Below are 72,089 nucleotides of genomic sequence, written 5' to 3'. Positions count from 1 at the left end.
CAATGTAAATGTCAGGGAATTTGTTGGCTCCATTTCTTGCTTTTAACAAACATATGGATCACATTCCCCTCATCCATGCAAATACAAGATTGTATATTTTAATTCATCTGAAGCTTTACTGTGGAGTCTATAAATATTATATAACAAATCTGAGCAATACTACTTCCTTGTGCATTCAGGATACATCTCTGTGATCACTATAATCAACCTAATTGGCCAAGACTCTCTAAGTGAAGGCAATAACATTTGTTTACTTCATTTTAGGAATGTGCTCTCAGCCTGGTACCACCACATTTAAATTAGTTTTTATCCAAAACAGAGAGAAATGCACCCTTCAGTCAACACAGTCTGTTAATTTGAATGTGTTTAAATTAACTGTGTGCATGCCTGTAGGGAAGGCTGAGAAGCTCTGTTCTTTGTCCTCTCATGAGAGGAATTGGTGACATTCAGACCTTTTCTTTCTTTCATATTCTGCAGAGTGTGGAGGAGTGGAATTCCTCTGTTCTCTGCGGTGGCCGGTCACATGCCCAAAGCCACCACAGTAACTACATTCCTGGTTGCAATAGGAGGAGGCAAAATGATCTCTGTTGAGTGTTGTAATAAATACATATTGGAAGAATGCAAAATTTTGAGGATTTTGAGGGGATGGAGATTGACATAGTTAGGTAACTCAAATCCAGATGAGGATAGAGTCATACCTTTTTTGTAGGAACCCCATACAGTCATATATGCTCCTTTCTCTTGCAGAATTAACCTCTCAACACCAAATGTTTCCTTCAGAATCATCATGCTTTTGAGATAGAATATGTGGCAGGAAAGGCTGTAACCAATAAGGCTATAGGGATTGTCAAAGATATAGTAAGACCAACTCAATCCCACAGGGTGACTAATTTCACCTTGAAGTAACCCCTAGCCTCATTATATGCTCATTGTAATACATAGGCATACTAAACGACACACCACGCACTGCCATGATCAGAAACTAAAAGCCCTTATAAGGAGACAAAATGGCTAATAGTGCTCTAATGAGAAGTTGCCACCTCTTTCCTGAAAAAATCCTGAATATTTATATTCCCCCCTGTATTAAATACCCTGGATTAAATGGGCCTTAATTAAAAAAAAAAATTAGAGTCCCATTAGGGAGGGACTGCTCTGCCTGAGGAGTAGCCTTCTCTCTGTCTCACTGCTTCACTAATAAACTCTTTCACTTTAAAATCTATGCTAGCTTTGGTTTGAATTCTTTCCTGTGTGAGTCCAAGAACTCACAGTGGGTCACAAACCTTTGGATACCCATACCCCCCAAATGTCTTGATCACTTTGACCCCCAAAGGCATTACCCCATCCCATTCCCCACCTTTTCTGGCCTTTTGCTTTGTAACCCTTTTCCAGGTTTACATTCTACATGCAATCCTCACATACTGAATGCAGGGTGGCCGCTCCAGGTAGCAAATCTGGAGAGAAAAGGGGTGTGTGTGTGTGTGTGTGTGTGTTTGGGGGGGGTGTTAAATAGTGTCTCATAACTGGAGTTACTTCTTGTGGAAACATCTATGTGCCATGTAAAGCACATGTATATTATTATTATGAGCCTTCATGTTTGAGCAAAATTATTTTATTATAAGACATTTTAGGAAGAGGGCAATTTCTCCATTAAGGAAATAAAGCCAGCCTGGCAGAAGGGGCAAAGAGGGATTCACAGATTTCCCTGTCCTGGGCCTCTTTTTTGAGGTGGCCAAGTTGCCAATAGATGGGAATCCAGGCAAGACCACACTGAGAGCAAGAGAGATAAACAGGTGATGTCTCCAGCCCATGTTAAAAATACTCCATGAAACATACTTACACAAGTCAGCAAAATTAATCAAAGTTACCTCATTGCTTTTATATGCATCCTTCAGGAAACATTTTATATTTTTGTCATGTTATGCCCTCAAAAGCAACCTCCTGGTGCTCATATTTCACTTTTATAATTTTGCAGGAAAGGCCAAAGAATGTGGTGTGCAAGTAGCCATTTGGGTAAATTTTAAAGGAAGCCAGCAATCTCATGGCTGTCCCTCCAGTCCCTACTTCACATAGGACTAGCACAAAATGAGCACACATTAAATGTGTCCTGAATATGAAAGTCATCAGCCATGGCTTGCTGCCGGTCCTCTCTGAAAATGTTAACTACCAAAGAAAGTGTTTTTAAGCAACAATGATAAACTGTAGTTGTCTAGGTCAGCCCACTCTGAGAGGTATGATCTCACAGGGACAATAAAACAACAGCAACTCTTTGCAGTGGACCCTTAGCACAACATCTTAAATGCCACTCACCTTCTTGTCATTTTCATGACATGTGATTGCAAATAATCATAGCTTTCTTTCTTTCTTTCTTTCTTTCTTTCTTTCTTTCTTTCTTTCTTTCTTTCTTTCTTTCTTTCTTTCTTTCTTTCTTTCTTTTTTTGTTAATCCTCTCCGCAGGATATTTTTCCATTGATTTTTAGAGAGAGTAGAAGGGAAGGGTAGAGACAGACAGAGAGAAACATTGATGCGGGAGAAACACATTGATTGGTTGCCTCCCATAGAAGCCCTGACCAGGGCCTGCAACTGAGGTATGCACATGCCCTTGACTGGAATCAAACCCCGGACCCTTCAGTCCATGGGCCTATGCTCTATCCACTGAGCCAAACCGGCAAAGTTCACAGCTCACTTTCTTCTCAGAGGATTTGTTTTGTTCTCCAGCATGGTCTGTTTTGGTAACTTTTGATGCCCTGGTATATTTCTTGTCAATTGCTCACATTTTCCCTGGATGCCTGATTTTAATTCTGTGAGTCTTTCCCAATTTTTATGATAGGAAGCCAACACAAACTTGTTTAAACAAACCCAGAAATGTATTGATCCATGAACCTGGCGTGTGTATGGGTGAATGTGCCTTCAGTTATAATTGGATCCAGGGGTTTACAAATGTCATCAGGGCCCAGTGGCCTTCTCCCTCATTAACACTTTCTCTTTAAACACGGTCATGGCAACTGACAGCTCCCAACTCATCTTTTTTCAGCTTTATCAGTTTCAGGAAAAAACAGATTTTTGAATGGCTCATACAGAAATATTCTGTTGAGGATTCTAGCAAGTCTCATTGTGTCACATGCCCCTTATTCACTAATTACTTTGTTTGAGTCATATGTACTCTGACTGGGTCAGTCAATTGCTGTTGTTTCAAGGAGTGGGCTTGCTCCACCTGACCCACACAGAATGGGTTTCCTTCATGAAAGAGGAATTATATTAGTGAAATAGGAAGAAAAATGGTATCAAAGAGGCCAAATATGTTTCCACAACCATGTTACTCTGATGATATCCTTTGATGCTTTTGAAGTGAAATGAGGTACTGAAATGAAATGAAATAAAATGTCCTTTTCCTGTAAAAGCTTTGTTTTATTTCACTAGTGATAGATGTGAAATTTTTAGAGACATGGATATTATGGCTCATTTTCTGTAGCACATCTCCCAGATGCTCTGACATGAATGAGTCTCTGAGCTAGAGGACAATCTTGGAATGTGAGTACACCACAATGGACTCAACCATCACATCCTAAATGCTGCTTGTGTATTGACTTTTTGCACTCCAAGGTTGCATTGCTCAACATGAACCCCTTCTCTCCAGATAGGTACCCAGGGAGGCCCTGGTGATTAAGAAGCCTGTCCCTGGAGACTGGCTGTCAATGTCAGTGTGTTGTGTCCATTCATCAATCCATCTATGGGTTTCTTAGGTGTTCTTTAGCAGATAGACTGAATCTGTACTCTCTGCTCAAAAGTGACCTGCTCAGGTAGCCTTTCCTGACTTGACTTCAAATAGCACCCTACCCTACTCACTTTCTAAAAATCTATTCTGAAATTATTCTACCTGAAATTATGTCACCTATGTTTGTTTACTTAATAATTTACTATTTCCATCACTACAATATAAAGATCAGAAGGCAGGGAATTTTTTTCCTCTTGTTCTCTGCTGCATCCCTGTGCCTAGAATAGTGTCTGGCTCATCTCAGTCATACAATAACTATTTATTGGGTGTGTCAAGAAATAGATGAACAAGCAAACAAAATTATAGCAGCTACAGATGTTAGGCCATAATTCTCATATCCTCATTACGCACAAGCATAAACACATACTCAGGAAAAAATGCAATTGGAAAAAATTTAATGCATGAATAAACATGCTGGTAAAAGATCTCAGACCATGCCTTGCACTTTGCATCATGTTAGTACTCTTGCATCTTCCCTTAATTTCCCTCTGCTTCACTTATGGGTTTTCAATTATTTATCCAGCATGATGACTAAGCAGATGGGGTTACATAAGAAGTAAAATAACATATTTTGATGTGATTTTGGTAAGTAAAGACAGAGAAAACTGGTGAGTTAAACTGCATAGAACATTTCTATTAATTATTTTTAATTTTATAAAGCAACAGCCTTAACACCCCTTTAAAAATAAAACCAGAAATGTGATTTTCTCTATTTTATTTGCCCATTCTCATTTTCTTTTACTGTCAATACTTTTGTTTCATCTCTTTAAGAAGTTTTGTTTTTAGATTTGAACTCCTTGCCGCAACACAGTGAAAGGCCATGCCATCCATTAGCTGTTTCCCACAAATAAGGAACAATTAAAATCAAGAAGACTGGTTTTGAAATTCATCTCTCACCTATTTCTCCAGCTCCTTTGTCTTTGGAGTGCCTGCAGGCAGTGGGCAGGGCAGTCAGGCAGAACCAGTAGCCTGTTTTGGAGACTCTGCTACCCCTCAAGTGCAGTGGGAATTCCTTTCTGCTTGAGTGAAATGTCTAGTCTATAAAACTGGTTAGTAAAACACACTGTAATTTGGGATTTGGTAATACCGGCTTCATTTTGACAGAACCCAGGCTGACCCACAACATTACATCATGAACAGATGTGAATTCTAGCGGGTGGAATGATTAAAAACTCGTTCAGAAAGAAGAAAACTGAGTCATAGAAGGTCTTCATTCTTCTGTAGATTACACACTGTAAGCCATGTTTAACCCTATTTATTCCAAGTAGCATTTGCTTCCAAGTGGCAGTGACCTTGGAATCACCTTTGGCTCTCTTGATATGTAGAGGGTCTGATAACATGTACAAACTGAAGCTTTGAATAATATGCTTTACATGTAATTAAGACTGGTACTTTTACATTTAAATATGCAAGAATGCTTATAGCTTAATGATTCAGGACAAGTCAATCAAGAAACTTAGTCTTCAGTTGTTTTCATCTGAAGAACAGAAACAGTAATACCTTAAGTGTGTTTTTATTGGAACAGAAACAATATATTAGGTATGGTGTTTTTGTGAAGACCAAAAGGGCAATGACTGCATAAAATACTATAAAATAATACCAGTAGTTACTATTAACAGCTATGGGCAGGTTTAAATAATGGCAGTGATGATTAGATAAAAAATTATTGCTAGGATGTTTTTAAAGGACTATGCCATGCTTTGGATTTTTGATAGAGATCTGCTATATTCATATCTATGTCTCACTTTAAATATAAATTGAGTATTTAATTACTTGAAAAACAACTACCATTCAGTTGTTAGAATAGAGATAAAGTGTAGATGACTATTAGTAATATCTATCTATCTATCTATGTATATACATATTTATATATTTAATGGCATAATTTTGGGTATATACTAGATATTAGCTAATGTGAATATTAACTTATGTAAATCATTACTAAGGTTTAGGTCAAATAATTTAAATGGAATCCTCTTAAAATAAAATTCTGTTTTCTTGAAAAATAAGTAAATCTCATGCCAGGACAGATTATTAAACTGTTGTTCTGATGACACCCTACTTGGTTATTTGTAAGGTAAAGTGTATCCAAACAGGAATGATCCCTACTCAGATAACATTATGGAAGGTGACATTTATTATCTTCCAAGATGGTAACAAAGATGGTGAATAAATACAGATTTGTATCCATCTAGTTTGGGAACCTATTACCCAAAGAAGTTCCTTGAAGTCAGAACATTTATGAACTGTAAGTCATTCTACATAGAGTCAATCATTCAGCAAATGTGTCAGGCACTGTTCTTAGTATGGAGGCACAATGGAAGACGAGCAGACATCAGTCCTGACTTCATGAAAATTGTATTCCAAGTGGGGAGAGAAACAATATGCAAATACTTACAAGAAAGTAGCTGTAATTTTCTAGACTTCAGTTTGCCATCAAGTGACCAACTGGAATGATAAAGTCAGAAGATGGAACTATTCAGGGCAGTGGTGACTTTGTAGGACAACAAGAGGTCTGAGAACACAGGCTCTTTGGAGATGTAGGTCATTGGCTGTAAATATTGTTGTGATTCTTTTCAATTAATTCTTCTTTTGACTCTGTAAGCTTTATGAGCTAAACAGACTGGCAAGTAGACATCACAGCAATAGAGTCTGGGATCATCTACTCAGACTTTGTTTCTGTGACTTGGATGGAACTCTCAAGATCATGTATGTATGTCCTTGCTTGTGGGTAGTTCTTCCATCATTGTCCATGTTCTGTGCCCTCTTCTATTCCACTACTACATCCAAACAGGGTTAGGTTCTACACGGAGTCATACTGGCCAGTGCCAGTCAGGCCACTCCTTGCTGCTGCTGATAATGATAATAGGTAACTTTATTGTATTGCTCATGATGCCCAGTAGGTAATTCTTAAACATGTTAGATAAATAATTCATATTATATTATCTATCTATCTATCATCTATCTATCATCTATCTATCTATCTATCTATCTATCTATCTATCTATCTATCTATCTATCTATCATCTATGTAGAAAGAGGTAATATGCAAGTTGTCCGGGATGCCATAACATCACGACTGCTCAGGAGGAGGCTGTGCACTCAGGTGGGCGGGAGGGGACTGTGTGGGAGGTGAAGCAAGCCACAGATGCCAGGGTGGCTTGAGCAGGCCCAGAGTGGAGACAGGAGGGCCTGCAAGCTGCTCCACACTGGCAGTCCCACCTCTGTGCATGAGCTGCAGAGGAAACACCTTTTCTGACTGCTCATTGGCTAAGCTCCCGGTACACCACTCTCAGTGTTCTTGGTAACTTGGGTAATAAGAATCCAAGAAGGTGATCTAGGGTTTTTCCATCTCACTCCTGGAGGAAAAAATGAAGGTCCACTGCTGGAGGGGCTAAGAAATGTCATATCTTGCCCTAGCTGGTTTGGCTCAGTGGATAGAGCCTCGGCCTGCAGATTGCAGGGTCTGGGTTCAATTCTGATCAAGGGCATGTACCTAGGTTGCAGGTTCCTCCCTGGCCAGGGCCCAGGTCAGGGCTCATGCAGGAGGCAACCAATCGAAGTGTCCCTCTCACATTGATGTTTCTCTCTGTCTTTCCTTCTCTCTTCCACACTCTCTAAAAATCAGTGGAAAAATATCCTCAGATGAGGATTAAAAAAGAAAGAAAGAAATGTCATATCCTATGAAAGAGACATCTTGAAAATGCTTAAAGAAAGTTGTCATTTTTCGTGTTGAAGGGACTGGAGTCTGTGTTGATGAAAGCACCTTGGTGGCTGTGGTGACCAGCAGTGGCAGCAGCAGCAGGGTGATGGGGGTGGCGCCTTCTCCTGATCAGCCCGGTTGCCTGCTGCAGAGGGAGGCCAGACTGCAGCTTAAGCTGTCAGTAGGACATCCCCTGAGGGCTCCCAGACTATGAGAGGGGGCAGGCAGGGCTGAGGGACCCCCCACTCCCTAGTGCATATTATAAAGGGCACTTTAAGTCTCAATGTGGAAATTAGCACAAAGTTTAGCCTTCATAATGAAGTCCTCATCAAAGCTACTCTGTCACAGCACATATTTCTCTTTTTACCTGTAACCACATAGGTATTCCTCCTAAGGTTTCGGCAATAACATTAAGATATGTGTCCTCCTATAGTATCAAAACCAGATACAATAGTCCCCCTTTATCTAAGGGAATATGTTCCCAAATTGCCAGTGGCTGCCTGAAACTGTGGATAGTACCTAACACTATATATAAATTCTGCTTTATTTCCTATACATACATACTTGTAATAAAGCATAATTTATGAATTAGGCATAGTAAGACATTCATAATAATAACTAATAATAAAATAGAATAATTATAAAAATATACTGTAATAAATTATGTGGTCTCTTTCTTTCAAAATACCTTATTGCATTCTACTTGCCTTCTGCTCATGATGATGGAGATGACACAATGACTAGTGATGAGAAAAATGACACAGGCATTGTGATGTAGCACTGGGCTGCTCTAAGGGTTACTTGAACACAAGCACTGTGATACCGTAATGGGCAATCTCATAACTGAGGTGGCTACTAAATGACTAACAGGTGGTAGAGGACTAATGTATACAGCATGGAGACACTGGGCACAGGTATGATTTATATTCTGGGAGGGACAGAGTGGGATGGTGAGCGATTTCATCATGCCACTGAGTCGGGCACACAATTTATAACTTATAAACTGTTTATTTATGGAATTTTCCATTTGATATTTTCTTAACGTAGTTGACCACAGGTAACTGAAACCATGAAAAGTAAAACTGTAAGGAGGGACTACTGTAAATCCTAGAATTTAAATAGGTTCCTTGTAACTTAGTCTATGTTACATGTATTTCAGGAGTTTGAAGACTTGTTTAAAAAGTTATTAAGAAGCTAAGAGTATTGCTACTTAGCCAGGGGTGACTGCAAGATTATTATTTAAGAATACATTAGAATTTATAATATCACCCCCCTATGTTACTTTTTACTATGGACAATAGTAGGGAAACTAGTATAATAAACTCCCATGTACCCATCACCTGGCTTCAACAATTATCATAACCAGTTTTGTTTTAAGTATACCCTATACTTTTTTGGTAGGGTTTTTGGTAATCTTATATTGAGAAAATTAGTGACTAGTGATGTTTCCAGATTGTTTAAGAACATGGGTAAACATGTCTGGATTGCTAATGTAGAAAAGCAGAGCATACATAGAAAGAAAGGGCTTGGTAAGAAAGAACCCACGAGGAAAAGAATATTTGAAGGTAGAGTTCATTAAAGAAGACCACCAATTCTCTGCTAATAAATGGAGTTCATTATCTATCATCTGAACTGTGGTTGCTTAAGTCTTATCCCATAGGATGTGGAGTAAGGGATGCTGTGCTAGTTCTGGGTCTAACAGGTTAACAGCATTTGAAGCTTTCACTTTCTTCATCTTGGAACAATTAATCTTGGGTCGCTTCTTCTTGGAACCCAGCCAGGTGGATGTAAGCATCCCAAGCCATATGGAGATACCCCAGTAGACAATCTCAGCTGAGTTCCTGACTGACAACCAACATTACCTGACCCCGATGGGATGGGCCATCTTGGATTTTCCAGTCTAATCAAGCTTCCATATGAGATCACATAGAGTAGATGAACCACCCAACTGAATCTAGTCAACCCACAGATTTATGAGAGAGAATAAAAAGGTCACTTTTTAAAAATTTTTTAATTGTTTGAAGTATTACAAATAGTAGTACATATGTCTCCTTTTTTTTCCCCATTGACCTCCCCCCAGCCTCCCCTACCCCCCAGTACATGCCTTTACCTGCCCCCCCGCCCCAGTGTCTTGTATCCATTGGTTATGCTTATATGCATGCGTACAAGTCCTTGGGTTGATCTCCTACAGCCCCCCCTCCCAACCTCCCCTGCCTTCCCGCTGTAGTTTGACAGTCTGTTCAATGCTTCTTTGCCTCTGTATCTATTGTTTCCCCCATTTTTTTCCTTTAAAAAATCTTGCCTCTGCAGACTAGAAATAAACACATAATAACAAAAAATGTTTGAGTCCCAATTTCAATGTCCAACAGTTCTGAGTCCCCATTTCAATGTCAAACAGTTCCTTAAGTGTACATGTCAGCAATGATATCTGGATGGTGGGCACATGGTGGCAATGCAGGTCCGACCCTCTCTGGTTTGGTCCTAGGCAACCTGCTGCGTCACACAGCTGGTCACTGTTTTAAACAATGAAGTTCTAGTGTCTAGGGTCACTTGTTCCATAGCAATAGAGAATTGAAACAGAATTGATACAGGAAGTATGATACTGCCATGACACAAAAAAAAAATAGGTAATGCTGGCTTTAGAAATGGTGGCAAGTGTAACTTGGTGAAGGTAAGCACAACATGACAATTGTTTTTGCAAACTGGAGAAAAGAAGACCCAAGTTACGTATTGGCAGAGTAAATAGTGAAACTGTTGCCTGTAGTAACATGGAAGAAAGAAAAGGTAGATAATAAACTCATAGATCTGGCTAAGGCTATACCCATAAAGAATATTCAAAGTTACTCATTCTGTTGGCCAAAGCACATTAGAAGGCCAGCCTGGATTCAAAGAGCGAAGAATGGATTTCACTTCTTATGAAAGGAATGGGAAATATTTTTTTTTTATTGTTTAACGTTTTACATATGTCTTCTTTTTCCTGATTGACCCCCCCCCCCCGAGCCATTCCCACCTCACAAGCCCCCACCACCCCAGTGTCTGTGTCCTTTGGTTATGCTAATATGCATTCATACAAGTCCTTTGGTTGCTCTGTAACCCCCATTCCCCTACCATTTGTCTCTAGATGGATCTATTCTTGTTCATCAAATTATGTTGATCACTATATCCCACATATGAGTGAGATGATGTGGTGATATTTATCTTTTTCTGACTGGTTTATTCCACTTAGCATAATGTTCTCCAGTTCCATCCATGTTGTTGCAAATGTTAAAAGTTTCTTCTTTTTTATAGCAGCATAGTATTCCATTGTGTAGATGTACCACAGTTCTTTATTTTTATTTTTTTCCTTTTTAAAAATTTCTTTATTGATTAAGGTGTTACATATGTGTCCTTATTCCCCCATTCCCCCCATTCCCCCCACTCATGCCCTTACCCCCCTGTTGTCTGTGTCCATTGGTTAGGCTTATATGCATGCATACAAGTCATTTGGTTGATCTCCCCCCTTACCCCTACCCTCCTCTACCTTCCCTCTGAGGTTTGATGGTCTGATCGATGTTTCTCTGTCTCTGGATCTGTTTTTGTTCATCAGTTTATGTTGTTCATTATATTCCATAAATGAGTGAGATCATGTGATATTTATCTTTCTCTGACTGGCTTATTTCACTTAGCATAATGCTCTCCAGTTCCATCTATGTTGTTGCGAATGGTAGGAATTCCTTCTTTTTTTAGATCAGCGTAGTATTCCATTGTGTAGATGTACCACAGTTTTTTAATCCACTCATCTGCTGATGGGCACTTAGGCTGTTTCCAAATCTTAGCTATGGTAAATTGTGCTGCTATGAACATAGGCATGCGTATATCCTTTCTGATTGATGTTTCTAGCTTCTTGGGATATATTCCTAGAAGTGGTATTATTGGGTCAAATGGGAGTTCCATTTTTAGTTTTTTAAGGAAACTCCATACTGTTCTCTACAGTGGCTGCACCAATCTGCATTCCCACCAGCAGTGCACAAGGGTTCCTTTTTCTCCGCATCCTCGCCAACATTTGTCGTTTATTGATTTGTTGATGATAGCCATTCTGACAGGTGTGAGATGGTACTGCATTGCCATTTTGATTTGCATCTCAGGATAATTTGCATCTCGGATAATTAGTGACTTTGAGAATGTTTTCATATGTCTCTTGGCCTTCCTTCTGTCTTCTTTCGAAAAGTTTCTATTTAGGTCCGTTGCCCATTTCTTGATTGGATTGTTTATCTTCCTTTTGTTGTGTTGTAAGAGTTCCCTGTAAATGTTGGAGATTAAACCTTTATCAGTGATAACATTTGCAAATATGTTCTCCCATGTAGTGGTCCTTCTTGTTGTTTTGTTGATGGTTTCTTTTGCTGTGCAAAAGCTTTTTATTTTGATGTAGTCCCATTTGTTTATTTTCTCTTTAGTTTCCATTGCCCTAGGAGCAGTATCACTGAAGCAGTTCCTTCGGCATATGTCTGAGATTTCGCTGCCTGTGGATTCCTCTAGTATTTTTATGGTTTCCCATCTTATGTTTAAGTCCTTTATCCATTTTGAGTTTATTTTTGTGTATGGTGTAAGTTGGTGGTCTAGTTTCATTTTTTTGCATGTATCTATCCAATTTTTCCAACACCATTTATTGAAGAGACTGTCTTGATTCCATTGTATGTTCATGCCTCCTTTGTTGAATATTAATTGGGCAAAGTGGTTTGGGTCGATTTCTGGGTTCTCTATTCTATTCCATTGATCTATATGGCTGGTCTTGTGCCAGTACCAGACTGTTTTGAGAACAGTGGCTTTGTAATACAGCTTGATATCTGGTATTGAGATCCCACCTACTTTGTTCTTCTTTCTCAAGATTGCTGCAGATATTCGGGGTCTTTTTTTTTTATTCCAGATGAATTTTTGGAGAGTTCTTTCTAGGTCTGTGAAATATGCCATTGGTATTTTAATGGGGATTGCATTGATTCTATAGGTTGCTTTGGGTAGTATGGACATTTTGATGATGTTGATTCTCCCAATCCATGAACATGGTATGTTCTTCCATGTGTTTATATCTTCCTCTCTCTTTTTTCAATGTCCTGTAGTTTTTTGCACATAGGTCTTTTACCTCTTTGGTTAAGTTTATTCCTAGGTATTTTAAATTTTTTGGTACGATGGTAAATGGGATTGCTTTTTTAGTCTCTCTTTCTGTAAGTTCACTATTAGTGTATAGAAATGCCATAGATTTCTTGGCATTAATTTTGTATCCTGCTACCTTGCTGAATTCATTTATTAAGTCTAATAATTTTTTGATGGAGTCTTTAGGGTTTTCTATGTACAGTATCATGTCATCTGCAAATAAGGACAATTTTACTTCTTCTTTTCCAATTTGAATGCCTTTTATTTCTTCTTTTTGTCTGATAGCAATGACTAGTACTTCCAGTACTATGTCAAACAGGAGTGGTGAGAGAGGGCATCCCTGTCTTGTTCCTGTTCTTAGGGAAAAATGGCTTTAGTTTTTGTCCATTGAGTGTGATGCTGGCTGTGGGTTTGTCATATATGGCTTTTATGATGTTGAGGTATGATCCTTCTATTCCCACCTTGCTGAGAGTTTTTATCAGGAAAGGGTGTTGGATTTTGTCAAATGCTTTTTTCTGCTTCAATTGTTATGACTATGTGATTTTTCTCCCTCAATTTGTTTATGTGATGTATCGGGGTCTTTTTTTATTCCAGATGAAATTTTGGAGAGTTCTTTCTAGGTCTGTGAAATATGCCATTGGTATTTTAATGGGGATTGCATTGAATCTATAGGTTGCTTTGGGTAGTTGATTTATTGATTTGCAGATATTGTACCATCCTTGCATCCCTGGGATAAATCCTGCTTGGTCATGGTGTATGATCTTTCTGATGTGCTGCTGGATCTGATTTGCCAGAATTTTGTTGAGAATTTTGGCCTCTAGGTTCATGAGGGATATTGATCTGTAATTCTCTTTCATTGTGTTGTCTTTATCTGGTTTTGGTATTAGGGTGATGCTGGCTTCATAGAATGAGTTTGGAAGTGTTCCTTCCTCTTGAATTTTTTGGAATAGTCTGAGGAGGACAGGTTTTAGTACTTCCTTGAATGTCTGGTATAATTCTCCTGTGAAGCCGTCTGGTCCTGGGCTTTTGTTTGCTGGAAGCTTTTTGAAGACTGCTTCAATTTCTTCCATAGTTATTGGCCTATTGAGATTTTTAGAATCTTCCTGATTGAGTTTTGGAAAGTTGTATTTTTCTAGGAATATGTCCATTTCCTCCAGGTTGTCTAGTTTGTTGGAATAGAGTTGTTCATAATATTTTTTAACAATCCTTTGTATTTTGGTGGGGTCTGTGGTTATTTCGCCTCTATCATTTCTGATTTTTTTTATTTGAGTCCTCTCTCTTTGCTTCTTGGTGAGCCTGGATAGAGGTTCATCAATCTTGTTTATCCTTTCAAAGAACCAGCTGTTGGTTTCATTGATCTTTTGTATTTTTTTTTTGTCTCTATGTCATTTATTTCTGCTCTAATCTTTATTATCTCCTTCTGCTCACTCTGGGCTTTTTTTGTTGCTCTCTTTCTAATTCATTGAGTTGTAGCATTAGATGGTTTACTACCATTTTTTCTTGTTTTTTGAGATAGGCCTGTAGAGCTATAAACTTCCCTCTCAGGACTGCTTTCATTGTGTCCCATAGGTTTTGGATTGTTGTGTTTTTATTGTCATTAGTTTCCAGAATGTTTTTAATTTCTTCTTTGATCTCATTGGTAATCCAATCAATATTTAATAACATGCTATTCAGCTTCAAAGTGTTTGAGTGTTTTGGAATGTTTTTATTGTAGTTTATTTCTAATATTATGCCATTGTGGTCTGAAAAGATGCTTGGTATGATTTCAATCTTCTTGAATTTGGGGAGACTTTGCTTGTGACACAGTATGTGGTCTATTTTTGAAAATGTCCCATGTGCACTTGAGAAGAAAGTATATTCTGCAGCTTTGGGGTGAAATGTTCTAACGTGTCAATTCATTTCATCTGATCTAGTGAGTCATTTAGGATTGTTGTTTCTTTGCTGATTTTTTTGTCTAGAGGATTTATACAGTGATGTCAGTGGTGTATTAAAGTCCTCTACTATGATTGTATTGTTGTCGATCTCTCTCTTGCTATCTTCCAGGAGATTTTTTATGTATTTGGGTGCTCCTGCATTGGGTGCATATATGTTTATCAGGGTTATATCCTCTTGTTGTATCGATCCCTTTAGTATTATGAAGTGGCCTTCCTTATCTCTTGTTATGGCCTTCACTTTGAGGTCTATTTTGTCAGATATAAGTATTGCTACCCCAGCTTTTTTTTCATTTCCATTTTCCTGAAAGATATTTTTCCATCCCTTCACTTTCAGTCTGTGTGAGTCCCTTTTTCTGAGGCGGGTCTCTTGTAGAAAGCAAATATATGGGTCATGTTTTTTCATTCCTTCAGCCACTTGATGTCTTTTGATTGGAGCATTTAGTCCATTTATGTTTAAAGTTATTATTAAAAGGTACTTGTTTGTAGCCATTTTTATTTTTTGAGGCTGTGTTCCTTCTTACCTTTTTGTTTCTTCTTTTTATAGCATTCCTTTTAACATTTCTTGCATTGCTGGCTTGGTAGTGATAAACTCCCTTAGCCTTTTTATGTCTGTGAAGCTCCTGATTTCCCCTTCAATTTGATTGATAGTCTTGCTCCATAGAGTATTCTTGGATTGAGCCCCTTGCTTTGCATCACTTTGTATATCTCCTTCCATTCCCTTCTAGCTTGATGTGTTTCTGTTGAGAAATCATTTGATAATCTGATGGGGGATCCTTTGTAGGTAACTCTCTGTCTCTCTCTTGCAGCCTTTAAGATTCTCTCTTTGTCAATAACATTTGCCATTGTAATTATGGTGTGTCTTCGTGTGGGTCTTTTGGGATTCATCTTGCTTGGGACTCTTTGTACTTGAGTAACTTTTTTCTTCCCCATATCAGGGAAGTTTTCTTGTCATTATTTCTTCAAATAAATTTTCTAATCCTTGCTGCTCTTCTTGTCCTTCTTGCAGCCCTATTATACGTATGTTATTTTGTTTTGCATTGTCCCAAAGCTCCCTTAGGCTCTCCTGCTTTTTAATTCTTTTCTCTAGTTGCTCTTCAGATTGGGCTTGTTTCTGTACCTGATCTTCTAACTCACTGATTCGGTCCTTTGCTTCTTCTAGTCTACTGTTGAAGCCTTCCATGGTGTTTTTGATTGTAGCTATATCATTTTCATTTCTTCCTGATTTTTGCATAGGTTGTTGATTTTCTCATCCATCTGGTATATGAACTGTATGACCATTACTCTGAATTCTTTTTTCTGTCATGGTGCATGCTTCCATTTCACTTATCGCCTTTCTTGGTGATTCCTCCTTTTCTTTCCTCTGGGGTTTGCTTTGTTGTCTTCCCATTCTGACTATTACCAGAAGGTTCAGATGTTGAGTTGTGGGGGCCTGGACCATGTGCAGTGGGAGTTTTGCACCCCCCAAGTGTCACTGAAGAGCTCTGACACCAAGACGTGCAGTTGCTGTGGGTTTGTGAGAGTCACGCTCGCCCTGGGTCAGAGTCACAGGCACTTAGTGTGGCCTTGTGTGTGCACCTAGAATCAGGGACCCTGCCTGCACCACGTTGAAACAGAGAACCCAATGGCATGTGCCAAAAATCAAAGTCGCCTATTGCGTGTTAGGAGTCAGAGGCTCCCTGTGTCCATGCCGAGAATCGAGTATCAGAGTCTCTGTTGCTTGGTGCTACCTCGCACTGAGAATCAGGGTCCCTGTGTGCACATGCGCCAAGAATTGGAGTCACTGGCTCTTAGTGTGAATGTACTGGGAATCAGGGATCCCAGGCACATGTAATGAGGAACGGAGTCTAGTCACTGGTGCTCACTGCTGTCTCTTGCATGGAGATTCAGGGTCCCCGATCTGCTCGGAAGACTGGGTTGCTCAGTCGCACTGTGTTGGCTGAAGGTCCACTTCTGTCCTGCAGTAAACAGCCTTCTGTGTGCGCTTGCCCTGAAATCAAAGTCAGGTGGCACTGCCACTTAGTGTGGGTGTGGGGTCTGGTCATGTGGGTGTGCACTGTGGAAAACAAACTCCCTGTGTTCATGCACCCTGGCTCAAATTTAGTGCTGCCTTCCTGTGTGGGCACAGGGTCTGGTCGTAGGGAACAAACTCCCGGAGACTGCACATCTAGGTTCAAATTCAGTGCAGCCTCTCTGCTAAGGTGCAGGGTCTGGTCATGGGAAACAAACTCCCCGGGTTTGCACCCCTGGCTCAAATTCAGTGCTGTCTCCCTGTGTGGGCGCAGAATCTGGTCGCAGAAAACAATCTTCCCAAGGTCATGCGCCTATGCTCAAATTCAGGACTGCCTTCCTGCCTGGGCATGGAGACGAGTCATGGGAAACAAATTCCCCAAGTTCGCAAGTCCAGGCTCAAGTTCAGCGCTGTCTCCCTGCCCTGCGTGGGCGTGGGATCTGGTTGCAGAAAACTACCTCCCTAAGGATGAGCAGCTAGGCTCAAATTCAGCTCAGTCTCCTTGCCTGGGCGCAGAGACAAGTCACGGGAAACAAACTTCCCATGTCTGACACCAAGGCTCAAAGTCAGGCAGAGTCGCCACTGCTTTGTGTGTACAGAAAGCCTTATTGTGCAGCTGGGGTATGTGGTTTTTATGTTGCTGCTGCGAGGGTGGTGGGGGAGGGGGATTGGCTTTGTGACTCACAGAAATCTGAGGCCGGGTGCCTGGAGTCTTGGTGTCCCTGGGTCTGCAGCAGTGATCATGGGACTTTTACCAGAGTGGCTGTAGGGTACTAGTTTACTTCTGAGACCAGACTGGGTGTTGGCAAGGCTAGGATTCTAGTCTCAAACAGTTCTGTTCTTCAAGATGGTGTGGTCTCTGTGCTGCTGGTGTCCTCCCCAGAGTGTTTGCGGTGGCAGCGGGGTTTTGCTGTCTAAGACTGCCCGAATTGGCAGCCCCCCTGGAAGAACTGCAGGATCTAACTGTTCCTATTTCACTCACACACACACCCACACACGTCCACACACACCTCTATTGCTCCCTCACTCTCTCACATACTCTCCCTCCCTACCTTCCTGCTGGTCGCCATCTTGCCTCCTCCTGTACCACAATTTTTTAATCCACTCATCTGCTGATGGGCACTGAGGCTGTTTCCAAATCTTAGCTATGGTGAATTGTGCTGCTATGAACATAGGGGTGCATATATCCTTTCTGATTGGTGTTTCTGGTTTCTTGGGATATAGTCCTAGGAGTGGGATTACTGGGTCAAATGGGAGTTCCATTTTTAACTTTTTGGGGAAACTCCATACTATCTTTCACAGTGGCTGCACCAGTCTGCATTCCCACCAGCAGTGCAGGAGGGTTCCTTTTTCTCCACAACCTCACCAGCACTTGTCATTTGTTGATTTGTTGATGATTGCCATTCTGACAGGTGTGCGATGGTATCATTGTTGTTTTGATTTACATCTCTCGGATGATTAGTGACTTTGAGCATGTTTTCTTTCATATGTCTCTCGGCCTTCTGTATGTCCTCTTTCAAAAAGTGTCTATTTACATCCTTTGACCACTTTTTGATTGGATCGTTTATCTTCCTTTTGTTAAGTTGTATGAGTTCTCTGTAAATTTTGGAGATTAAGCCCTTATCAGAAATATAATTGGCAAATATGTTCTCCCACACAGTGGGCTTTTTTGTTGTTTTGCTGATGGTTTCTTTTGCTGTGCAGAAGCTTTTTATTTTGATGTAGTCCCATTTGTTTATTTTCTCTTTAGTTTCATTGCCCTAGGAGTTGTATCAGTGAAGATTTCACTTCTTATGAAAGGAATGGGAAAGAATTTTTGACCTTTGCTAATCCATCATAAGGGATTTGATATTTGAAGGGTATGTGTAATCCTAGTAGGTAGTGTGAGAGAGCTCAAAAATAATACTGAATTGTGACTTAAAAAACATATGGGGGAGAAAGGGGTAAATGTATAAAAACCCTTACACCTAGAATAGAATAACAGGCTGATTTAATCTTTAATTAAAAGGACTGGCCGATTCTGCAACCTGTCCTTCCATTCTTCTGTTATCATTGAAAGTAATCAAGTGGGCCAGCCAGAATAATCACAGATATAAATAAGAGATTTGCTTCCACTAAGAGAGAACAAACCACTTTCATTGTTTTCTTGATGTTGAATTAAGCAGCTAGTCTGTTTTTTTCATTAAACAAAACTAAACCCCGCATCCACCTGATTACATGGCTCTGTTTTAAACAAAAGACTATCATTGTTGAGAGGTAGGCCATTTCATTTTTATCACAGGAAGAGATGTTAAGGTATGTTAATGTCTTTAGAAATTATTTATCCCTGAAAATCTCCTGTGCATTACACTGAAGTAGACTGGGAATTAGGAGACATTAATCTGAAAGAAAAAGCAACAACTGCTGTCTTCCTCAATAACACAAGACCATGGTTATAGCCAAACCCCAAGTACCTAAATAGTTCTGTCTTTTGGTCTTTACAGATACTGATACTTAACAGATGTGTTCTATTAAATTGCTGTGTGTGCCCTAAAGAAGGCCAACATACCTTTGCACACAGGTCTTATGTGTTCATGATCTTATGAATGTTAATGACGGGGTCCTGGGAAAAATTGGGATGTTGGTGAAACTTACACTTAAACTTACTGGCCTCCTTTTTCCTGTCTCTTCCCTGGTTTCATAACAATTCTCTGCAGAGGTAAAGGTGAGGCCCTAGAAGTTAATGCTGGAGACCACATTCACAAGGGTCAGAGAAGGGAAGAGAAGGAGTGCAAGTGAGGTGTGAGAATAAGAATAAGGGGTGAACTCTGAGAGTGCAGACAGGTGTGTGCCTGTGCATTGATCTCCTAAAGGAGAAGGATCAAGAACCCCAACTTACTTCCCTCAGATCCATTTAATTCAGGGGAAGTGAAGGTCCTCAATAGATACTTCAAGAATTTTCAATTTGCTCTCTCAGTTTTCAAAAACATAGTGAAACTGCAGAGTGAACAGAGGCTTTTAGCCAGTCTGTACCTCCAGAAAAGCAAGCTTCACAAAGACACAAATTGTAAAAGTTGGTAGAGAAGCTGCACCATTAGATTGTCAAGTCAATTTTCCTAACCTTCACTCACTTCCACATAAAGATAAACCATCTTCCTATCAGAGGATTCTGGTGGGATTTTTCTGTCCAGCTCAGCTTGTGTGTCTTGAGGTCCCTAGAATTTGAAGTCACCATCATGTCTCAGCCATACCAAGGCTCAGGACCTGGCAATGGATGTACATGAGCACAGGTCTTTCCATATAATTGTCTCCCTTCTTTCTGCAGACCCTCTATGATTTTCTCTCCTCTATGTGCTTCTCTTTCTGTCCGTATTAAGATTCTCTGAGTGCAAGAAATCTAGACTAGCCTTGGTGGTCTCTCTACTTCATGTACAACAATAATAACAATTTGTGCTAGTCATTTCAACATTTCACCCAATTTCCCACCTGTAAATTGTGGGGTTTAGCCTTACCTGTAGAGCTAGCATCCTATGATTCTGTTACAGAAAATCTGAGTACTCCCAGGCTCCCAATTTTTCTTAACCATGGCCCAAAAGACTTGTACAGAAGATCATGTGACTTCTTTCCAACAATGTACCCTTTGTTTTGTTTCGAACACAAAAGTAATTAATCTAGCTAAACAAAAGAACACAGTCTTTGGAGAAAAATTAAATTGAGTATCTACACAGGAATTAGCTGGTGTTTCTACAACTTGTTTTTTTGTTTTTGTTTTTATTCTGGACAACACTACTAACAATACAAGAAAACACAATGGAAAGTGAAGGTATGAGTCACTGAGTATGAATTTATCCCCAATATATCACAGACACACACATATCTATTATGAAGCAGCAGGAATGAACTATGACAAGAACTATCTGACTGGCTTTAAAATGCCTCACTTGTTACCTTGGGTTTTGTGGGGATATTGATGGCTTTGAGTCTGGCTAAGAAGATGTGGGAGAATTTGCTTTTTCATTTATAGAGCATGGTTAGCTCTCACAGTGAGAAAATGCGCTCCTTGACGAATGTTCCCATTTGTTATCAGAACAACAAAAAACAGTGCCAAAATGACAAGTGAACACTGAAACTTAAGTGGGTAAGAAAGAAATATGATCCCAAACTTCCATGGTCTTGTGGGGATGAACTCAGGCAAGGCAGAAGATCAGTTTAACGTAAGAACATAAATGTTTAGTCCAGTGCCCATCTGTTTGAGTAAGCATCAGTTTTCTTCCCCCAAATGCTTTTTCTTTGATATTATTATTATTATTAACATTCTTATAAATTTCCAAGTTCAAATATGAATATCGCCTCAACATTTCTTCTATCCTTCCAGGCACCAGATCTGGGACTCTGTCTCTAAAATAACCTTTCCATTCACTTCTTTCTTCCTGTTGCTTCCCCTCACTACCCTGACTGGGCCTGCATCAATAAACATGGGGAGGTGATGTGCTCTGTCTTCCACAGGTACATAGTCCTTTGCTCATATCTCTTCTATAATATTTATCAAATGTTGCCTTGCTTTGGTTTGGATTGTATTTTTGTATGCCCTACATACCCTCCTGGATCATAAATAGATGCTAGACAATGTTTTCTTCATGTTCAGTTTTTCCATGGCATTTTAGCTCTGTACTTTGTTTATAATAGAGTCTCTATAAAGTTCATACATTGAATTATAAAGCTATTAAATTATTTCTCCAGGTTTCTGCAGCCTATGGGATATGGTGAGAGGAGTAGCAGGATTAAGAGTACAAATTTGAACAGTGGTAATAATGATAATACCAATAACAATTAAAAAATTTATTGAGTGCTATGGATTCCAACCCTTGTATTGCTCACAATCTCCCTTTACTCTCTCGATAGATGATAGATGATAGATAGATAGATAGATAGATAGATAGATAGATAGATAGATAATAGAATAATTTCGTAATGTAAGAAGAAGCAAATAAGGGTGTTATTTGTTGTTAATACATATTTACATCATTTTACAGATTAGAAAATTCAGGAATGTAAAAGTTAAGAACCCTGTTCGAAATCATATAGCCCATAGGCATCAGTATTAAGTTCCAAAGAGTCAGAACACAGAGCCCTGAATAGATTATTCTGTGCCTCAGTCTCTCTGTCTCCTCTAGATCACAAAGGGCAAGCATGTCCTGGGCTATCCTCATGCTGTGCCTTCCTCTTGCTACTGCAAAATCCCTTTGGCTCCCTGGTCCTTGAACTAACTGCCTTGAAGCTATCTTAAGTATCCAAGGTCAGAGTCTATGGTAGCCTGAACTAGCTCCCTTTCTTAAATTATGCCTGCTAGTCCAAGCGTATGGCCTGGGCCTTGTAGGTAACCGGGGGAATGGGCAGGAGAATTGAAATAACTGTGAGTGACTCAGGAGGTACCAACAGGGCTTCTCCTAGAGCCAGACTTCTCTGTGAAGCTTATGTTTTGGTGGGCAAAGACTCCCAATATACAATCAAATAAAGAACCAAATATCAAGTGGTGATCATGACAACTGAAAATCGAAGCAGGATGAAGGAAAGGGAATGAGGGGCTGTTTTAGGTAGGGAGGTCAGCAAGGGACTCTCATAAAGTTCCAAGTAATACAAAGTAAGCATTTTAAGGGAACCTCCTGAATTTATGCACAGCCACAGATTACAGTATTTTTTTTATTTCATTTGATGTTTGCTGTCTTAGAAAGAAGGGTCAATCATAGTAAAAATAGGACATATACACACACAGGCACAAAGACACAGGCACACAAACACACATAAGGGATAAAAATTACTAGTTTAGGGATATTTTAAAAGTACAAAACTAAAGGACAAATTCTGAATATTAAATGTGAGGAAATCAGAGGCTTTACCACACCAGTGGGGGAGGGGAGAGAAAGGCGCTCTCTCTCAGTACTCCTGTGACCGAGCCCTGCATATCACCTGTTCTACCCACACCCAAAGACATGCCTTCTCTACATCAGCAGTTGGATGTTATTATAATGTGGGTCTTAGCTGTAAGCCCCTCAAAAGACATTTCAGGGATATATTTGAAAGCAAATTCCAGTCTATTATTAAAACACCTGCTCAATCATGAGATCATTCCTGGCATGAGGGATTATCAGCCAGAGTAAGAAATGACAGCACAGTTTATTAGTTGTCTCACAATTCAGTTTGGCGGAAACTAATCCCCTGCATTTCCTGTCAAATCATTATTAATAAAATTAATAAAAGTCTTGCAGTTTATATTTACAAAATTACACCAAAGCCAACAGATTAATTTCTTACATGTCATCATTTTTGGAGCAAAGCAGGAAGATAGAATAAAATAGTGCATTTCTTTGAGCCATTCACTGCATTTTAGCCTCTGTCAATCATATTTCTATGACTATGTGGTCATTCAAGGGTAGGTGTCCATTTCAGGAAAGCTTAGCAATTACAGGCTCTGCTGACATGATACAAGAGATTCCAAACAGGCCTTGTTATTTACCTTAATACATCTTAGTCCCCCTTTGTATTGATTGTCTACAAGCCCCTGTAATGAAACAGAGGGGTCAAGCCCAGTAACATGAGTGTCCTTGCCATTCTTTTCTGTGCACATTTAGTCCATTAGCAGAAACAGCTCAGTAGCATCAGTTTTAGGTCAATAGCTTTTAGAACATAGATTCTATACCACAAAAGAACTTTTCCCAGAGAAGCAGAGAGATGATAGAAAAATTTGAAAAGGGGAGTCATATGTTGGAAAATAAGGGGAAAATCTGGTTTAATTATAAACCAAATTCCCCTCTAAAAAATGATTGAGCAGGCTAGTCTTTTCAATTTCAAAGACTATTCTCCATCTTTTCTATCCCTCCTTGCTTCTATCTACTTACAGGTTTCTTTTATTTGTTTTATGAGTCATAAACTTATAGTTAAGGATTATATCAGAATGTAGACTGAAAGAATAATGCCATAGTGGGTTGTGACTGAACTTGATGCATGAAAATCAGTTGTCAGAAAGATAGGTCAGAAAACTAAGTGATGTGATCGTATTAGCAGTTGCAAAGATCACAAGCTTTAGATTGGAGAGCTGCTAAGAAGACTGGTGTTGAGAATTCTTATCAATAATTGACATTCATAGAAGTTTGAATCTTTGGAAGAGAAGAAAATTAACACCATCCTGGAAGTATATTTTCTGAGGGAATGGAAAGAAATGAACAAAAAGGACTGGTAATATAACTAAGAGCAATGTGAAAATATTCACCTTTCAAGTACAGAAATTATGTCCACAATTTGTTCATTCATTTGTTCAGTCAGCAAATACGTATTGAGTGCAATGTTCTTGGCATTGGGTCCATATGGTGAACAAAGTTGAGAGAGTACCTGCCTTCATGGAACTTACATTCTAGTGGGAGAAATAAATAATAAACATTGACATACATTTGAATATAGTGTTAGGTGGTGACAGGTGTAATTGAGAAAAATCAAACCAAGTAGTGAGCCAAGAAAGGTACTATCTTAGATAGGGTTGTGTGTCCTAGAAAGAAAAAGATAGGTAGGGCCAAGATAATGAAGTGCTATGTGGACCATCTTGAGGTATTTGGATAATAATCCAGATGTGATGGGAATGACTGGAGAGCTTTTAGCAGGAGCATGTAATGATGTGACTTACGTTTGAAAAGGCTCACCCAGGCTGCTGGTGGAGAACAGAATAGGGGGGTGGAAGCAGGGACACAGACTTAGAGCACTTGTCAATTATCCGGACAAAACATGGAGGTGGGTTGAATGGAATGGATAGTGGTAAAAATGGTAAGAAGAGCCATATTTGAGATCTATCTGCCTATCTATCACCTATCACACACACACACACACACACACACACACACACACACACACGTGTACATATACATGTTCAAATTCTGGGAACTCCAGAGATGGTGTAACTTCTCTTAGGCCAAACACCCAGCCATGGCAAAGCTGGGACTGAGGCCAATCTGAAAAAAATAATAAAGCAAGAATATTGGTTTCCCAGAAGTTAGAATAAAAGGTTTCAAGGCAAGAATGGTCAGCTTTGCTATTCAGAATATAAAAAAGAAACAGACAGAAAATTTACAATTAGATTTGCTAACATAGGGATCATTGGTGACCTTAGAGTTTTAGTAGCGAGAAAATCAGGGAGAGTGTTGGTTTGAAGCTTCATCTGAGTGCTTTTGAGAGAGAATGAGTTGTAGGGCAAAAGCTGATATAGACAACACTTTCAAGTTTTGTTTTATAGCAGAGCTAGGAAATTCAGAAGCTATAGAGAGGGTGTGAGATCAAAGGAGATTTTGTAAAATAAAACTATTACAGCACCTTTGTATTCCAACTATAATGATTCAAGGAGAACAGACATTGGCAATGCTGTAGAGAAAAGAGAGAGTTACAGGAGTAAAGTCCTTGAGGGAGATGGTAGGAAGTGATTCAGAGAACAAATAGAAATATTGTTCTTAAACTGGAGCCCAGACCATTCATTCACCACAGCAGAAGAAAGGCAGAGCATTAGGGTACAGAGACCAGCCATGTGGAAGGTGGTGGTGAGTGGGGGAGAACTTCTTTTTGAATTGCTGTTATTTTCTTAGTTAAATGAAAAGCCAAGTCATCAACTAAGAGTGCATAGTGGAGAAGGGGTGTTTGAGGTTTGAGGAGGTGATTAAAAAGTGTTAACTAGCCAGATGGGAGACTAGAGAGTGAATCAGCCATAGGGCTGCCTGCCAGTGATGAGGGTCCACTTGAGAATTGCTATCATAAATACAAAGTGAGGCCAGTCACCAGTCAAGATGGCTAGTGTTTTCTTTCAGTAAAGTTTAGCTATTTGAGTGCAGTTGTAGAATCTGAAATGAGTTGGATTAAATCAGGGTTAGAGTTTTTCTAGGCTCAGAGAAGGAGGAAGAAAGGGACAAGGGAATAAATCATGAATACAAGAGAGCATTTATAACAATGGTCCATGGAATCTAAGGTACACAGAGAGGAAAATGAGGAGAGGTGTGTGTGTGTGTCCTGGTGGTGGTGGAGGTACCATTGTGATGATAGGTATCAATGGATTTAAGATTCTAATGGGTCCAGTGTTGGGGATACTAAGAGGAGTGAACTGAAAATATAGGAGAAAATAGCCAGAGAGTGAAATATGTTATGTGAGATTTTAGAAGTATACACATCTATACTAATAAAAGGGTAATATGCTAATTAGACCGGGAGACCTTCTGGGAGACCTTCCAGATGTCCTTCCAGACAAAGCCATGGTGGTGGGGCCGAGGCAGAAGCAGTTAGGGGTGATCAGGCTGGCAGGGGAGGGCAGTTGGGGGTGATCAGGCCAGCAGGGGAGGGCAGTTGGGAGTGAGCAGGCCAGCAGGGGAGGGCACTTGGGGGTGAGCAGGCCAGCAGGGGGGGCAGTTGGGGGCAAGCAGACCGGCGGGGGGCACAGTTGGGAGTGAGCAGGCCGGTGGGGTGGGGGGCAAGTGGGGGCGATCAGGCCGGCAGGGGAGGGCAGTTGGAAGCAAACAGGCCAGCAGGGGAGGGAAGTTGGGGGCGAGCAGGCCGGCAGGGGGTGGCAGTTGGGGGTGAGCAGGCCAGCAGGGGGTGGCAGTTGGGAGTGAGCAGGCCAGCAAGGGAGGGCACTTGGGGGTGAGCAGGCCATCGGTGGGGCAGTTGAGGGCGAGCAGGCTGACAGGAGGGCAGTTGGGGGCGAGCAGGATGGCGGGGAGGGGCATTTAGGGGCGATCAGGCAAGCCGGCAGAGTGGTTAGGGGTGATCAGGCAGGCAGGCAGGTGAGCGGTTAGGAGCCAGTGGTCCCAGATTGTGAAAGGGATGTCCAACTGCCAGTTTAGGCCTGATACCATGGGGATCAGGCCTAAACCAGTAGTCAGACATCCCCTGAGGGGTTCCAGATTGGAGAGGGTGCAGGCGGGGCTGATGGACAAAACCCCCCCCTTGCACAAATTTTGTGCACCAGGCCACTAGTATATAATAACAAAGTAACACAAGGGAGATTTTAAAAAAATATATTAATCTCAGAAGTCATCTCTGATAAATGAATGGTAATCTTTTTTAAAAATATATTTTTATTATTTTCAGATAAGAAGGGACATGGAAAGAGAGATAGAAACATCAATTATGAGAGAGAATCTTTGATTGGCTTCCTCCTGCATGCTCCATACTGGGGATTGAGCCTGCAACCCAGGCATGTATCCTGACTGGGAATTGAACTGTAACCACCTGGATCGCAGTTCAATGCTCAACCACTGAGCCATGCTGGCCAGGTTGAATAGTAATCTTTGAGAGGTGGGGCTTAGGCATCGGTATGTGTTTTATCAGTATTTTTGCTGGCCATTTATATTTCTTCTTATGGAATGCAAAGTTGAAACTATACTCTTTAATTAAAAAAAAAACACAAAAAAATGGGAAAGCAAAGTTTTTAGGGAAATTGACTTTGTATCAGAATGAAAGACTGTGCCATTTAGAGTTGGATAGAGGGGTTGTATATATACTGGCTACTGAAGAAAAAAAATCACATACAAAAGCTGCATCCTGTGTGTACTCCCGCATAGCATTTTTCACACTGCTTTATTTGTTGACTTATTTATCTGTCTCCCAAGTTATGAATGGCCCATCTCTTAAAGGCATATATTTATCTTGCTTGATTTGTATCTCACCCCTCCAAAATCCATCTATTGGAGTCTTTATCATCTGATTTGTTCTCAGTACATGTTAGTGGGGAGTATAAAAGAATATCCCATTGATAGTTAAACATCTAGTATCATCTTTGCACTGAGAGGGGAGTATCATTCACTCTACCAATTCAATATTGAAAGAATAGTATCTTTTATTCTATCAAAAAATGATCACTTATCATGCATTTTAGGGTAATTATTGTCTACTGGTTCAATAACATTTTTTGTTTTATAATTTATGTCCTGCCTGTTCCCCCTAAAAAGATGCTCTGTGGGTTAAATATCTTTAAAAAATTAAATAAGCATTTAAAATTAAAGGACAATTTCTAAGACTTAGACTAGATTGATTCTTGCTGTTGGCAATAAAATTTAGTTATAAGATTTCTGAGAGCCAAGAAAAAAGGTAAACATATTGAGTTGTATAATTTTTATTGCCTCTAAAAGGAAGCTCAGTGGGGAGAAACTAGAAAAATATATTTTGTCACCAGGATCTTTAGTAGAAAACATATCAGGTAACATCAAGAACAATGTCTTCTACTAAATTTTTGTAAGAAAAAGAAAATACACATAATGTATACAAATTTAAACATGTTTTTTCCTTTTAATGAGAGTGCAGTAGTGAGCACATTTTAATATAATATAGTCCAGCTATATTGCTCTCTGAATATCCAATTTCTACAGATACAGAGCTCAGTAGAAGGAGGCCATGCAAATTAAAATACGCAGGTAGATGACAGAGAAGGAATCTAAGATATAAGTTATCTTGTAGGAGTAGTAACCTAGCACCCACCAGTGCATGGACAGGCTTCAAGATACCTGTGCATTTCCAAGATTCTTTGCATACACAGATATTCTCTGGGGAGATGGCCTATATCTGCTTCATCTTTTTAAAGCAGTCATTGATCCAACCTACTTAAGAACTGCTTAATCAGAGTAACATATAATCTCCAAATAATTTTCTTTTTATTTAAATGTAATACTTTCTGAATCACTTCAAAATTCTCATTCCATAATCTGAGAATCAGAAGGAAATATCTTGGGATTTTTTTCTGGCAAGAGTTGGGGCGAGGGGAGGATAAAAATAGGATTGATGTTTTGAGCTTGCATAACCAAGAGAGCTGGAGATGTGAGGGAGCTGATGGCTACCCAGAGCTGGCTTTTGAGGTGGGCCCCCACTTATTGAAATAACTCTAGGCCATAAATTGCAAGTGCTTCCCTCCTTTTCTAATTTCAAAATCTCTCATTAAAAATTTACAGTGGGCAGTCATCCAGCTATTTATGACTATGTCTAGACAACTGAAACACAGCAGACGGTGGTAGGGTCGATTCAGGGTTTTCACTTGTCTTGGTGACCAGTTCAGATCAGGGCAGAGATGATCAGATTAGCTAAGTGGCAATCAGATGTTAATGCTACTAGAGAAATTGACTTGGGGAGAGAACCTGATCATGCGCCTTGGGGATGGCTGGGGCCACAGAGCAATATCCATTCTTTTGTTTTCAAACATGTGTCAAGTGTCACCCTTTTACCTTCCTTGGGCTGCCATAACAAAATGCCACAGACTGGGTGGCTTAAAAAACAAGTTTATTTTCTCAGTTTTGGAGGCTAGAAGTCAAGTTCAATGTGCTGTCGGGTTTGTTTCTGGTGACAGATCTCTCTTTGGGTTGCAGACAGCCATTTTTTCCCTGTGTCCTCACATAATTTTTTATGTCTCTTTCTCTTCTTATATGAACACTGGTTCTATTGGATTAGGGCTACTCTATTATGACCACATTTAATCTTAATTACCTCCCTAAACATCATATCTCCAAATAGTTACTTTGGGGGTTAGCTTCAGCATGTGAATTTTGGGGAAACACAATTTAGTTCTGCACAATCTCTGACTAAATAAGACAAGGCCTGCTGAAAGCTTCTTGTGCAATGAAGGTGGCACCCCATTGTTTTCAGACAAAGTGCCTTAATTACCTCTGTGGCAGTGAGACCTGTTAGTCAGCTATCTTTTCGATAAATTATGAGTTAACATTCATAGGTTGTTCAGAAACCATCTATGCTCTGTTGACATTGTTACCAACAAAACACATGGAGACGGGCAGAAAACACTCAGGACACCCTAGAGGAAAGACGGGCAGTGATGAATCTCCGGCCACTGGAGAATCCCTGCTTTCAGAAACAGAAGCCTGGGGCAAATAATGTCTTGTAATCTATGTCGGCAGGGTTGGACTGAGCAGTGAGAGAATGCATGGTCCAGTGTGCAGGCCCTCTCCATTACAGTGTGTGCATTTGTTTGCTCATGGGTAATGGACTATGTGTAATTCTTAATGATGTGGCAACTTGGAGGATTGTGGAAGCACAGGATATTCTTAACCTGTGTGGGAAAAGATCATAGGATCCTTGGATTTTAGAAACGGTAGATTTAAGAATTGAGTAATATTAATGGTCCCCTAAATTTGTTTGGAGCTTCATGGTTGAGGAGGTAGTTCCGTATACTTAACTGCCTGGCCCAGGCTGCCACCAGGTGTGGACACCTGGACAAAGCTGGGCTAGCCAAATTCTTTCCGCTATGGATTTGGAATTGGAACTGAAAAAAAAAATTAGTTAATCTCTGCTGATGTCTGGAACTAAGGGTATATAAAACCCAGGAGCTATGAGCAAATTGTTCCCCAGTGCACCCAGTGAAAGCTGCTTGGCAGAGATAGAAGAGTGAATTAGATATGCAGAGAGTGGAGTAGCAGAGATGGATTGAGGAGAGAAAGAGATGGTAGATAGTGAGGCAGAGACCAAGAGAGTCATGACTCAATTCCTCATGGACACCTGCGTATTTTAATTTGCATGGCCATCTCTGTGGGTAGGTGGGTAGAAGCAGTTCACAGAGTAGCAGAAGGGTTACTGTTGTGAGTTTTGAATATTCCCATAGTTTTGCTAGATTTACAGTTCAGACTCTGGTCTAACACTTATTTCACTAAGCAGTGCTGACTTCTAGAATACTTATGAGCTATGATCCCAGTAATTTAATCCTGAAGGTATATATCAGAGCAAAGACCATTAACCCGTGCAATAAAATCTTTTCAACATACCCTGACATTTAGATATAGATCACAGAAATATTTTTAAAGTATTTTTATTGCCCCTTTCTGATCCACTGCTTTTACACACCACAGCTATTCCTATGTAGCTGGCTCCAATGACCTGCTTCCAGAAAAACCCCCTTTGTCTTCACCCTTGCCCCAACACACACAAACACATGCACACAGCTCCTAGAGTCCCTTTCCTGCATATATTTAGTTACAAATGTAGGAACTCTCTAGAAGAATGAAGAAGAAAGAGTGAGAGAGTGTTAAAATAAACATCTATTATCATGTAGAGGAGAGCAAAAGCTGCAAACACTCGACTTTTATCATTTGTGTCCCTATAGATTTACAAAAGCATTATACAAAGACTGTGAAATCCTAGAACTTTGGATCCTAGAAGTACTTTTGAGATTATTAAATATCCACAACAATTCTACAAATGAGGATACTTGGCCCTAGATTTGAGAAGTGCCTTCACAAAAATTACAACTTTAAGTAAAGCAGCCTGATGTAGTGAATATATTGGAAGGAAAAATTACCAAACTTCTCATGTAATTTTTGAGCTAGAAGTAGTAGGAACTTAGAGATAATTTCTTCAGCTTCCTTCCATTGTGAATGACTGAACTGAAAGATAATTAAGTGAATTTAACCTGGTTCTCAGAGTGCTTTGACTAATGTCTTTATCCTCTTAGAGCACTGGCTTTCCACCATTTTATTATTTTAAGGATTAAAGTCATTATTTAGATAAATGAATATAAAACTCTAATAACAAGAATCCTTCTAAGACATGGTTTGGGGCAGTCCCTGGCCCAACACACACACACACACACATACACACACACACACACACACACACACACACACAGTCATATCTGTTTACCCTCATTATACATCTTGTGACCCCATCAGGGACACTGAGATCCAGCAGAGCAGAGCTGGGAAACCCCTGTGATGCACCCAGGCCTGGGCACTCCTCTACAACACAGGGTTTGGAAGAATTCAGGCTTTTCAAAAAGAATGTGTCAAAGAAAAAATACATTTGCTTCAAAAGTTGACGCTATTCCATATTTCTACAAAACAGCACAGAACAAGGGGGAACACAATAGATGAGAAGGAAGAGGAGATAAAAACTATTTTGAGACCTGGCTTAGGTGACTTATGAAAAATCATTATTTATTTATCACCTGGAGAGGCCAAAGTATATGGACTTAGTCTTTCTGTTGGACTGAGGATCCATCACAAATAGATTTTTGGTCATGAAAACTGGTGGTCATTACTCTCCAACATGCTAGTTAGACACAAACAATTTTACTTATTTCCAAGGTGCTTACTAACTTCCCAAACATTTTGTGTAGCAGGAGATCTGCTGACTTTGTTAAGAAATAAAAATATCTTTTTTTGCATGTGCATGTTTGTTCTCAAAAAGGCATGCCAGCAATCCTAAAAAGGAATTTTCTAGACACTCCAAATAATGAAAGAACATAGACAGGGGTAACGAGGACCAGGATAAAGATTCACTGAGGAAATTTAACAATCTAATAAAATTAGAGGCAAATTTTAAGAAATGAAGTGAAAATGAAGAAAAAGGGGATGACATTTCTTTTATGAGTAGTTAGTGGGAGAGTTCCAAAGCTGCTTCCCCTTATTCATCTCCATCTGTCAAATATTATACCAAAGGACTATTCTAGTAATGTTCTTAAACTACTTTGAATATGAAATGTCACTGGGAGAGGAAATCAAGCTTTTTCCCCTAAAATTAAGTTTTTTCATTTGTCCTTACACAGTGAAAGCAACAAAGAGCCTAAATAATAACCTGTAATAATTAAAAACATATTTAAAATGTCTTAAAATACATATTTCCTATGAATAAGAATATAACCTTTCTGATTGAATTAGTAGAAAAGAATAACTCAAACACAAATAATTTAAAAAGTTCCCAAAACTATTAAACAAGCACAAATTTTAAAAAAATAGTTTAAATTTAAATATGGAAGAAAATGACCCTTGTGTCAGACTAACAATGATGTAGAACATATTTTCTGCAAGACATTCATATTTAATATTTGAAGATTTTAAGAACTCTAAGTAGAAACTGTCCTACCTGCCTGAAGCTCAGACAAAAAAATCTGCTGTATAATTCCAACTTTAATGTGATCTCAATTTATCTACTTAAAATATTCTTATAAAGAAAAGAAAGCTATTATTGTGCTAATCTTGCTCTCCTCTAAGAGCTCTAAGTACTCTGGTTATAAGCCCTCTAGAAATTCTTGGACAAATAGATTTCTGTGTAAGAAAATTTAGAAGCAAGGATAAATTCACATTATGATCATGAATAGTGTAATTAAAATTAATACACTATATTAGAGTCACCCCAAAAAGGGATTTTATTTCAATAACTGTTTTTTAATTTCAAATAATTGCAAACTGAAGTAATAAATGTATTTATATCCAAAGTCATTTGGCATGACTCTAAAGTTAGAATGAAAATGAGAAAGGTTTGCAAATAAACAGTGTGATTATCTTCACCCTATCATGGATAATGTTCATTCAGGTAGTTGGGACAGCTAATTATGTGCTTGAGCAGAAGGACTGAGTCTAGGAATAATACTACTATTATATCTTAATAGAATGAGCCAGCAACAGTTTACATGTAGCATCAGCATTTTTATTCCACAAAAGAGGTGCAAGTGTTTGGGAAATGTTTCAAGTTAGTGTTTTGTGGTGAAATGAACTCTGGAAGTGGAATGAGAAAACCCAATTTGGAATCCCATATCTGTCATTTATTGAATGTGTGACTTAGGTCAGCTCAATCATTTGGGGCTCAATTTTCTCATCTGTAAAATGAAGAGATTGTACCAGAGAATTTCTCAAAGGTTCTTCAGAGCTAATGTATTCATGATGACAACTATAAATGCTTATAAAATATATTTTAGAGTAAAAAACATAAAATGGAAATGATCTATCAGTGAATAACTTAACAACAACAAAGAACTACAGACAACTTAGGCTTCATATATGACGAATATACAAATTGAAAATATGACTTAATTCCCTTGAGAAAAGTTAAGAAAAGATGTAACTGAAAACCTGGGGCTTCAATACAAAATATATCCTATATAATAAAAACCTAATATGCTAAGTGTCCAGTTGCCTGGTCATCCACTCAACCAATCAAAGTGTAATATGCTAATTATATGCTAAGGCCACTCAACCACTCACTATGATGTGCACTTATCACCAGGAGGCAGACAGTTGACCAGTCGCTTGATGTCCACTGACCATCAGGGGGCAAACGCTCCAACTGGTAGGTTAGCTTGCTGCTGGGGTCCCACTGATCAGGACTGAGCAAGATAGGCCGGACACACCCTGGAACCCTCCTGCGGTCCCTCCCCAGCTGACCAACCTCCTGTGTCCCTCCCCAGCCCCGATTGTGCACTGGTGGGGTCCCTCTGCCTGGCCTGCACCATCTTGCAATCTGGGACCCCTTAGGGGATGTCAGAGAGCCAGTTTCGGCCCAATCCCGCAGGCCAGGCCGAGGGACCACACTGGTGCACGAATTTGTGCACTGGGCCTCTAGTGAAGACTGTAAAAGCAAAAAAGCCCAACTGGCATTGCTCAGTGGTTGAGTGTTGACCTATGAACCAGGAGGTCATGGTTTGATTCCTGGTCAGGGCACATGCCCAGGTTTCCGGGCATGCCAATTAATGATTCTCTCTCATCATTGATGTTTCTATCTCTCCCTCTTCCTTCCTGTCTGAAATCAATAAAAAAAATTTAAAAAGATAAAAACGCCTTTTATCTTAACACAACTGCATCCTATATTAAATATAATTTTTACTGTAAAAGTGTGCTTCAGAACCAGGCAAAAGTGTACATGTAAAGTTTTCCTTTGTTTCTATCTTACATGTACTTTTCAGCATCTTCTGAATATAACACCCCTAACATAGGTGAAGGACATTAATGTAGGTAAAATATCCTAACATAGGTATTTCCCACTTTCGGAAATAATTTTAAAAAATCACAGCAAGCAAAAGTCTACCTTAACAACACTTTCAAAGGAAAAGGAAGTTGCAGACAAACCATTTTAATCAGAAAGATATAAGTAGAAAAGAGACAGGACAGTGCTCAACTTAAAACCCCAAAATGATGGGAGTCCATTTCTCAGGAGGAACCTAAGGCCTTCTTAGCACCTGTGTTGGAAGTCAGCTTCTCTCAGTGTTGGTCTTGTGGAGGCATTGTGCCTCCTTCTGCAAGTGCAGAGAGAATGTGTCCAAGATGCAGCCTTAGATTCACTTTCTTTAGAAGTGTTTTGGTTCCAGGTATGCACAAGTTACACATGTTATCCTCTGTCATCCGAGGGACACATGTTCTTCTTTCTCATATGTTTCTCTAATGTTCATCTCATTCTATAGCAGTTGGCTTTTTTTCTCTACCACAGGACAAGGTGGCATATGTCACATGTAAACAGCTGGAAGGACCAGCTGGGATGCTGAAGTCTTCTTTGCAGTCAAATGTTCTATACCCCCACCATGAAGTCTTCTTTGGTTTCCAACTCTAGAAGTAACTATCTCTGCCATATTTTGTATTTTTAGCATTTACCATATTTTATTCCTCCCTATCCCCATTTAGGTATAAAACTAGGGTGTATGGCTCCAGAGAGCAAGACAATTTTTTTATTGACCCTGGACCTTGGTACTACCTCAGAAGAGACTGGAAGAGTGCCTAATGTATACAATGTAAAATATTTTATTATGAAGCATCTGAACATCAGGTTTGAACCCAGGCCAAGTTATCAATCATTAGACACAGTTACATTTTAATTACCATTGTCTATACCTAGTAAAAGTCCATCTCTGGCAGAAATTTCATACAACTCTGTACTTGAAAAGCAACTTCCTATCACCTATCAATTCTCTTTTACCACTTCATTCCAAACTCTGCTCAAATCCAACTTTCCCTATGAATACTTCTTTTTATTAAGCAGGTTGGAGAGACATTAGCCACCAGCCCCAAACTGCTGTTGTGGAACTTTATTAAACACTCTTTCGCATGCACTCGTTATGAGTTAACTAACCCTTCCTCCCTTAGCTCTAGAACAGAACATGCTGGGGCCAGAGCTGCAAGGCTGAGATGGCTTCCTGCTCACAGCTCCTTGATCTTCTGCATGGGATGGATTTACTGTTGCATTGGGCACTCTTTGGTTGAAATAAAGCAGAAACTGGATCTGCCTGATCTAAGCCAAAAGGGAAATTAATGGAAAATAAGTGAATCACAGAGAAGCCCCAAGAACACAATGGGATGCATAGGGTACAAGGCAGCAGGAACTGCTTGACAGCCTGGTTATGCTCCCATTGTTTTTAAACTGTGCCTCACCCTGCTCTTAATTCCAGTTCCAGGAAGAAGCTGTCTATTGGTCTTCTCTGGGATGAGCTCTCCTGTCTCCTTTTTATAGGAAGCACAGGACACTTAACAGATCCATCGGCAGGACTCTTCTGGTGGAGGGGGATTTACCCAAATTGAAATAAGCATGCTGTAAGCAAAAAACAAGGAATTATTTGGTAGGCAAGCAAAAAAATAAAAAAAATCAGTCAATAATCACCATATCTTTGCTGGAGATATTGGCATAGGGACCTCTGGAAATCACTCAGGGCACCTGTTGCAATAAGGTACAGCATGATAAAGGAGAAATAGCATGGCCATTAGAGATATAGCCACCTGGCTTTGCTAGTTATTAGTTGGGTGACCAGTCCTTTCTAAGCCTCCATTTCCACCTCTGCAAAATAGATCTATCTCTTGAGGTTATCATAGAGATTGCATTAGATAATAATATGTGAAAAGTACCTTGTCTAGTACTTTTGACACCCAGGAGGCATTCTCAACACTACCGGTTTTGTTTCCTTTGATTTATGGTGAGCATTGTTCCACAGGCATTCTAAAAATGATTCTGGAGCTTTGTGCTTGCTCTCAGGCAAGCATTCTCTCTTTAGACAACTTCATCCCACCTACATTACGATATTAACCGAACCCATTCTCCATCTAAAATCATTGGTGCTTTTAGGAAATCATGCTTTGCCCTGCTCTTTTCTTAGATCTTCCATTTAAATATTGTATTTTCCATTTTGTTGTTTTTTCACCTTTGCTGTATATTTTCTTTATATTTTTATTATTATTTAACTTGATTCCACTCTCACCACTATCACACCTCCCACCTCTCCCACCTCTCTTCTGTGCTCCCCATGTCAGCAATCATCATCATCCATCCGTTCGATCACTAGGTTTTTGTTCTTTTCTTAGTTATTCTTGACATATTTCTCTTACCATCTTGCCCCAGAATCTCTCAACTACCAGGTTCTGTGGGTTCAGTCTCCCAAATATTTTATGATCCATCAGTTTCTTTTCGCATCTACCACCAATATCCAAGCCACTGTTGTTCCCTAAATGGGTGATTGTGGACACTTTTGAATTAATCTCCTTCTGTCTGCTGCAATTTGCCTTCAATCTTTTCTCCACCAAACAGAGAATTGCTTTTCTTAACTGCAAAACTGTTCAAAATGTGTCCCTGCTTGGAATCCATCTGAGTCAGAAAAAAATATCACTCCTGTGTTTCTTCTTTGCTCACTCATATTGCTTTTGACACCAGATGTCTGGGCTATTTGTCCCCATACCAAACAATTTTCTGTGATACCAGCTAGATGTCCTATAACTCAGTTGGTTACATAAAGGCATAGCAGTTGTGAGCATGTACAAATGAAGTAAATATAAATTAGGAAGAAATTTTTTTTTTACCCAAAATATTTTCTCTGTATTCATCAGAGGCTTATATAAGACTATATCTTTATGTTTTTATTTGGTTTTGTTGGCTTCAGATAGTACAATGAAATTGCTTTCACTTTTATTTTTTTATTTGTTGCTTTATATATTCAGTATAGGACAACCACCCAAATGTAACATGTTTTTTAATTTAAAATTTGGTAATGTTCTTTAATTTTTAATGCATGTAATTATTTTATTAATTTTCTTAATAGCTAATATTTATAGAGCAGTTGCTATATACCAGTCACTATGTCAAGTCCTGCATGGGCATTTATTCCATCCAATCATCCAACAAGTAAGGAACTATTATTATCTACTCCATTTCACAGATGAATAAAATGAGACTTAGGGGAGTTTAACAGTTGTTAAAGGTTACATTGCTGTTTTCCATAACTGGCTCTTAAACTCAGTCATCTTCAAATTTAGCCCAAGTTCTAAACCACTGTGCTGCACTTAATGTGAAACTTAATATATTCAGCTAATTATGAAGTTGTTCTCTTAATTCCTTTCTTTTAAGATATCCCTGGGTATTGTTAGGGCCAATAAGGAGGGGAGATTACATAAAGTGGTTCCAAATCTAAAATACAAGGGTCATGATAATAGTGGCTATTTTTATAGAGGTCTTCAAATGTCCTGTGTACTATTTTGAGAGTTTTATCTCATTTAATCCTCATAAAAGTAAACTGCTATGTCTCATTACCCCTGTTAAGGGTGAGAGGCTTTATCAAAGTAAGTTAAATCTTCAGAAGTCTAGTGCTCTTTAAAGGCATGAACTGTAATTAGAATCCATGTCTTTTGACTTTCAGCCTCAAGGTCAAACTCCTAACTGTCCTGTAACATGACCCCTCCATTATGCCCATCCCTGACCTCCACCCCACTGCCCTCACTCCCCCCATTGCTGCTGGCACTGGCCTGCCCTGACTTCTTCCAAGACCCGGGATAAGGCTTGAGGGCCAGTTGGTATTCTCAAGAACACTGCTAAATACATTCTAGCATATAGACATACAGGGGCCAAATACTCATTACCAGTAAAACACTCCACAGGATTCCCTTCCCAGATTTGCTTAAGTTGCATGTCTGCCCTTTGTATAGGAACAATCATAATTCCCTAAAAATACCCCAGATTTTTGGTCATTTATGCTGAGAAGTGATTCTTGTTTTAAAAGTCTTATTCAAGTTACTTGGTAACATTTCCATTTAATTATTGGAAAAATTCAAAATTTTGGAAGTTCAGGTAGTTAAAAGATGTAATTGTTATGATTTTAAAATGTAATTGTGAACTATCTTTTGTTTATTCTGTTGTGATATCATGCCTCATTATCTTTTAATCTTAAAATAAAAATATATGTAATATATAAATAATATATATTATTCTTTTGGAGGCAGTATTATATATCTGTGTGTTGTGTGTATGTATTTATATTTGCATATGCACACACATATATTTTTCCCCCCAAAGAGCTTCCCTTTATGGGTTATTTGGTCTTATCTAAATTTGTTTGTTTAACAGGTAACATTTAAAATATTTTGTTTGTTTGGCTTAAAAGGGAGAGAGCAAAACTTTATTTGCTAATAAAAAAAAATTTGTCAAAAAAGTATTTTTTCCACATAACCTGGGAATGCCTCAGTCAAGGAAGTGGAGGAAGATTGGGAAAATCCGGGCGGATCCCAGTTGTCCTCCTTCCCTCTAGTCCTTGCATCCTTTGCACAAAGCCTTGCAACCCCCTGGATAACAGTCCTTGTTCTGTTCAGTGGGATTGTTCCAAAAAGTTGTCCAAAAGTTGCAGTTTTGTAATATAAGCCACATCATTGGGCTTGACCAGTTATCCAAGTCATTAAGGGTTTTGACCACTTGTCCAGGTCATTTGGGTTGTCCAGTTGTCCAACCTTCACACCGGCAAGATTTCCCAACCCTATTAGCAGGAGCATGGTCCAGATCCAGCCCAGCCTAGCCCTGGAGGCAGGTGCAGGGAGCTTTGCGAGGGTCCCCTTCCTGCCTGTGATGCCCTTGCGTCCCAATGGAAGGTGGGTGGGGGGGGACTGGGGCCCTGGGCTCCTTGGCGCCTGCATTAGGTTGTCCCCCTCAGTGATGAGTGCAAGGTGCAGGGTGGCTGGGGTGGCTTGGGGACCGCCTCCAGGTGCTTGTTCTATGCCTGCAAGACCATCTTGGCATAGTTGCCCTGATTGCTGCGCATGGCCAGACTGCAGCTGGGGCGAAACTCACTCTGGGCAGAGACTGAAGAGCGGATGCTATGGGAGGCAGGGAGAGCTGCAAGGCCTAGCGCTGAGGCCCTCAGGAGGAGGGGCAGGACTCCTGCACCTGCTGCCATTGCTGCCTATCAGGTTGTCACAGCGACCGCCTTAAAAGTTTTCTTTTGGCTCCTTGTCCGTCACTCAGTTCTCTTCTGTCTTTGTTGTAGATAATGCCAGATCAGTAACACCAAAGGTAGCCAGTGAGTTCATGGGGGTGGTCAGAGCTGGGGGAGATGGGAAAAAGGAATTGCTGTTACTTAAACCAGAAAATGTATGTTCTCCTGGAATTTGATGCAAGGTGGAACTCATTTCAGGACCTTTAATTTCCAGATCTCTCTTTTGGTTGTAAAAATCATATGAAATGTCCAGTGTTTCTTACTTCATCTAAGAGGCTTAGTCCCCTATTACAGGAAATTCTCTATACTTATGATGTCTATGGCCAGTATTGTAATAATCACACTATACTTTATTTACCAGTCAACTTATATGGATGACCATATAGCATTAATTCTTAGTCAACTTTTACTGTTTCTTTCTGCAGCTTTGAAATGACTTTAAAAAGGTCCTAGATTCTAGTATTTATTCTACTATTTGGGTTTAAGTAAGAGCAAGTTTGTTTTTTCTCTAAAAATGCCACCATTTTGTTTCCATCCAGACAGCTGAGAAACAGCATTTCCTAGTGGGACCTCAACAGGAGTCTACTGAAACTTGTGTTCCTAAGAAAAAATTTTCTAAAGTGTCCCCATGCATTCCAGGCTTTACAGATAGGTCCCATGGCTCTGTACCCTAAGGGCCACCTCCCCTTGCTGAAGCCTGTGTGTGTTAGAGATCCTAGCTGGTGTCATGCTCGTGCCAGATACCCGAGTCCCTCCAATGTTTCTGACAGCCTGTATACTCCTTTCCTCCACTTACTGCGTGACACTGCACATGTCTGCCCATCCTTCTCATTAGCACCTGGACAAGTGGCACAGAAATATCTTGAGTCATATAGCCATAGTGAGACAAGCTAACTGTCAGGAACATTGGGGTCCTATTGAGTTGGCTTCTGACTGTCTATAGATAGATCACTTAACCTGGGGGAAGAGCAGATGGGAGAATAGCACCTACGAAGGGAAGATCCTTCTTTCTCTAGGGATGGGAATGAAGACATAGATGACAGTAGACACCATGTGTTGAATGTTTGCTATCTACACCTTATGTTAAGAACTTCCATTCATCATCTCACTTAATCCTCTCAACAATTCTGTTAGCTAGGTACTATTATTACTATTATCCCCTGGCAGTCTGCTAAGTGATTTATGTGTATCAATTCAATTAATGTTCACAAACACAATATGAAGTATGTATTAAAATTATTCATATTTTTACTTATAGGAAAATTGCAGGGTCCACTCCAGAGCCCATGCAATTGACTATAACACTGGAGGTCTGTAATGTGACTTGCTTAAATCAAGCAGTTCAAAAAGTTCATGATTTCCATCTTGCTGCCACCCTTTCTGACTGGCAGCTCTTGCTTGCTTGCTTTGATGAAGTGAGCTGTCATGCTGTCAGCACCCTATGGAGAGGCCACATGGCAGGGAATAGAGGACAGCCTCTGGACAACTAATCACCAGTGAGAAACTGAGTTGCTCTGTGCAACCACCCAGCAATGAACTGAATCCTGCCAACAACTGCATGAGTGAGCTCAGATGTGGGTTCTTCCCCAGCTGGGCCTTGAGTTATGGACTGAATGTTTGTGTTCTACAATTGATATGTTTAAGTCCTCATTCCTGATGTGATGGTATTAGGAGACAAGGCTTTGGGAGGTAACAAAGTCACGAGGGTAGAACCCAGATAGCTATCTCACTTTTTCTGCCATGTGAGGATACAATGAGAGGTCAGTTGTCTGCAACCCAGAAGAGGGCTTTCACCAGAGCCCAACCATGCTGACACATGATCTTGGACTTCCTAGCCTGCAGAAATAATAGAAATAATTTTTTGTTTTGTTTATAAGCTTCTCAGTCTTTGGTAGTTTGTTGTAAGAACCTGAACTGAGACAAGATGACTACAGTCCACATCAACACCTTGATTATCTATAATAATAAAAGCATAATATGCAAATCAACAGAATGACCCAACAGCAGAACGACCATCCAGATGACCACGCTATGACACGAACTGGCACCAGGCCAGCCAAGGCAGGTGCAATTTGATTGGTCGGGAAGGCCCCCGCCATTGCCCCACGATCACCTCACAGAGGGACACCCAGGCCACCTGGCCAGCGGCCATGGAGAAAGGCACAGGCCACCTGTGGCGGGTGGGTGGGGCCTCCCTCTGAGGGGCAATCGATCTGGGGGCCCTGTGGTGAGGGAGGGGGAGGCAGTGCTGCACAAATGGCAAGCAGTGGCAGCGGCAGGGGTGGGGCCAGCTGCCAGCAGCCAAGGGGAGGAAAGCCCAGATAGGCCATGATCGCCAGCCAGGCCTAGGGACCCTACCCGAGGGGTCCTGGATTGTAAGAGGGCACAGGCTGGGCTGAGGGACACCTCCCCCCACCCCCACCATGCACAAATTTTGTGCACTGGGCTTCTAGTAGTCTTATGAAAGACTCTGAGCCTGGGGCTCTGGTTAAACTGTGTTCAGATTTCTGATGCACAGAAATGAAGAGATAATAAATATTGTTTTAAGCCACTAAGATTTAGGATAATTTGTTAGACAGCAAAGATAACTCACCTTGGTTTACCACCCAACATAATATATTAAACTCAAAATTTTATTAAGCAGCCAAAGAGTTGTTGAGAATCCTTGATTTTCTATGTTGAAATAAAAATTATGTACTTAATATTTACCATTAATTGGGTACTTACTATGTACTAAGCACTGTACTAAGTCCTTTATATATTCAATATCAAATATTAATACTTAATCATCATAACATTGTGAGGCCCTTTTATTTATTTTATTTTATTTTTTAATATATTTTTATTGATTTCAGAGAGGAAGGGAGATGGAGAGATAGAAACATTAATGATGAGAGAGAATCATTGATCTGCTGCCTCCTGCATGCCTCCTACTGGGGATCAAGCCTGCATCCTGGGCATGTGCCCTTGACCGGAATCGAACCTGGGACCCTTTAGTCTGCAAGCCAATGCTCTTTCCACTGAGCAAAACCGGCCAGGGCATGAAGCCCTTTTTAGTTACTCATAATTGTATTCATTAAATTATATTTAGTAGTTGTGTTTTGATGTTTATTTTTCATTGTATCCCTAATGAATTATTTAAGCTCTCGCCTAGAGATCTCTTTACTCAGATCTTGCCTGAATTCTTGGTCTCCCTGTGTTATTCAAGCTTGCTGAATGTATTCTTGGTTCGCTGACATTGTGCTCTCAGATTTTTCTCAGGACCAATATTACATTAATAAAATGATCAGTATTTTTATGAATGCACATTGTACTTTAGAAGCATAATCTAAAGCTGACTTTTTATAACATCTGCTGCACAAATGCTTACTGCTTCAAATCACTTATTGGGGGACTAATTTATGTTGTTTTTTAAAGATCTTTATTTTCTAATTTTTATTTGGAAATAATTTTAGACTTACAAAACAGTTGCAAAAAGAGTTGAGAGAGTTCCTCTATATATCTCCCCTACTGTAAGTTAATATCTTATATAATGATAGAACTATTATTGAAAACAGGAAAATAATATTGATTCAATGTTATTAATTAACTTATAGAACTTCTTAGAATTTCCCCAGTTTTCCTGTTAATGGGAGAACTAGTTCCTTTTATTGTTACAACCCTGCAATGTTTTGATAATTTTCATTCTGAATTCTCTGAGCTTTGTGTATAATGGGGTAAGTATATACAAAATTCTTCTTGATTAGTACGCAGACTAAAATTGGATTCTTCTCCCTATATCCCAAAAATGAACATATCATATTTACTATGTAACACCTCAACACACACACAAACACACACCAATTACAATAGATCAGGAGTTTCCTGTTCAAAACTTGATGTTCACTATAAACTCAAAGTGAAACCCTTAAACTGAACATGTTACTTCAATTAGTTGCTTCTTCAAGTTTGTCATATCTGCAGAGAGGCACCTGTTTCAAAAAAGGTATGTCACTGTCAAGACTCACATATGCTCAGCTTCTTGGATTCTTCAAGGCTATCCATGCTGTGCACTCAGGTTTTCACACCAAGAGCAGAGTTGAATAAACCACATGGCAGATTCATTATTTGGGGAAAATCAGTGTATATTCAACACATGTGCATTTCATTTGCCCAATGCATTCTAGAGATAAACTTTCAGTCCCTTTATATTTTATAATAAAAAAGGATTTAAAATTTGATGTTTAGTTTTTCCTTTTTAGGTAAACATTTCTACCATAATTGCCAAGTTCCTTAGATTTCATTCCATTTATTTTTTTTTCTGTATGCCTTTTATTGAAGTTCTGTTTAAGTTCAGGCACCAGGCCACTGAAAACCATGGAACATTTAAGCATTAACAATTTCTTCAAGAATCTCAGGCCAGATAACTGTTGGTGTCTTTTAACTCTTCAACCCCCCTTTTCCCCTTTAACCCTTGCATTGAAAAGGGAATTATTTTTGAAAAGATTGAGTAGTTGTTGGACAGAGAAGATGGAAAGTCCTGGGTTTTCCACAAGGCTGTTCTCAAAACCCTACACGGAGGCAGGAACATTAAAACAAATAATGCTTTGACATTATTATTTAAAAACAGGCCCTCACATTTTTCTACTCTGGGGCTGTGTTGTAATTCCAACCAGATTATTGTGAAAAATGAATGGCTTTGATATTTTAGTGATCAATATGGATTACTAAAATACAAATAGCAGGGCTCCTGCTGGCCAAGCAAATTGTGATGAATAGTTTCTGTAAATATGTGGACCACCTTAGTCATTGTAAAGTTTGGAAGTTATAAGGAAGCTGACGGAAAGAAAGGATGAAGAATGACTCTTAAGTCTTGGTGTGGTGATGGGTGGAGACATTCAGAGAGACAGGAAATCCAAATGTCAGTTTTCAGTGAAAAATAGTGGATTTCTTTTTGGATATGTTGAGGAGGAGGTGCCTAACAGACCTCCAGTTAGAAATGTCTAGCAGGCAATTGAATACATTTGTCTGAAGTCCAGGCAAGTGGTCAGGACTTGGAGTTTATGAGGAATGGAGGGATTTAAAGTAATGAGAGAAGGTGAACATTTATGGGTTGATATCTTACTATTTTTAGAAAATGTGACTTAAAGCTACAAAAGCCATGTGAAAGAAAAATGCCTTGGGCATCAATATCTGTTCAAGAGTTTCATGTCCAAAAGCTTAACTGTATGTGATTTAATCCTTTAAAAATATTTATTTAGTTCTTATACAAAGGTTCATTTTACTACTGTGAGATTATTTTGGGCACTGGGGAGCATCTTGCTCTGGTTCCAGGTGTAGTTGATTAACCTTGAACATTCAATGCATGTTCATCCCAGGTGTCACCCTTCTATACATCTATTGAAACTACTATAAATTAAAATCTGGCATTATTATACTTACTTTATAAGTTTTTGTGAAAAACCACACACACAGCAGGCATATAATAAATTGCTTTGGGATGTTTGCTCAGCTCACAACACCATCTTTTTAAACATTAAAAAAATAATTTCTAAGGATGGCTGTCACAGTTATCTATTGCCATAATAATGCCATATAATAAAAAAAACAGCCATAAAACATCCATGGTTTATAACAATAAATTTGTGTTCCTATGCCTGGGGAAAGCTGAAGGTTGGGTAGGTGGCTGTGCTAATCTAACTGAGCTTTCTCAGATGTTTCAGTGTCAGTTGGCTGTCAACTCAGACAACTGGGATTACTCTGCCCCATATACAGGTGTTGGCAAAAGTAGGCTTACATTTGTAATACAAATAAATACTACAACAATTAATAAATAACAAGAATAAACTCTGTGTTTCATGTATTCACAACTATAAACCTGTTTTTGTACCACCATCTCTCATCCTTCCACAAGCTAGCCCTGGTGTGTTGTCATGGTAATGTCAGAGGTACAAGAGAATAAGCTTGAATGCAAGCACATTTCAAGCCTTTACTTGCATCTTGTTAATATCCCATTGGCCAAAGCAAGGCAGTAGTTGACATTGATGATAAAATGTGGAGCACAAGGCATAATTTCATCCACAGCAAGAAATCACTGCAAAGTTGCATGGCACAGGGTGGGCTGGCGGCAAGGAAAAGAAACTGGGCTAACATTGCAATTTATCACAACAGCATGGCTCCTGTCCACTAGAGTGGGTCCCTGGAAACTATGTGTCTCCTTTAGCCTGCTCAAGGTTAATTGGTTCAAAGGCAGCAAAGGCAGTCACCATCTAAAGCTAAAAATCTAAGACTGTAGAGATGAAGAAAAGTCTCTTTGAATTCAAAATTTGTATTATAGTTCCCTTATAAGCTCAAGGTTTTACTATAATTTAAGAATTATTTCCACTGCATTGTCCTTAAAAGTTCCAAAGAGAATGTGTTTAATAAATATATAACTAAATATATTCACCTTCTTATATGCTCAATATTGTTTATCATCTTTATTATATACTAGAAGATTAAAAATATGCCAATAAAAAGAAATAATTTTCAACTCTCAAATTGGCAAAGATTAAAATTTTGAAAATATTGGCAAGGAGATTGGGCATTAGGCAATCTCAGACTCTGTATTTCATAGTATAAACTTCATAGCACTTCTGGAAAAAACTTGGTAAAATTTTCAAAAGTTTTAAAAAGGTCCAAACTCCTTTACCAGTAATTTCCTTTGCACCTTTGTAGCCTAGGAAGCTATCTAAACTATATAAAGATTTTGATACCAAAATTTATTTTTCTGAAAAAAAGAAGGAAAATAAAATAACCAAAAGCGCCAGCAAGAGGAAATGTGTTAAAGAAATTACAACAGCCGAAACCGGTTTGGCTCAGTGGATAGAGCGTCGGCCTGCAGACTGCAGGGTCCCAGGTTCGATTCCGGTCAAGGGCATGTACCTGGGTTGCGGGCACATCCCCAGTAGGGGGCGTGCAGGAGGCAGCTGATCGATGTCTCTCTCTCATCGATGTTTCTAACTTTCTATCCCTCTCTCTTCCTCTCTGTAAAAAATCAATAAAATATATTAAAAAAAAAGAAATTACAACACATTTTTTAAGGAAACAATATAAAACATATAGGATCATCAAATATGTCAGTAGATTATGTATTGTTAAAAGAAAATGTTCCCAATATATTTTTAGGTGGAAACAAAATGTACATTTTGTAAAAATAAAAATAGTACAACAGAGGACATACACTAAAATTCAAGCAGTGATTAATTTTTTTTGCAATGATTAACAAACAGTAAATCATGTTAGTATAAATACTGTTAAAAGATAGTAACTTTCATAATTAACTGAAGTCAAACTTTGTCCATCTGAAGGAGACAAGCTGGCAAACTAAATCCACACTTATTAGTCTCCTTTAATTTAGTGCAATAAATTAGATTAAACTAATCTTTTGATTCAGAGTTTAAAGCTTAAAAGGAAACTTTTTGATATGATAGGCTTATCTCCCCTGGCATACAGGCAGAGAAAGTTTATTCATCTATATGGGATACAATTCTAGATTTGATGTGTGGTATTTTGGCATTTTTGAATCAGAATTAGTGTTAAATCCTGGCTTGGTCATGAGCAAGTCCCATAATCTCTCTAAGGCTCAATTCCTCATCTAAAAAACAGGGAAAACACTTGCCCTGTCTATAGGAGCATTGTAAGAATTCAATATTCAGTGAGATTCTGTGTGTATTTGTGTGTGTGTGTGTGTGTGTGTGTGTGTGTTTAAGCATTCAAAAATATTAGCCAAGGAAGAGACTTTAAAGCCATTTAAAACCATCTCCCAATCAGGAAAACACTATTAATCTAATTAAGGCATATATACTCAGAAGGGGGTCTGAGTTTTGGCACCTATACAAAAGTTATCAGCAGACCAGATTCTGAAGGAACCTGACCTATTATTAAGAACTCTTTACCATTCCACAATTAAAGCATTGTGTAAAGATAAATCAAGGAGTCATGTTTCTTCTCAAAGAAGTACACAATGTAAAAGGAATAATAAAACCTAGTGATTTAAATCCCCATAAAATTAATGCATTGTATATGAAGAATTAGCATAAAACATACTGACATTTATAGAATTGTTTCCAAAATACACTGAAGGAATTCCTTGTTAGAGAAAACAGTGGTTTTGGAATCATTTCCTCATGTGAGCCATAAAAAGTCTTATACTTAGGTACTTTTATTTAGTTGCTTTAAACCACAATTAAGTTCATGTACATTGGAGCTTAGTCCTCAAATATTTTTAATCTCTCTATCCCCATAGTAAAGCCAGCTACTGAGTTCTAAAACTTCTACGAACACGTCACTGAAATGACTGGTTTGCCACCATTGAAAATTGGTAGAGAAGGTATGGACTAGGAAGAATAGCTATCTTTTCAAAATAAATTTGTAAGGTTGAAATATGCACATGAACTTTTGTAAATGTTTAACAAATTTGCAAATGTTTTTTAATTAGGTCAACAGGATTGCCCTTGGGCTTGTGTCCATTTCACTGGAACTTTATTAGTTGGGTCGACTTGTCCCCCTTAAAACAAATGTTCTTTTAAATTTTCAAAACAAATGCCATATATAATTGTCTTTTACATCTGAGGTAGAGGGACTAACCACTTTTTATTTTGAATTTTCCTATAGGAATAATTATTTCTTTTAAATGGTGGAAAACCATCCTAATTATTTCAACATGTACAATGGCATGCACCCATCACTGGAACTGCTATCCAGTACCAGAATTTTTGTATTTTCCCCCAAAGGAAATCCCATTGAGAAGTTATCGCCCATTGCCCAGACCCCCAACCCTCTGGCAGCTACTAATCTGCTTCCTTTCTCTATGGATTTTCCTATTTTGGGTAGAAACTACTATCTTTAATCAAACTGTACAGCATAGTCTTTGATTTCCAGATCCATTCTTCACTATTCTCCATTCTTCTCTGGACCTTGGGAAACTAATGCCCATGGACTGCACTAATGGGGTTCCCTTCCCTCTGACTCCTAGATGGCTTTGTTGATCAGAAAGCACAGCAGGCACATCAGTGAATAGGAGAGGAAATAAAGATTTTTTTCAGTTTATTTCCTTCTTGGTCATGGGTCAACCTGTGTTTGTCTATATACATACGCACAATCAATACAGTATAAATTTGAATAAGTATGACATGTACATAATTGAAAAAAATGAAAAATACATAATTCTAAAATATAAAAATTATGAAAAAGTGTATTCTATGGCTATTATCTCAAAAGGAAAATAGTATCTTGAAAAGAAATACTCAGAAAAAAATGCTTTTTATGAAAGAAATGCAAAGTTATAGATACTTTTTGAACTGACTTGTGTTTGTCTCATATCATGAAATGCTTTTAATTGCTAGACACGTTATGAATGCTGTTTATTCAGGACTCTTCCTTCATTCTAAAGATGTTGTCCCTGCGATGAGATCAAGGCTTATGTTGTACTTGTAGTTATGGGAATCCCAGGCAGCATTTCACAGTGGATAGTATGTAATCCTTTATGTTTTGACTGAAGTTTAACTTGGGTCAATTCAAACTGTTTGCTGAATGTGCTTTTCAATTGAGAGAGGCTAGCAAACCCACCAGTTTTCAGAGAATTTCATCAACTTAGATATTAAAAGAGCTCAGCAACTTTCATTTTGAGTATATTATTAGTTTGGAAATGTCTTTGTGTTCCTTTTTTATTTTTATTTTATTTTGTTCTTTTCAATTCTAAAAGAAAAATAAGGATGCCAAATACTTTACGTATTAGCCAATGAATAGAAAAATCTTGTAAGAGAATTTTGTGTAAGGCATAGCACCCTATAATCACCCCATAAAAATAAGAAATATTTACAAATGCCAGGTTTTCAGTGGTGCAATAAATATGGCAGTGGCTTAAATAAGTTATTCAACACAACTTCTACATGCAAGGATCTTAACAAGCTTTGTTATTCAACTCTGAATATGAATATGAGCTTTACAAAATTCTTAAATGAGAGAACCAACAAAACTGCAGTGGCTTTCAACTGAGGTTGGTTGTAAATCATCTTGGCTTTGGTTTAGACTCAAGAATCAGAGCAAAGCTTTATTGCTTCTCAAAGACTTTTCAATAAGTTTATTTATAAGGCATGTTTCATAAATTTCAATATCACAAAATTGTGTAAATGACAGCTGTTTATTCTCTCCAGACTGAGAGGGAAAAGTTAAAGTAAAAAGAGTAACTCAGTTCTCCCAATCTATAGCAAGGTTTGTCCAAAAAAGAACATCAGTGGATTCTGATCCTAACAAGTTTCTAAATATAACCTTTACCCTATAAAAACTAACATATTGAAAAGATTAAGTGAAAAGCAAGTTAATGATGATGTCATTAAGCAGTTCTTACTGAAGAACTATCTCAGTAGGTAAAATGAGGCTACATTAATGACCCAGTGCAGAAATAAAACCAATTCTTAGGACATAAACTTGTTTTAACACCTTCAGAATTTAGGCCTAGTCTTTTATAATTTGTTTTACACCCTTAGAAAGTAAGGGTTTATAGCTCTGAGGTCATACCTTGCCCAGAAGTAAGTTTCCTTACGGATATCTAACTTGTGGATTATTGAAAGGTTTGTTTGTTTTAATATTTTAGGACATTTGAAGTGTTCATATCACTTTGTTTCTCTATTCATGTCAAAAACCCTCGAAGATAAAAAAATGAGGAGAATTAAAGACAGTGTTCTTATTTCAAAGGCTAACAAAATTATATTAAAGCAAATGCTTCCTTTTAGTAGTGAATTCAAGAAATTATACAGGGTTTGGCAACAGTAGGTTTATAGTTGTTAGTATGCAAGACAGGGAGTTTATTTTTGTATGATTATTTATTAATTATTATATGATTTTCTATATGAAGCACTGTAAATCTAGTTTTACCCTACCCTGTAAGCATACAGCAGAATAATCCTTCATTAAACCATCAGTAGAATTAGTGAAGGGAGAAGTTAAGGCTAGAGACTGAGCAACTGTGTACTCTAGTCCCTAGATACCTGAAGAACAAGAATTGGAATCCAGCATAAACATGCAAGCAGCACATTATTTGAACTGTTGGATTTTGTTGGTCTATGTGTATTATGATAAACTGCAATGAATATCCCAACAAACATCAGCCCCATTTGCTAGCAGTGTTCTACAAATACAATCACAAAAAGCACAATGTATCTTTAAATGCTCAAGATAATAAAGATGATAGCATTTGGTGCTTCTCAGTCTAATAATTATCACCTTTATCAAAATATCTCTTAAATGCTTTTACAATTTATGTTTCTACAATAGGACTCCTAGAAAAGTTTCAATGTAAAGTAATCCCTTATTGACTTTATGTACCATTGAGATGTGTTTCCAGAAATATAAACGAGATTATGGAAGAGTATTCTTAATTGATAACAAGGGTGAAGGGTGGGAGAAGGAGGGAAGGGAATTAAGAAAATAATTAGTCTTAGCTGCTTTGGCTCAGTGGATAGGTCATTGGCCCTTGGACTGAAGGGTCCCAGGTTCAATTTCAGTTAAAGGCATGTACCTCGATTGCAGCCTCTTTGGTATGTGGAAGGTAACTAATTGATGTGTCTTTCTCACATCAGATGTTTCTGTCTTCCTCCCTTCCACTCTTTCTAAAAATCAATGGAAAAATATTCTCCAGTGAGGATTCATGAAGAAGAAGAAGAAGAAGAAGAAGGAGAAGGAGAAGGAGAAGGAGAAGGAGAAGGAGAAGGAGAAGGAGAAGGAGAAGGAGGAGGAGAAGGAGAAGGAGAAGAAGAAAAAATAATTAAAGTTAGGTGGGGGCACGTGCCCCCATCTGTGTCCATTGGTTTTGCTCATATGCATGCATACAAGTCCTTTGATTGGGCACATGCTGAGGGGTGGGGGTGGCTGGGGAGAGGTCAATTGGGGAAAAAAGGAGACTTATGTAATACTTTAAACAATAAAGAATTAAAATTTAAAAATATATATTTAAAAATATCATTGCTGATATGTACACATAAGGAACTGTTTAACATTGAGACGGGGACTCAGAACTGTTGGACATTGAAATTGGGACTCAAACATTTTTTGTTATTATATGTTTATTTCTAGTCTGCAGAGGCAAGATTTTTTAAAGGGAAGAAATGGGGAAAAAATAGATACAGAGGCAAAGAAGCATTGAACAGACTGTCAAACTACAGCAGGAAGGCAGGGGAGGTTGGCGGGAGCGGGGGGTGCTGTAAGAGATCAACTGAAGGACTTGTACGCATGCATATAAGCATAACCAATGGATATAAGACACTGGGGGGGGGCAGGTAAAGGCATGTACTGGGGGGTAGGGGAGACCAGGAGGAGGTCAATGAGGAAAAAAATAAAAGGAGACATATGTACTACTATTTGTAATACTTCAAACAATTAAAAAAATAAAATAAAATTAAAAATAAATAAATAAAAAATAAAAATAATAAAAATAAAAATGTATCAAGTACAATAAAAAAATAAAGTTAGGTGGTGGTATTTGGGAATTTGTTGTTTGTGACAGCTGAGTAAAAAAGAGAAGACAAGGTAAGAGAACTCAGACAAATATTTATGTTTAAAATACCCATATGTGATTAATGTTACAATTCCACTAAAACAAACAAACTCTACTATACTCTGTTGGAACCCAATACTCACCATGCATTTTTTGTATTTGAACAAAGTTTGATTTTTGAAACAGAGCTTACATTGATAGCAATAAGAATCTTTATTTGGATCACTATTAAAATATAACAAGGGTATAGATTTTATTTATTTACTTTTTTCTTTTTAGTGGATTTATTGGAGTGACATTGGTTAACAAAATTATAGATGTTTCACAAGAAAAAAATAACAAAGGAAACAATGTCACAGGTGTTTATACCTTTTCTCAGTATATAATTATATCTAATATTTTAATAAAGATTATAATGAAAAGTAAAGTCACCACACCTTCTAATAGAAGTTGTCAGTGTAGTTTTCTTTAATTTCATTGGCCTAGTTTTATTTATTTTTTTAATATATTTTATTGATATTTTACAGAGAGGAAGGGAGAGGGATAGAGAGTTAGAAACATCGATGAGAGAGAAACATCGATCAGCTGCCTCCTGCACACCTCCTACTGGGGATGTGCCTGCAGCTAAGGTATGTGCCCTTGACCAGAATCAAACCTGGGACCTTTCAGTCCACAGGCTGACGCTCTATCCACTGAGCCAAACCAGTTTTGGCTCATTGGCCTAGTTTTAAATATTCAAGGAACCCATGCAAATTGTAAGTATTATTTTTCCTCTTTCTCTTCCCTAGGAAGAGCCTCATCCTACAATTCCACTGTTCTCCTCTTTAATGGTTTCTCAATCACTTTGAGTCAGTTTGGAAAGTGTTTATTTTGACTAAAAAACTCCCTAAGATCTTTCCTAAGTAGATAACCAATAGAATTTTATGTAAAGAATATTATTTTAGATTTATCTTACTTTATATTTTGTTAAACTCAAAGCCATTTCTCTCTATACCACATCAGAAATATTATGTTTAAAACAGCTTTTGGAGTAAGCTTGAATTCAATAAACATTCTAAGGCTCATTCTTTTTTATTTTTATTGAATTTATTGGGGTGACATCTACACTAATAAAAGAGTAAGATGCAAATTGACCGTACCGTAGCGATACCCACCAGCCAATCAGGAGTGAGTATGCAAAATAATCCAACAAAGATGGTAGGTTAATTTGCATATGCAGGCGGCCAATCGGCTGGGGGCGGGGCGGGATGCTTGCGTCATCACCATGGCGATGATGCAGGCGTTCTGCACCGCCACAGTCGCTCTGGGCCTCTGGGCAGCATGGGAAGGCAGAAAGGCGGCTCCAGCTGGAGCGAAGGTGGTGCTGGCAGCCAGGGGTAGAAAGGCCCATTCTTGCACAAATCTTCATGCATCGGGCCTCTAGTTGGTTAATAAAATTATATAAGTTTCAGGTGTACAATTCTATGATACATCATTTGTATATTGTATTGTGTTCACCACTCCAGGTTAAGTCTGCTTCCATCATCATTTATGCCTCCAATACCCTCTTCTAACTCCCTCTACACCCTTTTCCTCTGGTGATCACCATACTGAGGTCCTTTCTTTATGTAAGTTTTTGTGGTAGGTTCTTTGAAAGATGCCTGGATGAAAGGATGCATTTCCCGAGCAGCTTACAATCTAGAAAAAGAGGCAGAAATGTACACAACAACCTCATTTTAAAGTGCTGTAAGAGTGGGGAAGAAAAATTGACCCCACCTAAAATGATCAGAGACTTTATGAAAGCAGCTCTTGAAAGTTATTTCAGATTTGGATCATTAGGTTGGCATTGGCACACAAGAAGAAGGCCTTGGGTCTTAGGCTATTTCTTGGCAGATATTAAGGCCATATCACTGATTCTTAGAAGTTCTGAGACTTTCCATCACTGTTCCTATTCTTTTTTACAAAAGTTAAAAAATATAAGGCTAATTCAATGATTTAATCAGCCACATGCACTGTTTGGTTTCTGAAAACTTTGTTTAATTGTTCAAAATAAGGAGATTGAGTGAGCCTCTTGGAATAAAGCTACAGGATGATCAGAGAGGAAAAGTAATCATGATTGAACTGTACTTTGCAAATGCAGAGCTTAACCTTTATATTGCCTAAAGTGAATCAAAATGGATCAAATTTCAAAAATGTACAAAACTCATTGGAATGTTGACCTGATTTCCCTTCTGATATTTGGCCTTGTTTGGCAAAGGTGAAGTTGACAAAAAATAGAGCTCTGAGGTGCCCTTGGGGTATAATATCTGTATTAGTTTTCAGAGGGGAGCAAAAGTTCAGGCAAGTGGCACTTAAAACCTGCCTGTAATGGTGTTCTTTTTATCATTCATTTTTAGTGGAAGTATTTAGGAGCTAGCTCATAAGCTAGGATGATAAATGAAAGGAAGTGATTGAATTGAAATGTTCTTCTTTCATTCAATCATCCCCATGAGATTCTTCCTGTTCTAGAAGGGTGACCTTCCCTACTTTTAATAATAACTCAAAACAACTATTTGAAAATTCAATGTGCCGCTCAATAGTTGTCTTACAAATGTGTAACCCTACCAATGGTAGCAACTCAGCCATGATTATAATATGTTGGAGCCTTGATGTTCCAAATGAGGTGGCTGACCATTAGCATTAGCACCACCGGGGAACTTTAGAAATGCAGATATTAGGCCTCAGCCTAGGCCCCCTGAATTATTAGAACCTGCTCTTCAACAAGGGCCCCAGGTCATTAGTATGCAAATTTTGCATTGAGGAGTACATACTGGAGTTTTGACTTAAAAGGAAAAATAATAAAGAAAAGACCACATCCTGCAGAAATTTAGAGCTGGTGTTGAAGGGAAACAGTACTACAGATGATTGAGGATCCATAGAAGTTTTCTGTGTTGTTTTTCCTCAGTGTTCAACCCTGGTGATTTGATCAACAATCACTTCCATAAGGAAAAGAAGCCCCATGCCTCTTTCCTCCACAGAGTTCTTTATGGTTCTGCCGTCACAGTTTTTAATAGGCCTGGGGCCCGCAGTTTGTCTCTGAGACAGAAACAAAAAAGAATAGCTTGCTGCTGACACAAACAATAGAGTACAGCTCTGTAACTCAACTGCCACCTGCCAATTCATCCTCCTTTTAAACTCAACCCTAAAGATTCTACAGATCCTGGCTATCTCCCACCTGGCCCCTTGTGGACATTCAAAGGACTCAGATGAAAGTTGCTGATAGGTACAACCAGGACAGTGATGAGTATCATGGTCCCAAAATTGTTGGCAGCTTCTCTCTGCTCACCATTAAGGGTTCTTCTAATCCATCAGTGGTTCCTTTTGAACTTTGTCTCACAGCAAATCCCATGCCAGAGTAGTTAGTATCTCCAGATCTCTGTACTCTACACTTTGAGCAATGGGGTTGACTTGTGAGCTCACTCACTATTATTTGAGAGAAATCAAAGTTATACACAGATGTGAGTAAGAGAATAAGAAAGAACCTTACCCACAGTCTGTGCTTCCCAAAATGTCATAACCACCAGAGAAAGAAAATGAGATGCCAGTTCCACTTGAAAATACCCAGCGGATTTCAGCCAATGAACCAGATGTTAGGGTAATATTTATTAAAGGCAGGGTCTAAGCATATGACTTTGGGTCTTTTATCTTCTATTGCACTAATCTTACCGGTGAGTATAGCCATGTGTCTTTGTGTGTGATTGGATAGAATGTATCAAAAGGCTGAGGTTTTGACAATTCCGTGATCATTCATATGGTCTATAGCCCATGGGTACCCAGATAAAATGCCTGCCAGGAGGAAAGCTCTAACAGTCAAAACAAGGATATGGGCAAGTCACATGCAATGAACTCACTGTGTAAATTAGGCATTTTTTTTTAAGGTGTCCAGCAAGTGCATGTGAAAATTAGAGACTGGGTTCTAGAGTTGCTCTGTATGAGATCTGGGGACTAATATTTTATTTCTCTGAGCTTTGTTTTATTATTGTCAAAATGATGAGTTTAAGTTAGTGTTCCACAGAATACTGCTCCTAGCAAATTAATTGTTAATACAAGAAAAAAATGGGAGGATTCCCAAAGCTTTTCATGTACAATTAAGTGGGAAAACATTGGATTCAACACAGGTAAATAAATGGGCTGCTTTCCTTTGAACCATCTCAGTGTCCATTATGTATTAGTGTGGAATGTGATAATCCATGAGGAGGCACAGCATAATAGATCTCTCCAGATCCTTGACTCACATTCCTCCTTACTGTGGTAGATCTATCTATATTCTTGGGAACATGCTGGGGGATGCTAATGTGGATGATCTCTAAGGTTTGTGTTGGGGCTGACACTTTATGATTCTGTGATCTTAGAGGCAGCCACTGTTTCTCTTTCACTTCCTTTTTTTAAAACATATTTTTATTGATTTCAGAGAGGAAGGAAGTGGGAGAGAGAGAATGAACATCAAGAATGAGAGAGAATCATTGATTGGCTGCCTCCTGCATGCCCCCTACTGGGGAATGATCCTACAACCCAGGCATGTGCCTTTGACCAGAATCAAACCTGGGACCTTTGCTCTATCCTCTGAGCCAAACCTGCTAGAGCTCCACTTCTTTTTCTAAAAAAATTTCCCACAACCCTGCCCCAGGCCTTCACAACCCTATTGTCTGTCTCCATGGGTTATGCATATATGCATACAAGTTCTTTGGTTGATCTCTTCCCACCCACCCACCCTCCCCTACCTTCCCTCTGAGATGCGATAGTCTGTTCCATGCTTCTATGTCTCTCCCACTTCTTTTTGATAGGAGTATCCAAAAGACTTCTAGCAGCAGGGAAGTCATTTATATACTGGGACACTGCACTCTTGGTCTCCCATGACTCTCTGTGTATTTAGGTAAAAGCAATTAGCTCACAGTTACAAGACAACCTTGAATGTAGAATAGTTTGAAATGTAAATTGACCTAATAGAAGAAAGCTGCTTTTTTATTATGATTTACTCTGAAATAAAATTTATATAAAATTTAAACCAGTTGTTTGAAATGAAATAATTTACTTGAAAAGGAAGAAAATGGCTCTTCAATTATTATCAGAAAGTTTCAAATATTTTGGGCTTAACTTTTAAGAGCTCAATTTTATCTTTTTTTTTTTTTCTAAGTAAAAATATATCTACATATAGTTGTGACAGCCATTAAGCAGGTTATTTTATTGAGAAAATATTAAAATTATAAAATTGTGTGCCTGTGGTGTTTGCACTAAAGCTTTGCAATTGAGTGTTAATACACAGGAAAAAGTGCCAGTTCACTATAAAAAGTGTCCTGTTAAAGTGAATTATTATAGTAAAGTATTTTAAATTTAAAGAATTCTGGGATCAAAAGAATTCCAGTTTAAAAAGATAGCAGACAAAGGTTCTAATTTCCTGTGGCTTCTAAGAACTGCGCTGGAATTAAAAGAAAATAAAGTCCCAGTTCAGTTTTAACAGAAAATGATGAAAGTATACTTGGATGATCATTTTCAGAGGGCTTTCTGAAAATGCAAGCATATTGGCTTATTTTTCTCTCCTTTTCCAAACTATTAGTAAACTTTTCTCTTTTTAAAATGACACCACAAGTTTATGTCTGCTTTTGGGGAAAATTAAGTTATTTAACTTCAAAATGAGCTATATCCATTCTTCATAAGGGCAGTTCCTGGAATCAGTCTAATTTTGAGTACTTGTTCCTGGCTAGAGCTTATTATTACTAGAAGAATATGTGCTGACAGGCAGAGACAAAAAGGTCATGGAGAAGGTCACTTTTAAACAGAAAATGTGATTTATATATTATAAAGCACTCTATTATTATTAGATAGAAATGGAAGTTCAGGGAAAGAATATGGGACTTGAAAAGTCTCTTATTTCTGAAAGTTCAGACAGATTTTAGGGGGAAATTGTGCCATGAATTTCTATTTCACTAAGCATAAGGCTGCATGGTGAGCAGTGCAGACGGAATTAAAGACAGTTATATAAGCCAAAGTGGTCTTATTATGTTTTAAGCTAAACAAGCTAAAATATTTGATTTTGTTCCAATAAAGATAAATTGCATTTATACACATAAAAGTGAGTGTTTTTCTTAAGTTAGCAATTATTGATTTTGAAATGTAAAATCTGTTAAACATGGTGTTTTATGCAGCTAAGAGCCACTGCCCTTATAGTGTTCGATGATTTGTATGTTTTCATAATGTTTTATTTTTCTGTTTTGGGGGATGGGAAGGAGAGGAGAGGAGAGAGAGGGGGGAGAGGAGCTTTTACTATAGTTTCAGGTCAATGTTAAAATATGATAGATTTTCAAGAGTCAAAACCAGTTTTAGATGTATATACTAAACACTAAAAAACAAAAGGAGGCTAATAAATTAAGATGACATCACAAACCACAAAACAGGCCCTGTTTCTTTCTAAAGTTAAAGACATCTGATTGGCACAGGCAAGGGGGCTTTCTGGCCTGGAGCAGTATCACAAGTTCTTCAGTTTATCCATCTGCAACCGGTTGACTATGTTCCACATTGGTGATGAATTATACTCCGTTTCCTCAGTCTAATCCTTTTCATTTATTTATATTTTATGGAGGAAACATAAAAGGCTTCTTAGAAAAATCCAACTGTTTTTGATAAACCTTGTCATGTGCAAATAATGGAGCCTTGTCAGGGCCAACCTTTTCTGGAAATTTATACCTTCTAATAATAATTAAAAGGAAAAAAAAGAAAATCAGAAACAAATAAGAAATATATTGGGTTGGATTCAAAGCATGTTTGTGGCTTTGAATCAGTGGCAATAAAGCATTTTCTGTAAAAAAAAAAAAAAAGTTTAAACACGGGAGTGTAACTGAAATCCAGGTTCAGCTTGAATTTGGGATTTTTCAAATAGTGAAACCATGACTTCAATTTTTAAGCTGAAGAAAAAAAGAAAACATTTAGTTCTCAGTGAAGCATTATATTAATAGCCAGGAACAGGAACAGCGAGGAAGAGCTGTGGAGCAGGACAGAGTGCAGCTTGATGAAGGGCCTTACAATAGTCCATAAAGAAGTCTCAGCAAGAGGCTTTCAATGATTTCTAAAGAAATAAATTTTATAGGAACAAGGACATACATGTTGGCTATTCATGGAATACATATATCTGGGCTTTGATATTCTAAGTATTTTCCCCAAGTTTTTCAGAAATTGGTATATAAATAATTTTTAAAAATAACTTACAATTAGTAATGTTTATAAATTGAAAAGTTTGAGAAAAACAGGCCAATTTTGTGATTAATTCTATCCTTTGTTCCTTGTCTATTTCTATTAAGTCAGTAGAAACTCTTCAGCTAGGGTCTTCAAGGTCACCTACATCTTACAGCCACTTGGAAGATGCCTCCAAGCAGAAGTCACAAGGCCTGAGGAGATGAATACTTGCAAGCACCTCCCTTCTCACCCTAGATTTTCTTTCATCTTCAAGGAAACAGGAGAAATATTTAGCAAGGATTCCTGTACTTCTCTGAGGTGCCAGCTAAGAGATATTCTGCATTGACAGGTATTATTGGGACCCTATGAACTTTCCAGCTGCTGTGTTCTATCTACATCTGATGACCCACAAAAAACAACTTGCAGAGAGCTGCTATCTATACATATGCTGCAAACATTGCTTTCCTTCCACTCTCCACCAATTGATTTTCCCCTCCATTATCTCATTATTATAGACTAATGTTTGATATCCTTGTCTCTTTAAGTCTTCTTTGCATTCTCTATATAATTTAGAATAGTTTACCTTCTGTGTAAGATTGTTCAATGAATTTTCATTGATTGCATTTGATAGCTAGGGCTGCCATACAAAGTATCACAGACTGAATGATTTAAATAATATAATTTTATTTTCTTACAATTCTGGAGTCCAGAAGTCTTAGATCAGGTATCATCAGGGTTGACTACTTCTGAGGGACAGATCTGTTCCAAGCCTCTCCCGTTGGCTTATGAGTGGCCAACTACTCTCTGTGAATCCTCACATTATATTTTCTCTATATGTGTCTCTGTTTCCTATTATGAAAGCACCAGTTATATTGGAATAGGGCCCACACTCATAACCTCATTTTAACCTAATTACCTCTCTAAAGAGCCTATCTCCAAATACAGTCATTCTGGAGTAATGGGGATTAGGACTTCAACATAAGCATTTTGAGAAGAAGGTATAATTCAGCCCATAATTTTGACTAGTTCATGGGTAAAATAATAAAGCTTTATGAATAGAGAAATAATAAGTAAATTAATGTATAAAACTATTAAAAGGTCTGTAAAACTAGAGGCATTTTTATATGCAAACAAAATCTCCTAAACTATAAAACCACCTTTAAGTTAAATTTTTGTTTCCTAGGAAACTTGTTTATTTTTCTTCTTAGAACTTCTGGAAGTATTGCCATGAAACAAGCTTATTCAGAAATATCAAATTTTACACATATCTTTTTTATATATTAATTTTTTCTTGGAGTAGTTAAGACAAAAATAAAGGACTAACCAAATATTGTGGGTTGTCTTCCTCTGGGTAACATGTACCCCAAAGTGGTTAAATTGGAAACAGATTAAATGAGTCTACATTTATTTGGGGAGCATTGTGTAAACCAGAGAGCACTGATTACTATCCAGATCAAGAATGAAAATCCTAGACCACTCCTATTAACTTCCAAAATGCCTATCAACAATTCACTGAGGTTTGACAAAGACATGGAATCTAGTCATTGATGCTTCCACTGTCTGCTCATGGTGAGGCCAAAACATGAAAATCATCACACCACAAAAAATACTTTTCCTCCAAAATCAGAACTACAATTGAAGACTATGGCTTCACAGAGTGTGCCCTGGTTTGGTAGTTAAATATAAAATTGAATCTTTGTAACTAATATGCACATTGTAAGTAGGAAACACTTCTAAGTTTCATGGAGAAAATAAAAATTACCAAACTTATAAAACTTCTAAAAGGTGTCTCCAGGTATATTTGGAGTATTCTACAAGGACAAGCTGTAATGTTTTATCAATGTGTGTGTATCTTAGTTTCATGTTATAACCACATTTATTATGACCCAAGTGGTTTTTATGTGCCATGAAAAATAAGATAATTTTTTATCCATCTAGTTTATTATCTTGCCTTCTATTTTTTTCTTGTTGTTTGTTTTGTCCTATTTCCTCATGTACTCCATTTAATTATTATTGGGCAGTAAAAAAATACAGCAATGAAACCTGCATTAGAGTTTTTGGTGGAAGTGTAAAACTAGATTTTAGTACCATTAGAGTTGAATTTTATTAGAGTTCCTTCAAAATGATCTTTTAAAATGTTAGCCATCATCATTTCAAATGAATTTTAGATCCTAAGTATAGTTTTCATTTTAGCTATTGCATAGCTCTGGATATGGATAGGCAGCAGCTGATCAGTAGCAATTCAAAAAGTATTAAAAGTTAAGAATATGTTTTAAAAAAATGATAACAATGTTTCTAAATCAGATATAATTCCTTCTAAAATATCTGAGTTTAAGCTAAATTTAAAAAGGCTTGGTGAAGGATGGAGAAGGAGGAAAAATGAAATTGGTCACTGTCTCTAAAATGTATTTAAAAAGACAAATTTTGAAATTGTATTACATCTTCTCAAATTTTGGAATATCAGTTATTGCATCTATGACAAACCACTTCAACAGAAACTGTACCATAGCCCCTCTATAACTAAAACATGTATTGTTTTTCATTCTTTCACCTTTAATAATGCCACTGCATGCATGCACTCATGGCCACAAAAGTGTATATCTACATGTACCACTCCCCCCCACACACACACACTGTTTAGTCTCTGATTTAGAAATCAGAATATTTTCAAGTTCATTCTCATTTGCTAACTTTTAACTGACATCAGGGTCAAGTAGAAACTACATCTAAGAAATTCTCAGTGAAAAAGGAGACCATACAAGGAATACAGACACATGTTCTATACAAGAACGTTTTTGATAAGGGAATGTTTTTACTATTTATTAGGGGGAAAATTCAAGAGGCATGTTGAGATTTGAAGACATGTATTCTCCTTTTAGAGACCTTAACTCTTTAAAGGAAAAAATAAAAAAAGCAACCATTAAGTTTGGACTTGAGTAGCAAGGAAGTGCCTCCAGAGGAGAAAATTTCCAACCAGGTGAAATTCTCACCTGGCAATTTGGAAATTGGGGTTCTGAACAGCTAAATAATCAAACAGATCTGCAAACCTCTCAGTGAACCCTAGCCAACTCTTAGATGAATTTTCAGCAAACCTGGGCTGAGTTTGGAGAAATTCAAAGCAATTTTATGGTTGCAGATGGGAAACAGGCCCATCTCAACAATTTAAATGAACCTGAAACTCAAGGGCCATCTCAAGAGGTCTGAACCCAAGCAAACCAAAACAAAGTAATGATTCCCAGGGAACACTGGAAGTCCTCTATGCATTGTCTTGGAAACAGCTGAGCACAAATTCATTTTATATTATTATAAAGGAATAAGTGAGAAAATTAAGTAAGGTTTCTTAATGGACTGTCTGGAAGGTCTGTACTATTCAAAGACCATTGGAGGAACTTTTAGGCATTGTTCCCTTTACACAAGCAAATGTGTCAGAAAATAATTGAAACTTTTAACTACTATGACAACTATATAAAGAGATTAATGGCTCAACCAGTGTGGCTAAGTGGTTGAGCTTTGACCTATGGACCAGGAGGTCATGATTCAATTCCTGGTGGGGCACATGCCAGGTTGTGGGCTCGATCCCAAGTGGGAGGCATACAGAAAGCGGCCAATTGATGAGTATCTCTCATCATTGATGTTTCTATCTTTCTCTCTCCCTCTCTCTTTCATATATATATATATATATATATATATATATATATATATATATAAAGATTAACAATTAGACAAAGGTTGAGATGACTCTTTCTAAACTCAAACTATTATAAGGATAGGGCTACACAACTTAAAGGCAGTAGTTGCCTGTTATTGTTGTCCCAGGAATGAAGAGTATCAGGACTGAATCATTCTGCCCATAGTCCTTGACATCTGGATTCAAACCTCATTTCAAGTGTTATGGTTGACCACCAGGTTCCACATGATATCAGGTCAATGCCTTGCATGCTTGGTGTAGCTGAACATCCTTCTTATTTTGAGAACACCTGGATTCCAGGCAACTAGAAAAGAATTCTTTCACTTCTGAAAGGTGCTCTTGACTTTTTCCTGAGGACTTTCATAAATAACTATGTCAATAGTTTACAAGAGAATACTGTGTGTGTGTGTGTGTGTGTGTGTGTGTGTGTGTCTTTCAGTCATGTTTTCTGGGACATCAAATAATTGTAGTTTTGAAGATAATTTTATAATTGGAGCAGATTTTAATTCCACAAGAAAGTCCATTAATTTTTAATTTTGATGACTTGATCTCAAAAGTTATTAAAGATCAAAGCATCCAAAAAATTTTATAGAAGAAAGAAGGGAAGAATTATAATGATCACTATGTACTGGACTGGGAATTCTCATTTGGTATCTATTTCCTAGAACTTTTTGTGAAGATTAAATGAGAAAAAATTATTTCTATTATAAATAGGAGTCTTGATAATTGTTAACTTTCCTCATTATATTCTTCATCATCATCATTGATATCAATTCTCTTTTATCAGAGATCATTATCATGCACAGAGTATGTTGCCCATGCCTGTACCTCCCATTTTTTATTCCACTTCTAGAAGTGTGGTGTCTAACCTACCCACTGGCATTCATAAATATTCTTATGTCCTTTTAACCACCTTTTCTATTGAATTTCCCCCAGATAGTTTCTAACTCACACGTGTTAATCTTTTCTTTAGAGAAAATGGTTACTTGCCTTCAAACATACTGTAAAATATGACATAAACAAGCCATTTGATATATTTATACTATAGCTCATACCTGTTGCTAGGGATGTCAAATCTTGTTACACATTAAAAACACTTTGAGAAATAGAAAAAAAAAAACAAACAAACAACACAAGCACACCAGAAACAAATATAAAGCTCACATTCTAATTAAACCAATAAAATTAGAATCTCTGAGGTCGGGACCTGGCGATGGCTTTTTAAAGCCTTTTCCCATTCCCCCATCCCTGTGACTATAAAATATAGACAAGGGTAAAAATCACTGCCTCGCATAAAGCAACATGCCTCCTCTACCTACATTATAGACATTCAGAATCACAGTAACTGAGGATCCACACACTCATTAAGACATGGTTCTGTCACAGTATATTACTTTTGCAATAGGCTCCCAGTAGGGAGAGAAGGCTGATATTTATTTATTTTTTAATATATTTTATTGATCTTTTACAGAGAGGAAGGGAGAGGGAGAGAGTTAGAAACATCGATGAGAGAGAGAAACATCAATCAGCTGCCTCCTGCACACCCCCTACTGGGGATGTGCCTGCAACCAAGGTACATGCCCTTGACCGGAATCAAACCTGGGATCCTTCAGTCCGCAGGCTGACGCTCTATCCACTGAGCAAAACCGGTCAGGGCAAGGAGGCTGATATTTAACAGGCATCACACATTTTTACATCAAACTCCTATAGGCAGCATTATCTGAAAACCCAGTTTACTGTGAGATCTATTAAGTCCCAACCCAAGCAATTTCTATAGACTTCTTATGGTCATTTCTACAGAGTTCAAATAATAGCAGAAAATATAGTTGTCTTTCTTGATATGGAATCTAACTTAGGCTGGGTTCCCTAAATACAGAGACTGGGGAAAAACTTACATGCAATTGTAAGGCAGGAGGAGTGAATGAAAATGGTGAAGGAGGCAAGGAAAAATGGAAAGCAAATATAAGGTAGAGTTTTAGTGAGATAGCCACAACTTCAAGTTTCTAGACAGGCCTTATTGAATCACTGTCCCTTGGAACAGTTCTTCATGGTGGAATGTAGACAGAGGAATTGGGCTATCTCCTTTTCATTTCCTGTCCATTACTGTTCAGTATTCACTTCCCTGTCTTTAATCCCCTAAATGTCCAGGTTATATTTCTTAGGACCTCCTGATAGTCACTAGGTAAACAAGATACCACATCCTGCTCTGTGGTACTTCCTCTAGGTCTAGAAATAGTAGAAATATCCAAAACCTTCAAAGGTCAAAATAGACCTCAGAGCTGCTGAGCCTTTTGCCTCATCAGGTGTGATGGGAGTCATGCCAATGCCTATACCTCATAATTGAAGAGGTTGAGATAACCATCAGTATTGAGAGATAAAGTGTTAGTGGTGTGGGCAGGCCTAGCCTTCACCAAACAGCTGAGCGATCAGGATGAAACCAAAAAAATCTAAGGAGACAGATTCTGATACAGATTCCAAGCCTTCCAGATGGGGAAAATGGTGACCTGCTCTGTTATTACCAGTAAGCCTGATGTGATGGCTCCATAATGAGTGCCACTATGAAACCACTCCAACAGGGTGAAGTGAACTAGGGATTGTATTGACTACACACTGTTGATTTTTTAACCAAAACCCTATTTTCTTCTTGGTACTCAAACCTTGAGTGTCTGAGGTCACTAAGTTTAGAAATAGAACCAAAGGGGCAACAGTGACTCACCATTCAAACTCTAGCTCTCTTTCTGTTTCCAGAGTCACTTCTCAGTCTATTATTGAGGTTTTCCCCCTCCATCTACCTCCTAAATACTAGTATTTCCTAGTGAACAATTTCGTAAATTTTGTCCTAAAGAATAGTCTTCCATGAATATATGTTCACTAATCCTCTTCCCAAACCATCCTAGGTAAAGTCAGTTCACAAAATGCCACCTGCCTTCTTGTATGTTTATATTTTAAGCTTATTTAATTGAATATATAACAGGTGCCAACATTGCTATAAACCCTTGAACTCATTATCTCATTTGATTAACCTGACAACTCTATCAGGTTGATATGATTATTAGCTGCTTTAACCCCCAAGGCACAGAAGCTAAAAGAGTATTGATACCCTTGTGAGAGGACAAACTAGGATCTGAACCTCAGCCTTCCAGCTCTATGGTCTGTGTTCTTAAGCATTATATTGCAGCTTTCATGCACATTATATTATCAGAGTTTCTAGGGTGCTGTGCAGTAAATAAACTTGGCTAACATTGTCCAAGCTTGTATAGCCTAAACATATTTGACCAATTTATTTTATTGTGTTTGCTGTTGAGATAAACTACTGAACCCTAAAGAAGTAGTGGTCTTAAAAACAGAGTTTGGGGACTACTGCCTTAATGCACAGCACTTGGTTCTCTGTTCCTTCATATCCTAATTCTTGGTGATCCCTTGTATATTTTCAGGTGGCTTTAGACTGAAGGTTAAAAAACATAAGAAGACTTCTGGCAATACAATTAGGGTTTCTGAGTTTACTTCAGTCAGGAGGTGGCAGGGCCATGTGGTAACAATAAATTTCACAAAGCAGCCTGTTTGCTTCTGTTGGTGATCCCAATGAAGGGTCTATCCAACATCCACCCACCTTGACTTGGTACAACCTATTTCTTTAGTACATACAAGAGTAGCTGGAGTATGACCAAAAGTGTGATGATAACTGCTTCCAACAACCAGTTCTGTAGAAATGCTGAATCAGTTGGGTGCAGGTACAGTGTGCCCAGTCAGCAAGCCAAGGAGCTGAAGGAATTTGCAGGGAGAACCATTTCTAATAGTGGTGATTCTATACACACTCATAAGCCAGCTCAACCTGCTTAGAATATGAACACTCCCAGTGGGTAGATTATATATCTAAAATCTGTATCTGAAATTATTCTCAAGCATGCCTCCTCTCCCCCTTTATTACAATCACTATCATACAATCCTCATCATTGCCTCTACGCTTACAATAACCTCTTCTAAATTGTTCTCTCACCTCTGGTGTTCTACTGGCCCATTTGTCCTCAGAAGATCTCCTTATTCTCTTTGGACTTGAGTTACATGCCACAGTTCTTAGACGTTTGCAGGACACAAGTGAAGATCTGGAGAAAGGGGCTGGAATACCTTCAATTCTGAACAGTGGAAGCTTATGTAATTAATGTCAACATTAAAAAGAGGTATAGCATTATTCATGCTCCAAGCAATAAAGCAAGGAATGGTCTTGATTATTCAATTTTCCTGTTTAAAAATGATCAATGTGTCTTTGTTGCTGCTCTACATTGTTCTGATGCCCCAATATGATGAGAGATTATTCACAACCAGTATAAACAAATAGTTCCAGCTTCATCTGCTTCATTCTTAAGCTCATATAATTTGGTCCTATTAAAGTTGCTGAGTGTTTTCAGATTTCCACATTTCTTTTCTCTCATTCATCTCTTTACCTGGGCATTACCACTACACATTTCGTAAAACAAAAGTTTAATGGAACTTTCTCTTTGGATCAATAACTGAATGAATTCTCAGATGAGGAAACAGATTCAGAAAGATGGATTTACTTAGTCCTAGAGATGTGGTTAGAAGCCATGCTCCTGATCCCAATTCCCTTCTTCATATGCCAGTGTCATCCTCATTCAAACTCTCATTAACACAAGTCTGATAGGATTCTTTATAACAATTGTTTACCTAGACCTAAGGTGACCAGCCTAAATCATGTCTCTCACCTGACTCACATTGTCTGTGTTGCCATTGCAACTTAGAAATGTCTATTCACTACAATTCTTATCACCTTGTGCAAACATTGAAAAGCCCAGGTTCTCGCAGTGACAAATTGATGGTCAAAACTAGACAATATTCTGACCATTATATTGATAAGCAACATACACCCCAAAATGACTTGTCATGAAAAATATGTGAAATTTAGGACTTGGTATTTTTTTAAATATATTTTTATTTATTTCAGAGAGGAAGGGAGAGGGAGAGAGAGCTAGAAACATCAATGATGAGAAAGCATCAATCTGCTGCCTCCTGCATGCCACCTGCCCCCCCTTACTGGGGATTGAGCCTGCAACTAGGGCATGTGCCCTTGACTTGAATTGAACCTGAGACCTTTCAGTCCACAGGCTGATGTTCTATCCATTGAGCAAAACCAGCTAGGGCAAGGACTTGGTGTTTTTTAATTGCTTCCCATACCCGGGAACAAGGGAGACCATAAAGATGCTCTGTTTCTGAGAACAATGATGGAAGAGCCATTACAGAACCAAAGGTCACAGAAGAGGCAGAGGGAGTGGGCCTGAGATGAACTTCACCCAATGTCCACTATATTTGCTGAACTAGTTTCAATTTTAGAAAAACCCTCTTGTGTGGTAAATTTTCTAAGGGCAGAAGAAACATAACTTCAGCTTGAAGGGTGTCTGGAGAGAAAATAATCTGATTTTGGAATTTAGGATATGAGCATTCTAGTCCACTGAATTGTAACTTTATTTATGCTCATGCTTAACTCAACTGTAGCTTCCAAGTATATTTTTATGTCATTAAGCACTGATGGTGCAGCCAGAAGACTAGAAAGTGAGATGCTGCTTTGTTTACCTTTGTTACCATTCAGCATTTCATCTAGTAGCTCACAGAACACCTCTGGCTATATTAATAATGATGGTGACAGAAGTTTATATAAATGCAGTGGGGTTCCACTGATTTGCAGCATACTAAATCTCAAAACATGAATGAAAGTCTCTTGGAGAGTTCTTTTTATTTTCATGGTTGTAAAAAATGCCATTGGAAAAAAAATATATATATATATGAGTTTTTTGGTGAGAACAAAGTTAGGAAGAGAAAACTACAGACAAAGATGCAATAATTATTTCACTAGCATTTTGGCTAACTTCTTGTCACTTTTAATCCATCCCATCAAAAGCTGGTAAACAGATTTTTAAACATTGCAAAATGCTATCTTCTCTGCTAAAAATCATTGGATGTTAGAGTTGTAATAGACCTTGATAACTGAGTCTCACTTGCTGATTTTGTAGGTGAGTCATTTGACCCAGAGAAGTGGCTTTCTCAAGGTTGCATAGCTCATTAGTGGTGTTTGTGAGTGTGGAATCCAGGTCTACTAACTCCTTGAACAGTTAATTTTACCCCATGCTTCTGGGATTCTTATTAACCTCCTCAGCTGAATTCTTTCCTAGAGTGCAAGGTTGAAGAGAAAGTGCTGGCTGGAAAATATACACGCACAACACACAGAGACCTGTACCAATGTAATCCTCAAAAATCATACTGTATCCAGGAGAACTTGATTTAGTTTCACAAAGTAGGTCTGTAGGAATCTATACTAGTACAGTCTCTCCATTTAGACAAATTGAGGACTGGGGTGTTGAAGTCAGGAGCAGGAGCTTCAGGAGCCTGTATTATATACTGGGGCAGGGTTCACTGTTTACTGGACTTTAATGAAAAGTGCTGAAAGGGTGGGTATATCTGGAGGCTAAATGGAAGTTACTGTATTTAAAAAGTTATACCATAAATTGTCAATCTAAAGCTAGGCTGAATGGAATCCTTCAGATACAGAAGCAATGAAATGGAAATCCAATGAGAAAGTTCAAGTGTTAATTGTCCATGGAATTTAAAACCTCCAGGGATGAAAAGACAACCACATCACCCTTTACCTAGCTCCGCCAGCCATAGGTATGTCCAGAAAGGTACCACCCCCACACTATCACATCAACAGCACCATTCAGAGATTCTTTCTGCTTCAGTTCAGAGGAACTCAAATTCCCATTCTCTCCGCCATCCCACATCAAATCTTGTGGGCTTCTGTCTTCATGATTATGTTAGCACATTCACCAAATGTCATGGTAGGAACCAACAAGTTTCTATTATCATTCATGACTTTACAAGATTATTGTAAAAGAACAGTTGACTGAGCATCTTGAATTTATCAAATAAGCTCACGTGAAGCCACATTATTTTTCTCTTGTTTATGATGTTTTTACCCTATACAAGTAAGTTGAAGTAGTTTTATTTATTTTTTATTTTTCAATCCTCACCTGAGGATATTTTCCACTGATTTTTAGAGAGAGTGGAAGAGAGAGGGAAAGACAGAGAACTATGGATCTGAGAGAAACACATCAATTGGTTGCCTCCTGCACGCGCCCTGACCAGGGCCCAGGGCCAGGGAGGAGCCTGCAAATGAAGTACGTGCCCTTGACCAGAAATGAACCCTTGACCCTTTGTTTTTCAGGCCTATGTTCTATTCACTAAGCCAAACTGGCTAGGGCTTAAGTAGTTTTAAGTGTCCTTTTTGAAAAAACAACAACACACAAATAGTTTATAGCTTTATTCAATGACATAGTTCTCCTCTCTACCTTCTCAATAAACATGGATTAATAGTTTAAAATCACACATCATATAATTGAGATCATGTCATTTTAAGATTATTTCCATAAACAAATATCAATCTAATTTTTATAAACTTCACCCTTTAATTTCTTCCCTGAGATGTTGTATCTGGAGGCTTTCCTCCATTGCCACCTAATATGATGTCGCTTTGCTTATTTTTAATGCAGTGCATGGGCAATTTTTGATTGGATGTCAATTTCCAGCTATAATTTGGATAGTTCTGTACCTTAACTTCTTCCCTTTGGTGTGTCTACTGGTATCTCCAGCCATGTAACCTTGGGGAATGAATAATCCATTATCACCTTTTATTATATGCTGTGCTGAGATACAGCCTGAGTGGTGCTAATTACCCCAATATTTTAAGACTGATTGACAGAAGGGTTTCTTATTTCATGGCTACTACCTCCCATAGAGACACATTGGGCATGTTTACTGTGGGTCATAAGGAGGACATGGCAAAGAAACATGTCATGCAAGTCTCCAAACCTCATTATTATGAGAAAATCAATTCAAAATCCTAGACCCTATTGTTCAGTGGTCAGGACCATCTTACTTTCACAAAAGACCTAAACAATACTCTGGGAAGCCATGGTTCAATATTAATTAATTTCTTGGTGATTTCCATTTGTTGTTTATGTTCATTTTTATGGCTTTATTGTACTCAATTTCACCCTTTATTCCCCACATTGTTACTGTTAATGAAGTAATTGATGAAGTATGCTCTATTAAAGTGATGTACATTTTTATAGCTATCTTCCCTAGGCACAGTAAAAACTTTAAACAGCCTTGAAATTAAATGCAATATATTTGCATATGTATAGTTTTTATTTTAGCATCTGGAAACCATTTAGCTAGTTATTTATTTGAAAACTGATATCAGAGCCTTAAAAGACCATAGACTAAAGCTGTGTCTATATACTAAGCTACTGAATCAAGCCTAGGTTAGAAACTATGGTGAAATCTAGTCAGGCTGCTGACCCAGTGGAGAAGGGATGCTCCAACACAAATTGGAACATTCATCGATTCATAAAAGGCAAGAAACCACAATCACCTGAGTTTGAATTCTAGTTCCAACCAGCGTTATCATGCAGACAGCAACCAGTAAATTCCTTGCTGGTTTCATGATTACATTTGAATCCCAGTCATCATGGGAATTTTGAGAGGGGATATTTCCTCCTACTTATTGGGCACAAAAAATATAAGCTATTAAAGGCATATGTGATATGTTTTCTACAAAATTAGTTTCAAGAAGGAAACGAGGAGGGGAGTTGGATGATATGAGATGGTAACTGAATATTGGAGAAAATGAAAGAAACACACAGGGCCAGAATTTTTAAAAGACAAGAAGTGCATATAAAACATATGAGTAAGTCTTTGAAAAAGTAGTTGCTTGAATTTCAAAATAAATTTAAAGGGTCAAATAGTTCTTAGCATTCTTCCTGGCACAAAGTAGTGTTCAATAATATTTGCTTCCACCTCACCTCTTCTTTCTCCTTCACCCTTTCCTTCTTGCTTGTATCTTTGCTTTCCTTTTTATTTCAATTTTTTGGATAGGCTTAATTTTGACAAATTTTCATAATTAATGGAAAATTTATTTTGTATACAAAAGTGTGGACTGTACTCTAATCTTCAGAAACATCTTGGCTGTATGTGATGAAGTGTGGTTTGTAGACTATTGTGACCATTTATGACCCTTTATAGAAAAGTGAGTTCAAGGTCAGATTCCAGAACTAAAAAGGAATCTAGAGATCTGGGAAAGGTTTCAACAACAGGCTTATGTAAACCCTGAAGGGATGAAATAAAAGAAATGTGTTAGACATTGATCCAGACTCT

This window comes from Plecotus auritus, assembly GCF_963455305.1.
Source record: "Plecotus auritus genome assembly, chromosome: 5".
Taxonomy (NCBI): Eukaryota; Metazoa; Chordata; class Mammalia; order Chiroptera; family Vespertilionidae; genus Plecotus; species Plecotus auritus.
This window is presented reverse-complemented; position numbering follows the sequence as displayed.